The sequence below is a fragment of the Clarias gariepinus genome, chromosome 3 (genome assembly GCF_024256425.1).
Source record: "Clarias gariepinus isolate MV-2021 ecotype Netherlands chromosome 3, CGAR_prim_01v2, whole genome shotgun sequence".
NCBI classification, from domain to species: domain Eukaryota; kingdom Metazoa; phylum Chordata; class Actinopteri; order Siluriformes; family Clariidae; genus Clarias; species Clarias gariepinus.
In genome coordinates, this window is record NC_071102.1 from 13,624,981 (window position 1) to 13,676,548 (window position 51,568).

General features: G+C 39.0%; 3 protein-coding genes across 4 annotated transcripts; 2 read left to right on the plus strand and 1 right to left on the minus strand.

Annotated features, from left to right (window-relative positions):
• Positions 1 to 723: 723 nt before the first annotated feature.
• On the plus strand, positions 724 to 8,686 carry pabpn1l (PABPN1 like, cytoplasmic). Of its 2 annotated transcripts, none has more exons than XM_053493331.1 (7): positions 724 to 1,032; positions 3,073 to 3,187; positions 3,510 to 3,577; positions 4,677 to 4,783; positions 4,869 to 4,956; positions 6,807 to 6,973; positions 8,553 to 8,639. In XM_053493331.1, the coding sequence occupies exons 1-6, from the start codon at positions 967 to 969 to the stop codon at positions 6,966 to 6,968; spliced, it is 606 nt and encodes a 201-aa protein (XP_053349306.1). In that variant the 5' UTR covers positions 724 to 966; the 3' UTR covers positions 6,969 to 6,973; positions 8,553 to 8,639. The 2 variants fall into 2 exon arrangements, with proteins under 2 accessions (XP_053349306.1, XP_053349305.1); XM_053493330.1 differs by having other exon boundaries at positions 726 to 1,032; positions 6,807 to 6,946; positions 8,553 to 8,686.
• A 278-nt stretch (positions 8,687 to 8,964) lies between these two features.
• Positions 8,965 to 13,266, minus strand: trappc2l (trafficking protein particle complex subunit 2L). The gene is made up of 5 exons (XM_053493334.1): positions 13,196 to 13,266; positions 10,616 to 10,788; positions 9,886 to 9,973; positions 9,222 to 9,301; positions 8,965 to 9,134 (listed from the first exon to the last, which is right to left on the minus strand). The coding sequence occupies exons 1-5, from the start codon at positions 13,226 to 13,228 to the stop codon at positions 9,089 to 9,091; spliced, it is 420 nt and encodes a 139-aa protein (XP_053349309.1). The 5' UTR covers positions 13,229 to 13,266; the 3' UTR covers positions 8,965 to 9,088.
• Positions 13,265 to 51,351, plus strand: galns (galactosamine (N-acetyl)-6-sulfatase). The gene is made up of 14 exons (XM_053493326.1): positions 13,265 to 13,629; positions 15,685 to 15,808; positions 17,951 to 18,025; positions 18,842 to 18,944; positions 20,627 to 20,770; positions 21,870 to 21,936; positions 22,331 to 22,458; positions 24,770 to 24,909; positions 25,025 to 25,128; positions 32,305 to 32,441; positions 32,728 to 32,830; positions 40,998 to 41,119; positions 48,438 to 48,555; positions 49,484 to 51,351. The coding sequence occupies exons 1-14, from the start codon at positions 13,513 to 13,515 to the stop codon at positions 49,568 to 49,570; spliced, it is 1,569 nt and encodes a 522-aa protein (XP_053349301.1). The 5' UTR covers positions 13,265 to 13,512; the 3' UTR covers positions 49,571 to 51,351.
• The last annotated feature ends 217 nt before the right edge of the window (positions 51,352 to 51,568 follow it).

The window sequence follows — 51,568 nt, forward strand, 5'->3', positions numbered from 1 at the left end:
CGTTGATGGATACTTTGATGGATACTTTACTACTTATATATAGTAAAAAAAAATTGGAAAGTACTAAGTTTTATATATATATACTTATATATATAAATATATATATATATATATATATATATATATATACTTTCAAAATATTTTACAATGTCATTTTGGAATACAAGACCACAATGAATGTATCTTTCTTTTAAACAGACATACTTGTAATATCAGACAATTCTTTCTCAAACGTTATACCTAGCCATAGTCACGTGACTAAGTATATATTTTGGAAATGTGCGTAAAAAAGTGCGTTATTATTATTTTTTATTAATTACCTATTTTAAACGCATTTCATGTAATTTTGTACTTTTCATTTTCTATGGATTGTTTTAAGAGAATAACTATTTCAATTGTTTGAACATTTAATTCTTAAAAATAAGATGATTATAGTACAGTATACTCTGATACTTTAAGGTGAATTATATATGATACTGTACTTTGTTATACTTAGAGGTAAATCTAAGGGTTTGTTTTTTTTTTTAATTATAATTTTTAAAAATCTTTTCCTGAGGTAACTTATTCGATGAATTGTAGCATTGCTAAACACAGAGCTGTTTTTGTCAGACAGGTGAGCTGCACGTGAGCTCATTAAAAACCGAACCGCTCGCGCGCGCTCTTGGCCTGTGTCCCAATCCGCAAACTGTATCTCAAACCTAATATATACTCGTTTCATAAGAATTAGTGCGGTATGGTTTGGTTTGGGACGCGCCCGCGGCGACCTATTAAGTCATTTAGGATGCAGGTTTAGACCTTACAACTGGTACTTTAGACTTCTAAATAAATAAATAAAAACAAACCTGTGAAATATTTCCTTCAGTAGGTATTTAGCTGTAGACTTGTTTAATGAGAGAACTTGTGTCTGGGTTTAGTCTGATGTAGAGACATTATTAAACCAGGCTGAAGTGTGTCTCTGTGTGTAACATGGCGGAGCAAAGCTACAACATGAAAGGAGCTCTGACCTCCACAGCCCAGCTCACTGAGGACCAGGTAAGTCCTTATGGAAATACATCACTCTTCTACTATAGAAATGTCTTTAATATTTCTAATATTGCTACAAATTAAGACAAAAGCTTTTACTCAGGCTCTCTCACAGAGCAACAGAGCTTCTTGTTTGAACTCTGAACCAACCACACACAGTTTTACTTCTTTAGAAATTAACCAAATTAATATTATATTAAAAGTATATTAAGATATATTAAACAACCTCCTCCCCCATTAATTCATCATTCTTGGTTATTAATTTAATCTATAACTCATTTAGTAAATAATTTTTTATTCACTGGGTTACATCTTGATACTTAAATATTTGCAATTTCTACCACCAAAAGAAAGTGTATAAGGACTAAATATTAATAAAGATATTTTTAGATAGGCATATTATTCAGTAATCTGTGAACTTTAGTAACCTGTGCCTGTTTAGGTCACAAGCAGATTTAAGAGCACCAGTCTCCTGTAGGCCTCCTTACATCCCATTTTTTAAAAAAAAAGAAGGAATATCACACATAACTTGTTAAAGCATTTATGAATCTTTTATAAAAATTGTGTCCCTAAGTCTAGACGTGTTTCCTTTTTGATTCTTTAGGTTTGCATATGGTCAGAAATTGATTAAAAATTTATGTTATCCATATAATCCAGAAAATGTGTGTGCCAAAGAAGCTACTTCTAAAGTTTATGCAACATGGAAGTGACCAATCGTGCTTCACTAAAAATTTTAACTTGTATGTGGCCCCAAAGTGGTCATTTTTCTGTCTTATACTGTCTTGCTTTAAAAGGATTATTTAAAATGCAAATTATTCACATTTCTTTAAATATATGAAAAGGCATATGACCTGTAGCAATTGGTTTTTGGTAAAACCTTAAAAAGCAAAGAAAATCTCAATATATTTAGTGTACAAATTCATATTGCAATATCTTTTCATTTTAGAATAATGCACGCTTTCAGATGTCTTTTCATGTGAAATCTAAATTGGCCAAGTTTCATCTAAGTGACAATTAAGATCATTGAAAGATTTTAATTTTAAAAAATTACGGACACTACATAAAAGGCCTTAAAATTGTATTAAGCAAATATGATTTTTTTTATCTGATAAAAATATAATTGTGTTCATATTTACAAAATATAGCCTTTTCTATTATTACTTTCTCTTATAAATCCACCTCAGACTTCATTCTGGTCTTCAGTAACATTTAAGACAGATTCAGGCTTTAACTAGCTGTTTTTATGCCTAATAAAAAAAAGCAACACTTGGGGTAAAAGTTTTGAGGTAAAATTAGAGGTCATCACAAATAGCCAATCATATGGCAGCAACTAAATGCATTTACGCATGTACTGTAAATACGGTCAAGACCATCTACTTTATTTCAAACCGATCATCAGAATGTGGAAGAAACGTTATTTAAGTGACTATTACAGTAAGTGACGTGGCATGGTTGGTGGTGCCATATGGATGGGTCTGAGTGTTTCTAAACTACAGGGATGTTCATACACAATCAGCTGTAGGGTTTCCAGAGAAGGGTCGTAAAAAGATCAAATATCCAGTAAGTTCTCTGGGCAAAAACGCCTTGTTCATACCAGAGGTCAGAGGGAGAATGGTGTAAGCTGATAGAAAGAACAGGAAACTGAGGCTACTATTGCATAGGCTCACCAAAATAAAAAAATAGAAGATTTTTGGGTGAAAAAACCTGGTCTGTTACCTGGTCTATAGGATGGAGTTTTTGTTTTTTTTTTTCTTTTTTTTCCGTTTGATAGCAAGTACTTTTTCCAAAAATGTTATTTGTTTTTTTTAAAGCAGATTTGTCCCTGGTCTTCTCTTTTAGTGAGTGTGCCTTGTGTCCGCTTGCTTACTTAAAAGCCAGCTACAAACGCTTCTGCACATTGTTTTCTAAACCCAAGCTCAAATATTAAACCTGCAGGATTCAGCAAAAAAAAAAAAAACGGAGCTCCATGCATATAATTATACAGTACCTATAGTGTACGATGTATGAGCCTGGAGTGCCTGCCGTCATCATTGGACTTTTACCCTGCAGGAGTTGGAGGCGATCAAGGCACGGGTGATGGAGATGGAGGAAGAGGAGGAGGAGAAGCTGAGGGAAGCGCAGTACTGTTCAGACAAGCCATTTCCCTACGGCCCTCTACAGTCAGGTGAGTTCAGGCAGTCGCATTGTCATCACTTTGTCATCTGGCAGTGCTGCGCTCCTACAGTAAGTTGGGCTTTGGTTGAGGAAGATGCTGACTGCCTTTTTTTCGATCAGGGGTATGTAACTTGTTAAAGTTCCAGGGAAACAGAATGCAAAGTGTTCTGACTTTTTGTTAAGTTTGATTTTTGTCAACTTTACACTTTACTCTAGAATTTTAAATCGTTGACTAATCTTTTACGATTATATGTTTTAATGCTGTGATTGGAGTGCTACTGTCTTGAATGCATCTGTATTATTTTTTATTACTTGCTACCTGTGTGTCACAGGACTTTTCTACAGTATGACACCAGAGGAAAGGATAGACGCTGATGCCAGATCCGTTTACGTTGGGAACGTAAGCTGTGTTTTTATGATCTTTGTCTTGTGATAGACATCGGTTGCCTAACGAGATCTGGTGACTGTAATGTTCAGTGATGTACCTCGTACCTCAAAGTGAAATGCTGATCAGGGTGACATAACCCGTGCAGTAAAATTTCAAATTTCAAATATGATTTCAAAATTTATATATGAAAATCTTACTTAAAATGCTCAGTCCATTTTATTAGGAACACTTTCATTCATGCAGTTGATGTATCCGTGAATCATGTGGCAACCACATAACACAAAAAAATTTTATTAAACGAATACACGTCAAGACTGTGTCTTTGTGACTATGGATAATGTTTATATTAAAATATAAAAAATACTTTTTTAGAAAATGATAATCTGCTGTGATTTCCACATGGAGTTTAGCAGTTTCTGTAGTTTACAGAGAATTGTAAGAAATTTTAAAAGATTAATTGCCAAATCTGTGAACGGAGACTGCTTGTTACTGAAAGAGCTTAGGCAACGTTCACATTAGCATCTTAAAGTGACTAGGATGCGATTTATTTATTTATTTTTTGCCAGTTGTGACACAGATCTGACTTTGTATTGTTGTCTTAACACAGCTGATGCTTTTCAACTCGGGTCTGAGTTTCTTGCGTTTGTAGTACTAGGTGGGTAGTATATCCAATACATAGTCAGTGCGACTTGAATGAGAAAACAGTCAGTTTGGCTTTCATGCAAGTTTTTTTGCCTCTGTGCATGCAAAGGGTGCTGACATCTACAGTCATCAGCACTGGCAGCATAGGAATACACAACAGTGCTAGCAATCGCTGCTAAACAGCTAAAGCGAGATATCTGTTGAGGTCCAGAAGAAGGAAGAAAGCCAAATACAGCCAACTAAATGCTTGCTGTCCTTCAGAGCAAAATCCTAAGCATGTATTAATTTTTTTTTGCTAAAATCTATTGTTTGAAATGAATGAGTGGTCATACAAATATGCTGATTTAACCCAGATGACATGAGCAAAGACGTTACCCCTTAAACGTAAATAATTGAATACTCTAGCTGTTGTTAAAAACAGGTTCTAGCTGTTGTAAACGGTGCATGCTGAGTTTTTAAATGGCAACAGGTGGATTATGGGACGACTGCAGACGAGCTGGAGATCTACTTTAATGGCTGTGGACACGTGAACCGAGTCACTATTCTGTGCGACAAATTTACTGGGCATCCGAAAGGGTGAGGGCATAAATATATATATTGCCTTAGTGTTGTGTTTGTGCATCGAGCCCTGTTTAAGACATTTCTTTGCTATTTTCTTTAGGTTTGCATACATCGAGTTCTCTGATAGAGACTCTGTGAGGATGGCCATGGCTATGGATGAAACCTTGTTCAGAGGACGAGTCATTAAGGTGAGAATGAGTAAATAAAAAAGATCATAACATAAATAAACACAAAGGTATATTGACTGTAAGAACGTCATATTAATGTGCACATAATGGCATTAAGTGTCAACGTGTAATCTTAAATATGAATCTGCAGCAGAGACATGGATCTTTTTCAGCTTATTAGTTCTTCAGGTGAGTAATGGGGTCAGGTATATACCACAGGCGCAACACAAAGCTCCGACCTAGATGTGGCCTTTTGGGCAGCTGAAACACAGGGCCTGGCTATTTAAAGACACTAGACAGCTATTAAGTTTGATATATATGTTAAATACAAAATTAGGATTTATTTATTCATCCATGATGGAAATCTGCCTTACTAAGACATCTCAAGGAAATGAAAAAATATTCACATTTTTATTCATATTCTGGTCAGAAAAATCAGAGCTATTCACATTCTAAAGTGAATTAAAAACTGCTAAATTAATTGAGTTCATATACTGTACCCACCTGCTCACTTCTGAAGGCTTTGCCATTTTGGATTTCATTTGGACAAGCTGTAGCACAGCTTGAATAACAGAATACAGTTAAGAGAGTAAAATCTTCCTTAATTTCTGCATATAATCCCCTTCTATGCTAATGCACTTAACCATGCTTGGATACCATCTAGGTAGAATTCTTTTCTTAGCACACCAGATTAGACTGCCCGCTTCAGGTCTGAAACGCTGGTCTCCCAGGAACTCCTTTAATGCCTCAAACGTAGAAAATAGCTTAGAGTGAGATTGTTACTGTATGTGTTCTCGTGGATGATTGTGTGTACAGTACCTATAGACAGTCTCTTGAGCCGGTGATTTTCATGGATCAGCTGCTCCACTTGCCGAGTGTTCACAGGAGTGTCGCGTCTATTCTATTCGTGAGAAATTTCATTTTGAGCCCCGGTTTGACTTGAACAGTGTGTGAGGTTAAATGAGGTCGTGTCGTATGCATATCATACTGTATGTTAGTAAGGAAATAATATATGGAAGCTTGTTTCCATGCAGCTGAACCTGATTAATCAATTATGCTTCGTATGACCTTTTCAGACTCCTGAGTCGCTCATATGTCATTCTGGATGCTGAAGTCTGTGCTCATTTCTACACAACTTGTAATTAATAAGGGCCGCTGGGTTTGAGCTAATATTTTAATTGTGTGATCCAAAATAAAATAAGCAAACCTGCATAAAGAGCAGTGCACAATGTGTAAAATGTGTGCAAAACACACAACCCAGGCAAATTGTACCAACAGAAAATTTTGCCAACAGAAGCATCCCCAGATCATAACACAGGCTTGTATGGTAGGCATGATTTGTTCCCCCACTTGTCCTCCTTTCTTTTTACCATGATGCACTCATCACTCTGAAACAAAATCTAGACTCATCCGATCACATGACCTTTTTCAATTGCTTCAGACATTCTTTACGCTCCCTAGCAAATTGAAGCCTTTTTTTCCCCGATTAGTCCCACTAAAAACAGTGGAATTTTTAAGGTCATGCAGCTGTTTAGTCCCAATCCCTTGAGCTCTTTGTGTTGAGTGTGGAAATGCTCTTGCTTTCACTTTAAAAATAGACATGAGTTAGATGTGTTTAAGTGATTTTTTTTTTTTTTTTTTTTAGCACACTCATTTAGGATGTTTTTCCGACCACATTTCTTCCTCAAAGATGATGCTTCACCACTATACTTCCAGGTTTTAATAATGCGTTTTACACTTCTTAACCAAATTGTATCCGTTTTATTAAGATGTATGGTAAGAGTGCTAATCTAAACATTCTTCCCAGTGGGGCTTTATGTACATTGCTCTATCCATGTCTAGATGAAGTTAGTAACATGTTTTTATCACAGGTCTTACCAAAACGCACCAACATGCCAGGCATCAGCAGCACAGACCGAGGTTTCACGCGAGGAGGGCGTTTCCGAGGCAGAGGTGCCCGCGCTTCCCGGTTCCATAATGGCTTCCAGGGCAGATTCCGCGGCTTCATCAGGTCAGCGCTCCACACATCATGATAAAGGTTCAGACGCTTAATTGTTCACCTCAGTAACCTGAGATTTAAACAATTGCTGTAGAAGGCGGCTTTTTCTGTGCACCAATGTTTTTTATATTGTAGTACTTTCGTACTGTAACAATTTTAAAAGTAATGCTAATTAAAAATGTATGTAGATAAGTTCTTATACTGTGATAAATGTGACATTTGATTATCCCACTGAATCTGCTACAATATCATTACTCGTACAACTATTGATGGGATCATTGGTCGTAGTTGATCAGTTGATTTCCTTTGCATTTCAAGAAATCGATTATGAAAAATACCAAATTACGTATTCTTGGTGTAACGAGTAGTAACTAATTACATTTACTTGTGTTGCTGTAATTGAGGAGTTTTTTTTGTGTGTGTGTCCTTCTAATTTCTTAAGTAGTTTAAGATATGTAATTTTACTTTTCCTTAAGTATGTTTTGATTGCCTCCTAGTGGCTCAATGGTAAAGTGCTCCCCCTATCATCCGGAGATCGCTAGTTCAATCCCCGGGTGATGCTGTAACCTCTCGCAGCTGGAGATCTAGAGAGAGCTGATTGGCCGAGCTCTCTCAGAGGGGAGGGACGAGAGGTACTTAGTGCTCCCACATTAATCAGGACTCTACAGCCAATCAGGGGCGTCTGTGAGCTCGTGCAAGCGGAAGGAGTGAATAGCGCTGTCCTCCGAGTGTGTTACGGTGCGTGAGCAAGCAGTTCAAAAAGAGGCAATTGGCTGGCGTCACGTGGTTTGGAGGAAACACTGGATAGTCTTGCCCCCCCCCCCCAGAGTGGTAGTAGTAGCTTTAATGTGGGAGCCCTCTAGTGAGGTAGCCAGCACAGAAAAGGCACCAGCTTTATTATGCAAAGGTGTTCCTTCAATTAAAAACAACTAGTTTGAGATTTATATCCGCTTGTCTTTTTTGAACTACACTAGAAATCCCCATTCCAACCCCGATGTTAAAAAAAAAAAAAAAAAAAAAGTACTTTTTACTTGAGTAGATTTTTATAATGGTCACTTTACTTGTACTTCGGTAAAATTTCACTGAAGTAAGAGTACTTTTACTTGAGTACAAAAGTTTATTACTCTTTCCACCTCTCCCATCACTAGTATAAACATGTTAGCTTTTAATCTATATGTAGCCAACAAGTTCCTACTTGTTGTTGGTCTTTCGGCTGCTCCTGACAAGGGGTCGCCACAGCGGGATACCCAGTCCGCACTACAACTTGGCAGAGGTTTTACGCCGGATGCCCTTCCTGACGCAACCCTCCCATTTTATCCGGGCTTGAGACCGGCACTGCATCCAGTGACTACTACATTGACAAAAAGTGTATTTTAAAATGTCTAAGATACAAGTGAATTACTGCAAGCCTATTTACACGAAAAACATTTAATATCTAAAATATATTGTTGATATTTAATTTATTGTAGATAATTTGCTTCATTTCAGTCGTTGCTTTTTAAATCTGATCACCACACTCTGATCAATACATTCCTAATGCCTAGTCAGAAATTACACACAAACCAGATTCAATGTTTTAAAGAAATGTTTTTATTAATTACAGTGTGTTCTGTTTCAGGGGAAGTGGAAGAGCCCAGCCTTGGTACATTTCATACTGACAGAATGAAAATTCTTTTAGTTAATTTTCTCCCCTTTTCTAAGCACTTATGGGTGCTGACTGTTCAGTGTTGTTACGTTCCTGCCTTTAATGTACTTTTGGTCTACACATCGATTTTCATTGTTACATTTTAAGTGCATATATATTTTTGTATGGTTTCTCATATTTTGTCTGATTTAAAGCCTGAAAGATGAAGAGACTTGATTTACCCTGGTGTTATTTTATTTCTATTTTTTATAATGTCCTTTCTGTAAAATGAACTGGTTAGAGGCTGGAGTGCCCTCGAATTTCAGTATTTCTTTTTTCTAATTTCTTTGTTCATTGTTTAATGTAAGTCATTGACAGAAAAAAAATAAATAAAATCATTTTGAGCTTTCCTTGCAGTCTGGCAAATCAGTTTATTAATTGAAAATATCTAACTTTATACAATAGACATATACACAGATGCAGAAACGGGGACACAAGCTTCTGTATGTACAACAGCGTAAAATACAGCTTCAGGAAGACTGCACCATCATAGATGACACCGTGCTGTCAAAAGCCCTGGGGAGAAAAAAACATTTTTGAAAATACATTTATCTCACTGAGGATCAACAAGCAAGCAAAGTGGATATTGTGCAGATTTCTTACTTGGACTGAATCTGATCTCCAGGGTTGTAGAAAGGATTGCACATGACATCTGTAAAGGAGTTGTGCAATTTTCTGAACATCTGTGGAGATGATCAGTAAAGTTTAATGGTTCTGTTGTAAGTTAGGCTGATGCAACAATCCACAACTGGCATACTTTTAAAGTAGAAAAACTGAAATTACAAATACATTCCCTTCATTTTTTTTCAGGCATTTTTAAGGGTTGTGCATCACTGCAAAACACACCTAGCTTTGATATTTCAATTTTACTTTAGATTCAGTAGTCTTCTTGTGATCATGAATATAATAGTCTGTAAACTCTATAGGCCTATATTTAGTAAAATAACCATTTCCATAGCTGCTTGAGGATCAACAGAAAGTGATCAGACATGTTCAGAAAGCACAGCTCTATTGTCTTGTGATTCAACATAATTGCTTAATACTGCTGCTTTGTTTTGTGTTTTTTTTTATTTTGCAGAATTTATGTTAATTAGAGACACATAGTAATGGACAAATAATTAACACGGTTATTTTAGTTATTCAAGATTCAGTGCAGGATTTTGCCAAGAGAAAATAGCAGTGTTGAGTGTGAAATTTCAGCTCACAATCTCGGTAACTGATGCAAAACCTTTACTGCTATTACAATGCCAGGAAATGTCCTACTCACACTTCGTATCTCATTGTCTCTCAGCGATGTGTTTGACGAGTCCACTACAATCACGAACTTCACTTTGGAGTTTGTCACATAGCCGTATCTGGTATTTTTAGTTAAGCTTAAACAATCTTTTACATACAGGCTTTTTTCAGTTTCACCAGCTAAAACTGTTGTTTAAAAGGTCCAGTCCAGCGTAACCAGGTTAAACAAACACTTGATGCTCAACTCAGCTCCATGATGAAATCACTTGGGTAGGTTTATTTTTAAATTTTGTCGAGACACAACCATACACAGTACAATATGCAGTGAAATGCTTATACAACTGCCTGTGACCTAAAATAGTAAGATTTCACTATAATAAAAAATGCACTCATTTAATTACCTACTGTATGTGGGTGCAAATGATCTGTGTGGTTTATGTTTAGCCTAGCAAAAGAAGAGCTACCTAACTCATGCTTAACGCTAAAGCAGTGTGAAATGGAGTTTGTTAACAGGCCAATCCAGTAGCTCAGTTTTAATTGTCATGATATCTGCTTACTTCATGTTTTCGAATATGATAATATTCCATTTAACACTGCAGTAGGTGTTTAAGTATTGGTTAAATAATGAATAATCGGTCTACTTCGTTATGGCATAGGATTAGGAATCCACCTACTCCAACTTTAACTGCCCTGCCCTTCCACTGTTCCTGCACTTATAAAAGCACAACCTGTTGTTTGAAGTCATTTAATCAGAAGGATACACTTTGTAGTCCTCTGTAGGGTACAACAGTCCCAGGTAGAGCTCTCGCTGATCAGCAATGGCTTTACCAACTGCGGAGATCTTCTCCTCCACAACGTCCAGTGATGTGTGCACTGTGTAGTGGAATTTCAGCTCACTCTGCGTTGGAACGCTCCGGATGTACAGAGGGTAATTCTGCAGAAACATAAACACAATTATTTTACGCAATCATACCAATAACAGAAACGGAGCACGTTTGGTCGGCTCACCAACAATGTGTAAAGCCTGAACCAGTTGCACTTATACAAGTAATGTCCTTAATGACTAATTACCGATCATTACTGTTCCCAATGATCAGTCATTGACCACAATTTCCCTACAACCAATCACTGATCACCATTGTCCCCATTGACCAATTGGTGATTAGTTCAAATAGGCAATTTTGGGAACACTAATTAACCTAATCTGTATGTCTTTGGACGTCATCTATCGGAGGAAACCGGAGTACCTGGAGGAACCCTCGACCCTTGAGATGCGGGGCCACAGTGCTAACCACGACGCCATCATACCACCTCCAGTGCATTTTTTACACATTTATTTATAAAAATCTACTCATATTTAGTCCCATTATTGTGATACTTACAAATAATCACAGCTAATTACTCACTCTATATCTTTTCCACTTATTCCTTATCCCCCTCTAACTCCTGACTTTTAATTTTGATTTAAGATATTTAGTAAATATATAATTTTTTGTTGCCTCAACCAAATACTATTTCTAAAACATAGGTATAGATAAATAGGATATTCTTTTAGAAATCCTTGTGTTTGGAATTCCTTGTTTCAATGTTCGCAAATAGTCATGACAACTTAACGAACAGGAAATTAGTCTAGTACTTGAGCTAACGATGAGTGAATGAGTGTTGCTATAACTAAATACTACATATAATAAGTAAGTACACCCTTCTAATTTCAGCAAATTCAGATATTTCAGTATATTTTCTCAAAGGACAATAGTATAAAAATGAAGCTTGGATATATTTTAAAGTGGTCAATGTGCAGCTTGTATAACAGTATAGATTTACTGTCCTTTGAAAATGACTCAACATACAGCCATTATTGTCAGAATAGTTGACAACAAAAGTAAGTACACCCCAAGTGATAACAGCTGTACATATTTAACTATGCAAAGTCACATGTCCTATTCATCGTTTGTCAGTGGAGAGTGGCGAAACGACATGTGTCTAATATCCAGCAGCTCTGTGATATCATTATGGAGGAATGGAAGAGAATCCCAGCAATAAGATGTGCGGCTCTGGTGAATTTCATGTCCGTGCTAGATGATAGATTGTGCTCACACAAAATATTGACACCTTGGAGACATGTTTTGACATGTTCACTTAGGCTGTACTCATTTTCGTTGCGATTTATTTAGACAATAAATTTTGCATGTTGAGTTATTGTACAGTAAATCTGTACTCCTATACAAGCTGCTCATTGACTACCCAAAGTATGCCCAATTTCCATTTTTCCATTCCATAATATTGTTTCTTGAGAACATATAATAAAGTAGTTGCTTTATTCTTTGTTCTTGTTTTTTGTATTCTTTGTCTCAGCGGTCACAAATGGTAAAGACATTTCATCAAATTAGTCCAGGATATAAACTAACGAATTGAAGTTCTTAAGCATGCCTTATGTACAGTAATTGCCCCTGAAAGGATAAAACTGGTCCTAAATATTGGTTAAGCAGTCGGGAAAATGATTTGTAGAAAGAGTTAAAAGGTTAAAACTAAAAGTAAGCTGATCAGCGATGATGTAATCAGTGATATTATTTCAGCTGGAAACCCAGGTTCATGTTTGCCTTTCTTTTTGTATGGCAGAAACCTCTTAGAAATAACCTTTTTTGTAAAGTTCAGTATCTTACACCTTGTTACTTCTTTCGTCGTCAGCCAAATACACTTCCTGTTTGGTAATCGAAGAGTCAATCATAAATGAGAAGATATGAGAGGAGAAGAGTAAGTTCTGACCAAAATACAGAGAAAATCTTTCTATTATTTATTTAGAAGATTGTTCCACCTTTCCTGTAAACTTATGCAGGCAGAATAAGAGCATGATCATGCCCAAAATGTTCAGTCACTGTAGTGTGTATTTCCTCACTATGAGTCTCCTGTTAAATAAGGAGGTCCATATTCTGTATATAAAGTAAATAAAATAGATTAAACTTTATAATGAATAAAGTAATAATACTAAAATCATCTTCTAGGCTATTCTCTTTCAATCATATTCTGGGTTAAATATCAAATGAATCCAAGCCACCATCAAGTGCACAACATGGCCAGGCAGTAACGCAGGCTGTTAGAGATCATCATTTTAAAGAATGCATTGTCATTGCAAATTAACTTATATATTATATCATCAGGAATTAGCCGTTAGCTACCATAACAAAAGCAAAACGATTATAAAAGCCACATTTATTTAAAGACAGTTAAACCAAGGTCAGGGCATTAAACATTTCGCTGCTTTAAATTAATCCGTGGGTCTATTTTTACGGCAAGCATAGTGATATAAACGCGAATTAAAGTCAAGTTATATATTAATTTACCTCCTTCGCTATGACAGCTACGCACACCGCCATGTTGGATTTTCAACAAGCCGGAAGTCACGTCACGTGACAGCGTCGACGTGGTCACGTGACACCAAAAGGGAAGTTTTCTTTAAAAGTTTAGCCATGTAGATTTTTTCTTACCTTAAAATTTTCTGATTTCTTGTCGTTGTTGTTTAAGACTTTACTTTTGTTAGGACTCTCGTCCAGGGAAAATATCGTTATGCTTTTATAGAAACACTGTTCGAGCGAGCTGTTAACTCACATGACTCTCGATACACTCGAGCACTCAGGGAAATGAAGTGAAATGAAGTGAAATGAAGATCCGCAGTGTGAAGTGCTCTTCTCTCCTCCTCTGGACCGTCTGGTTCATTGGGATCGCCGAGACCCACAAAGGTTCAACTCCAAATATTATCATAATGCTTATGGATGATGTAAGTCTCGAAGCTATTTCCAGTTGTTTCCACCTTTCTCATGTGCAGTCCACTTGTGAAACTGTGTATCTGTGTTTCAGTGAGACCATTATACAAAGAAAGATTTATCCTGTCCTTATTTGGACTACCTTAACTTTTTAATTCATGTATTCAGTCTGATAAAACCTGCTTTGTGAGTTTCCACCCTGATACTGTACTTATTGTTACACACATTGTTGCCAGGTTGTGTTCAGGGGGAAAAAAAGTTCATCTGGGATTTCATTCACCAGATGACATTAAGCTTTTATTGTGAATAAAGTAAAACTTTTGTGAGATTTTGTAACTGATCAGTGCTGATCACTGATCGGCATCGTTCCCAAACAAATCACTAATCAGGATTGTTCCCCAGCAACCGATCAGTGATTGGTTCCTGAGGAATATACTGTAGGCTTATGCAAGACAAGATTTACAGGTTGGTTGTTGTTTGGATTTCTCAACTTGCATATACATGCCTGTTGCTGAAAACAGTTCACAGTTGATTATCAGCTTTTTTAAATAAGTCACTAATGTGTTCAAATATTGAATTACATCTAAATAGCTGACAATTATGGTTAAATTAAACTGATCCACATTGTTCTAGTCACACTGATCAGCATTGTTTCACTGATCATTGAGTCATTGCTTAGGAGTGCTGTGCTGGTCTGTGATTGGTTGCTGGAGAATGATGCTGATCAGTGATTTTATGCTGGGGAATTGAATGGTTGCTTAGGAGCAGTGCTGGTCAGTGATTGGTTGCTGGGGAGCGATGCTGATCGGTCATTGGTTGTGGTGGAGCGAAGCTGATCGGTGATTGGTTGCGGTGGACCGATGCTGGTTAATGATTTGTTTTTGGGATCATTGCTAGTAAATAATTTGTTGCTAAGGACCAATGCTGATCTGTGATTAATTGCTGTGGAACGATGCTGAACGGTGATTGGTTGGTCATGAACGATGCTGATTGGTGATTGTTTGCAGTGGAGCGATGCTGACCGGTCATTGGTTGATTGTTCAGGAGCATGCTGGTCAGTAATTGGTTGCTTAAATAGTTGACAATTCTGGTTAAATTAAACTGATCCACATTGTTCTAGTCACACTGATCAGCATTGTTTTACTGATCATTGAGTCATTGCTTAGGAGTGCTGTAGTGGTCTGTGATTGGTTGCTGGAGAATGATGCTGATCAGTGATTTTATGCTGGGGAATTGAATGGTTGCTTAGGAGCAGTGCTGGTCAGTGATTGGTTGCTGGGGAACGATGATGGTCAGTGATTGGTTGCTGGGGAACGATGCTGATCGGTCATTGGTTGTGGTGGAGCAATGCTGATCGGTGAATGGTTGCGGTGGAACGATGCTGGTTAATGATTTGTTGGTAGGATCAATGCTAGTTAATAATTTGTTGCTAAGAAACAATGCTGATCTTTGATTAATTGCTGTGGAACGATGCTAAACGGTGATTGGTTGGTCATGAACGATGCTGATTGGTGATTGATTGCTGTGGAACGATGCTGATCATTGATAAAGCACAAATTTTGTGAGATCATGCAAAGAAAAAATTCCAGATCATTTCTCAGTTGTTAGACCAATGGGGACACTATTATTATTGTTTTTTTTTTTTTTTAATAAATAAAATGGTACATAAACATGATTTATACTAACAATAAGATTTAATAATGAATTAATATTTATAAAAGTTTTAAAGAAACACTAGGTTTAAGTTGCAACAGTGATTGACTCCTGCAAAACAATGCTAATCAGTGATTGGTTGCGGGGAACAATGCTGGGTAATGATTATTTGTTGGGGAACAATGTTGATCACTAAATGGTTGTTTAGGAGCAGTGCTGGTCAGTGTTTAGTTGTTCAGGAGCAGTGCTGGTCAGTGATTGGTTGTTTAGGAACAATGTGGATCAGTGGTTATTTGCTGGAAAACAGTGCCGGTCAGTGATTGGCTGTTGGGGAATATAGGTTTGTGCAACAGAAGACAAGGTTTATAAGTTGGTTGTTATTACCAGCTATTTCTCTCCATGATGTTCTCTTTCAGATGGGATGGGGTGATCTAGGTGTATTTGGCGAGCCTTCTAAAGAGACCCCATATCTGGATATGATGGCCTCTCAGGGGATGCTGTTCCCCAACTTCTACACTGCGAATCCGCTATGTTCTCCATGTATGTATGCTAATGTGTCAGACTTGCCTTTTACATTTCTCAGGGGATTTAGACTAAGCCTTGAGAACTTAAAAAAAACCACAGAAATCTGCACAGCTGGAATTTACATGTTGGTCTCTTTACATCTTTAACCTTCTGCTGTGGGATAAGAGTTTAGCTTCCTTTATGTAAACAGATGTGTGGATATCTTACAGTGTTTAGTATTCAGTGGATATTATATGTTAAGCAAAAGTGAAAACACACTGTTAATACAAACACTTGCTGTAGTACCTTTACTGTGATTTTCACAAATTTGTATTTTTACTGGATGAAGATTGGGGTCTGTATTCACAAAAATATTTTCCAATCTGCTTCTTCTCTGCTACTGGACTGTGTGTGTCAGGACATACTTGTTCTATTTTTCTTTGTTTAAATATATAAAGTTTAATATTAGTGAAGGAAGCACGTCAGTAAAGAATAACAGGTACATAAAAACATATGATTTGTTCAAAATGACTGACAATAAAAAAAAAATATATATATATATACACACACACACACACACACATCAGTGGAAAGTCATGCTGTACAATATAACCTAATTTAATAATAACATAATTTTAACAACAGTGACATAGTGGTTAGCACTGAGGCCTGGCATATGCAGGATCGAGGGGTCCGTGTGCCTGGAGTTTGCATGTTCTCCCCCGTGCTTGGTGGGTTTCCTCTGGGTACTCCAGTTTCCTCCCAAACTCAAAAGACATGTTGATTAGGCTAATTGGCGTTTCCAAATTGCCCGTTGTGTGTGTCTGCATGCACTGCAATGTATTGTACCCCATCTTGTCTCAAGTCTTTAGGGTAGGCTTCAGGCCCATCGTTACCCTGTACACAGAATAAATGGATAGAAAATGAATAAATAAATTAGTAATTTCAGCATAATAAATGTTCGTGGTGAATAAATAGTAAAAGTAAAAAAATTAAAGAAAACCTTAGTATGACTATTATAGTAAAAAAAGAGAGTAAATTATTAACTCTTATAACAACGCCCTCCCCCAATATCCAATCCAGGATTCTACTCAATGTCAGATGTATTATTAATATGATTAATGTATATTAAATATACATTATCTATATAACCAGCCTTCATAATTGTGGAGATTGTTGGAGAGGACTTTAAAAGAAGACCAGTTAAACCAGTTAACCCAGATGTGTGTTTTCTGTAGGGGACATGATCTCCTTATCATGTAACAGATACTCCCAGTTTATCTGCATTGCTGTATTTCAGTAATGGAGTTGTCAACCTTGATCTCTTATAATTTTACACACAAGCTCTCTAATCATTGCACTCTAAATGATGACCTACTATGGTTTAGAACTAGTAATTACTGAGTAATGTTTGCTTTTTGAGATATTTGTAAAAAATTTATCAGGCTGAAAAACCCGCAGTACAATTTTTTCGCTCGGGTGCAAAATTGATTCATTATTTTTTTTTCTCAATGCATTTCAAAAGTTAAAACTATTCCAGACCTTCCTTTAGAACTGACTTTGGTCAGTTTATTACACTCTCGAGGCAGCGGGAGAGGGAGGAAGACAGAACCCATTATGATAATGCCGTTAATGCTCTCACTATTGAAATGTGCAAATGGCCCGTAATTTGGGAATTTAAAGGTAGCTTTAATGCATAAGATGAACCATTAGCCCGTTTTCAGTTGTAATTAATATTTAAGCAAATAAGGTGTAATCAGTTGTTAATCTGGTCAGTGTGAGACGAGGGCGCCTGGAGGACGTCTTCTGCTCTGTACCTGGTGTTCTGCATTAGTGCCGTGGAGACGGCGTTCTGCCTCCAAGCCTTAATTAAAATTTTAATCACGTAGTAGATAAGAAGAAGAAGGCAGCCTAATCACAATATGCAGGATAAGGACATATTAAGGATGTCTCCAGTTTTGTCTTTCTCTTTTGAAAACGAGGCTTGCATGTTGATTTTCTGACTTTATACCTATTACTAAATTTCCCTAGAGAAAGCCCTTACCTTTCAGCCACATTTTAAACTTGCAGGCAAGTCTCTGTAGTAATATATTTCCTTCATGCTTGAGAAGCTTTTAATGATTGATGGCAGATTTTACATGTTCTTACTGAAATGTCTTTCATTCCTGAATTCTCCAGCCAGAGCGGCGTTGCTTACAGGGCGTCTTCCAATCCGGAATGGATTCTACACTACCAACGCACATGCCAGGAATGGTATGACCCACTATCAAAAAATCATCATATATCATGAGATAAAACATGACAATAAATGTGGATATATTGGGAAAATAACTAGTCAATTTAATTAGTACATCCAGAAATTATTTATTCCTCTCATAACAGAGTTATTTAATAATTAGTGCATTGTTTTTTGCGTCAAGTAAAGATGTCCACGAAATGAGTTGGTTTATATTATGATTTAATAAAGATGGGAATCACCAGGGACCACCTAATACGAAATTATCACGATACCCAAGTGCCGATTTGATTTATATTGTAATTCTGAAGTATCACGTTTTTTTACAATCCTAAACAAGCTTAGCAAATAATTTGCTCCTGCTTCCTGCTACACAGAATGCTGTGCCGCCTGCCAATGCATGAATTATTGAGGAACTGCAACATTTTCCCACCAATTTCCCATTAGGTAGTCCCCGACTTACAAACGAGTTCCATTCTGGGAGCATGTTCATAAGTCCGATTTGTTCTTAATTCCGACAAAATGAGTATTATACGGCTGACACGAATATATAAGGAAATTAATCTTACAGTGAAATGTTGTCTCTGCCCTTTAGACATTGTCTTTAGACATCTTTTACATTCACTTACCCACTGAAAATGTTGTATAAAATTGTAAATATTGCTATTTGGTGCACAAAAGTGTCTATTTTTTGAATAATACACATGAGCTGCTTGCCTTATTAAACCTGAAGTAGAACCACGGTCCGTTCGTATTTGCGGAATTTTGTAACTTTAATGTTTGGATGTTCGGATGTTCATTAGCTAAATCTAAGTATGGTGTATCTCACGCAGCCTATACCCCGCAAGAGGTCGTGGGAGGTATTACGAAGGATGAGATCCTGTTGCCAGAGATCTTAAAAAAACAAGGCTATGTCAGCAAGATCGTTGGGAAGTGGTGAGTGTTTTTGTATATTGTTCTCCTTTCCAGAGGAAGTCCAAAGGGTGGCACATCAGTACAGAATGTGTCATCTTTTATTTCTGACTGGTTCTGCTGTCTATTTACATTCTCTCTCTTTTCGTTGTCGCTCAGCAAGGTTACTTATTATTATTGTGTTTATTATGCTTTTGCTTCAACCACGAGGTGAAGGAATGTTTCGAAAGCTTTTGCTTCCATCTGAGATTCTTGTTTGAGATATAGCAATCAATGAGCAGTGATTTATTTTTGAGGGTCAAGCGCACAAATAAGTAACCAGACAGACTAGACTTTCTCATCAATTCCGTTGGCATCGAGTTCTACTTGTTTTTTTTCCTCCCTGATTTAGTAATTGGCAAATGCCCATCTGCCCTTGGCTCTTCAGTATCAAGGAGGCATGTGAAGACTTATGATACTCATGCTGCACCCATGATTGGCTAGTGGTGCTCTGATTGATACAGAAGACTAAGTATGGCCAATTTTGCTTTACGCTCTGACCACAGATGGCTTTAGGATTCAAGCTCCCTATCTCACTTTGACATGCCAAACAGTTTTCTGTTGCGCCACTAGAAAGCCATGATGTTCCTACTGTTTTTATTGAGCTCCTTATGTGCTCATATGAATAACAAAAATATTCACATAAACGTGAGTTGCTTGTTTGACTTGACACTGTGCAAATTAATTAGTACTGTCAAACTATATAACTGCACGAGGTGGTATCAAAAAGTTTTGCGATTCGCATGCCATAGATCCGGGCGCTTTTGCCGTACGTCCTCCCTCAGACACTGTAAAACCTGGCAGTAGAATTCACTATTGACGGTCTGGGCCCTGGAGATTACTTCTTGGTGTACAGTTCACCGAATGTCAAAGACGTTGAGCATGCACTTGGTCGAGCTGCAGACCTGTCGCGCCTTTTTAGTAGTAGAGATGATGGACTCTTTCACTGTGAAGACATCTCAGGGTCGGACCCGTACAGCCAAGTTTTGTCACCGTTAATGATCATCGACATGAAGGACGGGTCATCCCTAGGCAGGGATATTCTTGGCAGGCGTAGATGCCATGTTACTTCTGGGTCAGCAGCCTGGGGACAAACTTGGCAGCAATGCGGCGCAAATCACGTCAGAATTGCCTAGACTGTTGTGTTGTACACACAGACAGTGGCAACAATGTTATGGATTGTTGATGATCATCATGCACAAGTTGCCGAATGGTTTCGACATTTTTGGGGGTTGGCTTGTTGAAGTTCTTCAGAATTTCACGTACGGCCTTTCTTCTAATTTGCTGTTTCGATGAAATCACAGATGTGGTAAAGTCAGAACAAAAACAGTTACACAGCTCCTGATGTACACAGGAAAATGTCTTTTGGCACACTGACTTACGAAGGTCGGTACTCCGCATGACCGCATGCAGCCATGTGCTCCCATCTGTTGGCATGTTATAAAACTACTGTAGTCTCAAAACTTTTTGATACCTTCTTGTATTCCTGTTTTTAAATTTTTTTTTACAATATGGCAATTTTGTGTGATATAATTTTAAAATTTCTATTTATATATTGGAGCTTATTTTACACAAGGAGCTTTGTTCAGAACAAGAAAAAAAAAAGTGCCAATATTTTCGAAATAAAAAATTTTCTGATGTAAACTTTCAATCTATATTTGACACAGGCATCTTGGACACCAAAAGCAGCACCTGCCCCTAGAGCACGGTTTTGACCAGTTCTTCGGTTCTCCACACTGCCATTTTGGACCCAATAACCAAAGTGTCCGTCCCAACATCCCGGTTTATAACGGCTCCGAAATGATTGGAAGGTATGTATGTAACTCGCACACTTCACACTCGCACAGACTTGCACTCCTGTCTGAAAATGTCTACTTAGAGACGATAACCTTCGATTATTCCTAAATTTTTTGGCTTCCACCCTGGATAAATTCATCGTTTATTTTCTTGGCTTGTGTTTCTGCCAGCTGTGTTCGGATCCCCCATTATCTGTCTGTTTGTTCTCCCAAACCAGCCATATGTGCATTCAGGGTCATTGCTTCTAGCAAGTGTGCTGCTTTTTTGCTTAGCAGTGGGTTTAATGAGCGTAGCGTATCCGAGCTTGGCCAGACGAATACACACAAACACACGAACATACACACACACACACCCAGGAGACGGCAGGTTGCTTTGACAGTGTGTTAGGACACCTGGAACAGCCAGAGCATGAGAACTGGCGAGGCAGTAACACGCATCCTTTGCTCACACACATAACACAGCCCGGGCTCTTCAGAGACTCGCTGTGTGCCTCGCTAAATTCGGTTCTTAATCACTCTTTGGAAAAACACTCTTCAGCAAGCTGCTGTTCAGAACAAAACCTCAGTGTAGTGTGAAATTTACTCGAAAGTAGAATGCTCGCTCATGAGAACGAAGTGTAGAACTAAGCTAGGCTGTGTTCCAGCACAACCTTGTTGACTTCCCCTTTTCTCAGTCCCAACTTAAGGACTATTATAGTAGTTTATTAGCACAGCTGAAGTCTGTTAGATGACTATTTGGAAGCCTGAGGTATCAAGTCAACGTAATTGTTGACTTTATGAGCAAAACCTGAGAAGGCATTGCAAACAGGCTTTTTTCCCCCAAAAAAAAAAACACTTTAAAAGTGCATTAATGCATTATTGTCCAGACTGAACAAACAGCATACATATAACTCATACAAATAGCCTTTAATTGCTGATTAAGCTGAGTTCAGAATAAATAAACCAAGGATTATCCTGGTCACTGAAGTCTTTTATGCATCTCTGGTAAAGTCTGCTTCTGCTACAGTACACACACTACACACTTTCGCTACAACAGGCCCCTTGTAGGTTGCAGTTACTATATGAAGGTCATTCAGGTCATGTGAAAACATTTAAAGGTCGTTGTGTTTTGCAGGTATTATGAGGAATTTAAAATTGACAGGAAGACTGGGGAGTCAGACTTCACACAGCGATTATTAAAGGTGAGTTTTAAAATTAAAATCATGTAAATCTCTATCCTAAAAGTCCCCCTGGGTGGCAGAAGTAGTTTTTAGCTATGGGTTTGTCATCACAATGTGGCCTGAAAATCTGGATCCATACAGCGAATGCTTTTCGGCCTCTGGTTTGTGTGCATCTTCTCTCTTTGCTTGGTGGGTTTCATCAGGGTTGTCTAGTTTCGTTTCACAGTCCAAAGACATGCAGATTAGGCGAATTAGTAATTCTAAATTGCTTGTAGTGTGTGAGTGCACCCTGCCCAGGATTGGCACCCCTGCCCAGTGTCCCAGGCTCCAGCCAATCGACCCAGCCACCCCAAGGACGAGACATTACTACTGCTGTTTCTCTACTGTGCTGATTCTCTTACGTCTGATTTTACAGGAAGCATTGGACTTCATCTCACACCAAAACACAGCCCATCAGCCATTTTTTCTCTACTGGGCCCCAGACGCTACACACGGGCCAGTTTATGCTTCCAAGGAATTCCTGGGTCGAAGTCAGCGAGGAAGGTAAGATCCAGATCGTACTCCGTTATAAGTCTGATACTATGTACACTTATACTGTGTCTAGTAAACTGTTATTAAACAAAGATGAAAATATTTTAAAACACAGCATATGTAGCATATATACCTAAAACATAGTGTATGGAATTTTGTATATAAAACTGTGTTTTTGTATTAAAAACTACACAGCCTGGCCAAAATTTAATATTATCTAATATAAAATATCTAATATTTTGCTAGACCATTGATTACGGGGCACATTTTCCATGGCAGTGTTTCAACAACTGCATGATTTCTGATTCCCTCCTTCTGATTGTCTCCTCTTTCACAGTCCTGCGTCCTGGAATATGTCCTGTCCTATCAGGGAAGAGAAAATAGATAGATGTGATAACCTGACATTCAGATCATCAGCTGACTTTTTTTAATTGTCACACAAGTTTGCTGAGTTTAGACCAGACTAACAGAAGCAACAGCTGATTATAACACTGCGTCCAGAGGATTGTACTGAGCATGATGGGTGCATCACTCCACTCTTTGCAATTTCCTTCTTACTCATCAGACCATCAGACTTTTTCTATTGTTCCAAAGTCCATTATTTATGCTCCCTAGCAACTTAACTAAGTGTTTGGTTGAATTCTGTACATTATTTGACGTGGTTGTTTAAAAAATGAGAAGCTACTCACTTACATTAGTTAGTGTTAAAAGAATTGGTGCCAGCTGAAACATATTAATCACTGCTGTAATTATTCAGTCATGGGGTCTTTTAAATCCAGATGGCACTTTTTATATATTTTTTTTTAGCCCTGCAGTGTAATTCTTTGTGGCACTCTATAGCATTATAAGTAAGACAAGCTGATTGAAATTGACAGTTTGATAGACAGCTGATTTGCTAGACGGTGTTTGAGCTAAGAGCAACCTGGTCAGCTTGGTCAACCCGGGGTGTTCAAGTAAACCAGCTAGTTTTCCTTTCTGTAGCAAAACAAGGAGGATGTGTTATCCAAGGTGCCATGTAACCTGTTGCATAATCTGTATCTGAACATTAAAGTAAATCAACCCATTTGGCACCTTCGATATGCTGGCCGATACATTGGATTGCAAGTTCTAGGATGGTCCAGTTTACAGGTTTTTGTCCTCCAGCCTCCACAACAGTTTTTTTTTTTTTTTTTAGATTTTAAAAACTAATTAAAGATTTAAAAATTCACATAAAATGATTTTCAATCCAAAGGTGACTGTAGTGCATATGTTTGTAAGAGCAACACTTTCTGACATCAATGCAAGGAGCCAAAACTATTTCTGTAATCATATAGGTGATTTATATCTTGTGATGTTCTAAATGTTTGAGAGGAATCGAAGAAATGCAGAAGAGAAGTAGATAAATATTGGGAAATATTTAAAATTGCTTAAATGTAATGTTGATTTTCAGTGCGGTGGTGAGAGTGAGAAAAAAAGGCATACTTTACTGTGGTTGGCAGTAATAATTTAGTGTTCCTTATGAGATCTTAGATCTTCCTTAGCAGGCAGGGTCTCAGAATATTAAATGAGGGCAGAGAGAACCTGCTTCAGTCCCTTTTTCTCTATTATATTTAGTCCCAGTGCTTTAGTCTCAACTCTCGCATTATGATTAGTTCTAGTGCTTTCAACCCAATTCCTCCCCTGGGATTAGTTCCAATACCCCTTTTGTGATTAGTCCCAGTGCTTCCGTCCCAACTTCTCCGTTGGTATTAGTCCCAGTGCTTTCGTCCCAACTCCTCCATTGTGATTATTCCCAGTGCTTTTGTCCCAACTTCTCCGTTGGGATTATTCCCAGTGCTTTCATCCCTATTCCCAGTGCTTTTGTCCCAGGTCCTCCTTTGAGATTAGTCCCAGTGCTTTTGTCCCAAGTCCTCCATTGGGATTAGTTCCAGTGCTTTCGGCCCAGCTCTTCCAATGTAATTAGACCCAGTTCTTTCTCCCAACTCCTCTATTGGGATTAGTTCCAGTGCTTTAGTCTCAGCTACTATTGGGGTTAGTCCTAGTGCTTTAGTCCCAACTTCTTTATTGTGATTACTTCCAGTGCTTTTGTCTCAGTTTCTCTATTGAGATTAGTCCCAGTGATTTGGTCCTAATTCATCCATTATGATTATATTTACTAATAAATGATTTTTGTTTTTATATTTGTGAATTTGTATTTTTGTTGTCCTTTATGTATATTTTATTTAAAGAGACTGCTGTAATGTGCTGTTGATGCTATAGTAAATGTAGATTTATTAATTTTTTTAAGCATTCCCATTTTGGTCTATTTGCGAGACCTGAAATGTCTGATGCTGTGTTTTTGTAGCTATGGTGATGCTGTGATGGAGCTGGACTACAGTGTGGGAAAGATTCTGACTCAGCTAGTAAAACTTGGCATCGAAAGAAACACTTTTGTCTTCTTCACTTCCGATAACGGTGCTGCACTGACGTCTGGACCATGGCAAAGTGAGAAGCTAGAAAACTTGACACAGTTCCTCTGTGTTGCTTTCTGTGTCTCCTAATGTGGCTCTCCCCAGGGCTTATCAGTATGCTCGTGCTTGTTTTCTAATGGTGTTTTCAGGTGGTAGTAACGGCCCGTTCCTGTGTGGAAAGGAGACGACTTTTGAGGGAGGGATGAGGGAGCCCGCTATAGCTTGGTGGCCCGGACGCATCCCAGCAGGCACGGTGCGAATTACAGCATGCTTTATTATGTATTAATTTATTTATATATTTTTTGGTATTTTGGTCCATCCACATGCCATCCAGCACATCAGGTGACTGATGATCCCCAACCTGGTGGTATATCGGTTGTTTCTATGGTAGTTACTTGAGGGGTCGGGTTGCCATTCACACACTGCGGGCAATTTGGAAACGCCAATTAGCCTACCCTGCATGACTTTTGGACAGTGGGAGGAAACCGGAGTACTTGAAGGAAACCCACCAAGCATGCAGAGAACATGCAAACTCCATGCACATAGACCCGAGTCGGGAATCAAACCCGTGCCCTGGAGGTGCAAAGCGACAGTGCTAACCACCGTGCCGCCACGTTTTATTATTAGACAGTACTAATTCGATATCATTTTCTCAGGCTTACGCTAAATTTGAAAGAAAAGCAATGTCTTTCCAAACTTAAAACATTAATCAAGACTGGGAATTGTAACATAAAATTGTGACAGTTAACATGTATAATAAGGATAATAATTTAGTCACTACAGCACGATGTTGCCGCGCTAACCAGAGGAAAAGAAATGTGTCACAAATCTGTTTATTTATTCAGCAGTTAGTGAATGCTTTTGGTTTTAATCCTCTAAGCAATCCTTCTCGATTGTTTTGACTGTTGAATCAGTGTTAATGGCCTCATCAGGTATTGTAATTCAATCCCTCTTCTCAAAGGAACGCACCGGAATCTCCTGCCTTTTTGACAAAGATACAAAAAAGGCAGCTTCTTTTTTTGTTTTACAGCATAACTTAGTCTGTCTGTGTGCCCTCTTTCTCTCTCGCTCGCTCTCTGTTTCTCTATCTCGTTCTCTCTCTCTCTCCTCTGGCTGAGAGGAAGCCTTCCTTTACTGATCCGCTAAAGCTGCACGTTCTGCAAATGACTTTTAATTGTATTATGTGCGGCTGCGAGACAGCACTGAGGCGCGGGGTGGGGATTTTTTTTTTGGAGGATCTGGAATGGTGTCTGCGAGCTGCGTTAAGCTCTGCCCCCGGCTCGTATCTGACGGGTGTGCAGGACTCTGATAGCGCAGAGAGGGATTGGGAACGTCTTAAGCGGCTAATCTGTTTGTGTGTTTGCCGAGGTTGGATTGAGCTGTAATGAGGGCTTCTATATCTGAATATGCCAGGCGTGCAGGATAAAGGACAGGCAGGGGAAGAGGAGGAGGGGTGAGTGGGTCGCGTGTGTGTATGTGTGTGTCTGTCTGTCTGGTCGCATGTGGAAGGCTAGAAGTTGGCAGCAGAGGGAAGTTTTGTTCCTGTGGATGCCAGGTGTTCAGGGAATGATAGAGTGGTGGAGGGGAGGAGTGGTGGAGTGGAGGGCAGTGCCAGGGCAAGCAGGTGTTCCACACTGTTAAAATTTGCCCGCCAGCTGCAGAGTAAACCTGACCCAGCTTTCAGATTCTGGCTCTGCTTCCTCATATGGGATACACTGATACCAGGGCTGTTTCTGGACCTCGTGCCTTAAAGCTGTGCATTATATAATAGGCAGAAGGTGAAATGTGTCATAGTCGGATATGTCGTTTTGTAAAAACTGTAAAATATTAGTAGGTAATACTGTAGAACTGAACATAGCTGGTGGGGTGATTATGGTGTTTCTTTGACGTCGTCTAGACGCAATGAAGATTGAAGGGGGATAAAGTTAAAAAGAAAAATTGGGGGGCTTTTTGGGGTTTTACCATGTTTAAAAAGTTGCTCAAATCAGCTGACTGGTTGGAATCTGCTGCCATTAGGATGCCTAAGCACGGGGCCATCACACGACATTTCGCTGCATGGCTCATACACACTTGCACGTATATATTTAGAGCTGAACAACATTCGCACTGCATGTCCTACATCTACATCTAAGCATTTGGCAGACGCCCTTATCCAGAGCGACTTACATTTTTTATCTCATTATACATCTGAGCAGTTGAGGGTTAAGGGCCTTGCTCAAGGGCCCAATAGTGGCAACTTGGTGGTTGTGGGGTTTGAACCTGGGATCTTCCGAACCGTAGTCCAATGCCTTAACCACTGAGCTACCCCTGACACGGTGTGATGCTTTTTTTCCTTCCAGCATCTGGGGCTTTTTGAGGATCTTGACATAAAATTTCTCCTATTCTGAATTTTTTTTTATTTTATATTATTTTTCTAATACACCCAGAGGGGTGATGGTGCAGGGTGCTTGGGCCCAGTCATCGTTGCTTGCAACTATACTGAACAAAAATATAAACAAATAAACAAAATAACCATATCTCTCAAATATTGTTCACAAATCTGTCAAAATCCGTTACGATGAAGAACTGGAGTCAAGTCGAGACCCCAATGAGGACGACGAGCATGCAGATGAGCTTCCCTGAGACTGTTCCTGACAGTTTGTGCAGAAATTCTTTGGTTATGCACTCCGATTGTTTCAGCAGCTGTCCGAGTGGCTGGTCTCAGACGATCATGGAGGTGAACATGCTGAATGTGAAGGACCTGGGCTGGTGTGGTTACACGTCGTCTGCGGTTGTGAGGCTGGTTGGATGTACTGCCAAATCCTCTGAAACACCTTTGGAGACGGATTATGGTAGAGAAATGAACATTCAATTCACGAGCAACAGCTCTGGTGGACATTCCTGCTGTCAGCATGCCAATTGCACGCTCCCTCAAAACTTGCGACATCTGTGGCATTGTGCTGTGTGATTCAACTGAACCTTTCAAAATGGCCTTTTACAGGTGGCCAGTCTAAGGCACACCTGTGCAATAATCATGCTGTCTAATCAGCATCTTGATATGGCACACCTGTGAGGTGGGATGGATTATCTCGGCAAAGGAGAAGTGCTCACTACCACAGATTTCGACAGATTTTTGAACAATATTTGAAAGATATGGTTATTTTGTGTATGTAGAAAATGTTTCAGATCTTTGAGTTTATCTCATAAAAAATGGGAGCAAAAACAAAAGTGTTGCGTTTATATTTTTGTTCACCCATTTATTAAAAAAAAAAAAAAGACCATAGACCCGATTGATTCATGATTATATATCATGAATCTTTAGAAACATAACTCATAATATTCTTTTTAGATAGAAATTGCTCTCTGCTTTAATATTATGTAATTACATGGAGTTAATGTCTACGGCTGTGTGCATTTGAGTGCATTAAACGTAACGTGATCTCAATATAAATACTCCTGACCGGCCCCTTTCTTCAGTCGCTTTTTAAGCAGGTTATAATCTACCCACTATGGATGCATATCCAATGCATTTTTTTTAGCATCGTGCTCGATCCAGAATGCTCACTGAATTCCAGACGTAGCAGGCTTGCCGTCTGGATGCCAACTGAAGACCGAGTTGGCTCAGGATGTGATGGAACGGGTTGGCAGAGGAACGCCAGCCAGCTCAGCATTCCCACATATGGACAGGGAGGATGCGAGGAGGAGGAGGAGGAGAGCTGAGCCGCAGTCAGCCCCATAGCTGCCAGCCCCATCGCTTAGGCTCGCTTTATCAGCTGAGCCTCAGAGCTGGAGTGAATTAGACAGGGATAGCAGGTCTGTCTCCTTAGATAACTTCCACCAGGATTTAGCCAAGGCATATGCATACACAGTCAAGAATAAAGCGATAAAAGAGGGGGAAAAGGAACAATTTAAAGAAATGTCCTCTTCTCCCCCCCCCCCTTTGTTTTTTTTATGTTTTTTTTTTTTTCATCAATGTATTTCTTTGCCTGTTGAGTTGGATAAGATTTGCTGGTGGTAGTAGGTAGTCAACTTTATTAATTGTCTTCTTTGATTTCTCCTTTCCCTGCATGTGTATGTGTGTGTGTGTGTGTGTGTGTATGTATGTGTATATATATATATATATATATATATATATATATATATATATATATAATGGAATGTGCCAGGCGGATGGAGAGAATAGAGAATTCACAGAGGCTGAGGCGGGTTATGTGTGCGTATGTGAAAGAGTGTGTGTATAGTGTGTGTGAGTGAGTGCGCGCGCTCGCCACACAGCCAGCTGCTCCAGGTTGATAGCACTATCTGATTGTGAGCGTGCCGTCTCCCTCAAAGGGCCGCTCAGGAGAGAATGGAATAGAAGATCAAGGATGACAGCGAAAAAATGGCATTTTATCGGAAAATAGTTCAAAGTTTATAAATAAAATAAAGCTTTATTTTGTGCCGCGACTGGCGAAGGGAGATAAAACTGCAGCTCCAACGTCTCCTGTCTCCCCTTTTCCTCTCTTTCTCTTTCTCCCTCCCTCATTCCCTTACACCCGGCCTCTTCAGTCCTCATTTATAGAGCAGTTTGTGTGATGTATAATAACGCTGAGCCTGAGATTAGAGAGGACTGGAGAAGCGCATCATCAGGGCCCCATGGACAGAATCCTTTTATGCTTTCCTGTTGGGTTTCATGGAGAGGGTGTAAATATGTGTGAGAGCATGCGGTGGTGTATTGTAGCTTGCATGATCAGGAATCACCAGACTCGTTTCTCATCCTTTACTCTGATCAGGCTTTCTAAAGGCCATGATAGTTTTAAAAAAAGAGGGAAAAAGAATTAACATTTGCACAGCTGAAATGCAACATGCACTCGATGCTTAGAGTAAAATCCAAAAGAGAGTTGATATTTCTATATTTTAAATTGTGACTACATTGTCATAGGCATCGCTGTTGCGTAGACTTGTGATATTGCTTATTCAATAACTAAACCAGGAAAACAAGTGTCATTCAGGATTTCAGGTCAATCATTTCAGGTTTAAAGACGGTAGGGGAGAGTGTGATTGCATTACCAGCTGTGTAGGCATGAATGAAAACTCAGCTGGATGTTGGATTTTTTAGGTGATTCTACATATAGCCGAGCAACTGAATTGATTATATAATTTAATCGATCATTAGTTGGTCAATTCGAATTTATTTTTTATTTTTTTATTTGGATACAGTGCCGGTCCCAAGTCTGGAGGGTTGGGAGGATTGCGTCGGGAAGGCTATCCAGGGTAAAACCAAATTGTTTTGCGAATCACTTGGTCCACTTTGGCGACCCTCATAAAGTAAAATCAATTACAATATTTTACAATTTTCCCTATCTATTTTCCCTATCTATTTATCTAACCGTTAAAGGTTGCAGTAAAAAAAAACAATTCCATTCTTTTGCGATGTGGGCAGTAGGGGCTCAAATGGTTAAGGCTCTGGGTTACTGAGAAGCACCACCAATTTGCCATGATTGAGCCCTTGAGCCAAGGTCCTTGACCCTGTCTGCTCTAAGGGTGCTACAGTGGTGTGAAAAACTATTTGCCCCCTTCCTGATTTCTTATTCTTTTGCATGTTTGTCACACTTAAATGTTTCTGATCATCAAACACATTTAACCATTAGTCAAAGATAACACAAGTAAACACAAAATGCAGTTTTTAAATGATGGTTTTTATTATTTAGGGAGAAAAAAAATCCAAACTTACATGGCCCTGTGTGAAAAAGTAATTGCCCCCTGAACCTAATAACTGATTGGGCCACCCTTAGCAGCAATAACTGCAATCAAGTGTTTGCGATAACTTGCAACGAGTCTTTTACAGCGCCCTGGAGGAATTTTGGCCCACTCATCTTTGCAGAATTGTTGTAATTCAGCTTTATTTAAGAGTTTTCTAGCATGAACCGCCTTTTTAAGGTCATGCCACAACATCTCAATAGGATTCAGGTCAGGACTTTGACTGGGCCACTCCAAAGTCTTCATTTTGTTTTTCTTCAGCCATTCAGAGGTGGATTTGCTGGTGTGTTTTGGGTCATTGTCCTGCTGGAGCACCCAAGATCGCTTCAGCTTGAATTGACGAACAGATGGCCGGACATTCTCCTTCAGGATTTTTTGGTAGACAGTAGAATTCATGGTTCCATCTATCACAGCAAGCCTTCCAGGTCCTGAAGCAGCAAAACAACCCCAGACCATCACACTACCACCCCCATATTTTACTGTTGGTATGGTGTTCTTTTTCTGAAATGCTGTGTTACTTTTACGCCAGATGTAACGGGACACGCACCTTCCAAAAAGTTCAACTTTTGTCTCGTCGGTCCACAGGGTATTTTCCCAAAGGTCTTGGCAATCATTGAGATGTTTTTTAGCAAAATTGAGACGAGCCTTAATGTTCTTTTTGCTTAAGTGGTTTGCGCCTTGGAAATCTGCCATGCAGACCGTTTTTGCCCAGTCTCTTTCTTTTGGTGGAGTCGTGAACACTGACCTTAATTGAGGCAAGTGAGGCCTGCAGTTCTTTAGATGTTGTCCTGGGGTCTTTTGTGGCCTCTCGGATGAGTTGTCTCTGCGCTCTTGGGGTACTTTTGGTCGGCCGGCCACTCCTGGGAAGGTTCACCACTGTTTCATGTTTTTGCCGTTTGTGGATAATGGCTCTCACTGTGGTTCGCTGGAGTCCCAAGGCTTTGGAAATGGCTTTATAACCTTTACCAGCCTGATAGATCTCAATTACTTTTGTTCTCATTTTTTTCTGAATTTCTTTGGATCTTGGCATAATGTCTAGCTTTTGAGGTCCTTTTGGTCTACTTCTCTGTGTCAGGTAGCTCCTATTTAAGTGATTTTTTGATTGAAACAGGTGTGGCAGTAATCAGGCCTGGGAGTGACTACAGAAATTGAACTTTTAACTGTGATAAACCACAGTTAAGTTATTTTTTAACAAGGGGGGGCAATTACTTTTTCACACAGGGCCATGTAGATTTGGAGTTTTTTTTCTCACTTAATAACATAATCTTCATTTAAAAACTGCATTTTGTGTTCAATTATGTTATCTTTGACTAATAGTTAACGGTTTTTGATGAGCAGAAACATTTAAGTGTGACAAACATGCAAAAGAATAAGAAATCAGGAAGGGGGCAAATAGTTTTTCACACCACTGTATATCATGGCTGACCCTGCACTCTTACCTTGATATTAATTTGAAGGAGGCGTGAAATAAAAGGTGTTGAAGGTATGGAATGCATTATGGTAAAAATGTAAAACCTGTAATAGGAGTATGACCAGCTGCGGCATTAACACTTCATTATTTTCATGAAAACCTGTGATTTTAGGAGGGGTGGGTAAAGTTTTTGTGTCTACTGTCCTACCATCCTAAAAAGATAGACAGCCAGACCTATTGTGTGTCTCCCTCTTTCTATCTCTTAATCTTTCTCTACTATGTGTTCTCTTTTCTCTTTAGGTGAGCTATCAGTTGGGCACCGTGATGGATCTTTTCACTACCAGCCTCGCTCTAGCTGGCCTTAATGCCCCCGATGACCGGATCATCGATGGCCTGGATCTCAGTTCCACCCTCTTTAACAATTCAGTAACAGAAAGGTGTGAACACACAAACACGCACCCACAGAGTGTTGATCAGCGTGAACTGATATACCACAGATTTTGAACAACTGTAGCCCCTGGGGAAGAAAAGGGTAGACAGACAGGCAAAGGAAGTGACAGAGGCAGAAAAAGAGGGAGATGGAGAGGGAGAGGGAGAGACCACCACTGGAGAAGGTGTTCTGCTAGGATAAGGCTGAGGGGCAATGTTATTTGGCAGTGCCGTAGCAAGGGGCAACTTATCACTGCTGTCCAGAATTTACCAATCCTATTTCACACTCAACAGGCCTGTTTTCTATTATCGTGGCAATGAGATGATGGCAGTGCGGATCGGACTGTACAAGGCGCATTATTGGACGTGGACCAACTCGTTGGAGGAGTTAAAGCAGGTTAGAACTAATTAACTTTTTATTTTTCTATTTTTCCTCCCGTCTTGTGACCTACACTTAAAAATTATATATACAGTGTGTTGTGCTGTGTTAGAATCAGGAAAAATGGGCAAGCGTAAGGATCTGAGGGCATCTGACAAGGACCAAAACGGCAGGTCTTGTGAGGTGTTTCTGGTATGCAGATGTTAGATCCTTTTAAAAGTGGTCCAAAGAAGGACGACCAGTGAACTAAGGATCTGAGTACCCCTGACAAGGACCAAAACGGCAGGTCTTGTGAGGTGTTTTTGGTATGCAGTTGTTAGATCCTACTAAAAGTGCTCCAAAGAAGGACTACCAGTGAACTGGCGACATGGTCCCTGGTACCCAAAGCTCACTGTGTAAAAGGAAAGGTTGGTCCATGATGGTCCGATCCCACAGAATAGCTGTTGTAGCACAGTTAATACTGGCTATTGTAGAAAGGTTTCTGAACACAGTTGTACATAGGGCTGTGTGCCCATTCTGCCTGTCCAATGCCAAAAACGTCTACATTGGGCACATGAGCATCAGAACTGGACCATGGAATAATGGAAGAAGGTGGCCTGGTCTAATGAATCAAGTTTCCTTTATGTCATGTGTATGTTACTTTGACCTGTACCATTTACCTCAACATTGTTGGCGGCCCAAGCACAACCCTCCATAACAAAAGTATTTCCTAACAGCAGTGACCTCTTTCAGCAAAATAACATGCCATGCTACACTGCAGAAAATGTTCAGGAATGGGTTGATGATCATGACAAAGTGTTAGAGGTGTTGACTTGGCTCTTGAATTCCCCAGATCTTAATCCAACCGAGCATCTGCGAAATGTCCTGGATAAACAAGTCTGATCTATGGAGGGGCCCCACCTCGCAGCGACATGTGCATGTCATTATGTTAAAAGCATCTTTGACGTAATATTGCTATTATAGGTTTAGAAACTGTTTTGAAAATAACAAACTGCACATTTAATATGGTCGTCACACTTCAGTAAGCACGAATCATTTGTTGCCCCAGGATCATCCTTCATACTGCTAAGCTTGATGTAGTGATAAAAAAAAAAGAGAGAGCGGGGAAGAGACCGGGAGAGAGACAGAGAAATAAAAACACATGCTCTTTCTCTTATTCTTTGAATGGTGCTCAATATGTAGACCCCCAGAACCAGCTCTCGCTATAGTCTTTTCTTCCCTGAGTTTGTTTTATGCCCCATCGGCTGCTTAAATTACCCTCTCCTGGAGGGCCACTGAATCAATAGGCACCTTCTTTATCAGCTCATGTGAACTGGAGTGGAACTTCACAAATAATGGCGGCTGATTGCCTGTGAGCTGTCTTATCGATTGTTCGAACAGCCAAGGGACACTTGGAGATAGGGCTAGGCGATATTGCAAAAAATAAAAAATACATATCATTTTTTAGCCTCATGAACGATTCATGATTACGATTTTGTTGATGTTTTTTTTTTTTTTTTGGTAAATAATGCAGATGAAAAATTATGCAGGCTCTTTGAAAGTTTTTGCGTTATTTATTAGGATGGACTTGTTGACAAAGTAGATGTGCAAAAATTGTAACAGCGCTACCTACTGCAGATAGCGCAAATAACAGTTCTTTTAAATAAGGGCTATTTAAAAGAAGGACAATAAAAACATTGTTGATGCTGGATTATGTAAGATGTTGCTTAATAACTTAATAAACGCTTTTTTTTCTCCAACACAGTAAATGGGCACTTTGTCTTTTGTGGCATAAAGTGCAACCCCTAGCGAGAATTTAACTCGCGTATTCTTCTCAAATCCGAGTTCCTTCCTGTTTACAGGCTCATGTCAAATTATCATGGCTGCACACCACATCAGAAATAAACAAAGCTAATTTTCTTACCATTAACTTAGTCAAATTTAATTAAAGTATCAGCTTTAGATTAATTAACATACAGACATATTTTTTAAATATTAAAACCTGACCATAAATACGTATACATTATTCAACTCGGTAGAGTGAAGTAGGCTGTAGAGGGCATATATGAGGTTAAGAAGGCTTGTACAGGTAGTCCCTGACTTACAAACGAGTTCTGTTTTTGGACTGCATTCGTAAGTTGGATTTGTTCTTAGGTCTGAAAAAGTGAGTCTTACGCCTTTGACACGAATATACAATTTAAAGCATACCAATCCACTTGATTAAATCTCTGTCCACTTTCCCCACACTGCCATCATGTGGCCAAAAAACGTAACCGCGCCTAAGTAAATAAATCTTGCAAACATTAGTTAGGTGTAACAGTGTTGTCTCTGCGCCTTTAAATCGTGAGGGGAATTCTGGACACCTTTTTGTCTCAAGCTGTTTTCTAATGTATTGGTCTGTGAACTCTGTTTTGTTGAGGATTTTCCGAGATTAGGATTTTTCACCATCAGGACAGCTTTACAGGACAGTCATTTTCTATCATCATGTTTCCAGACTGATTCATTGAACCCGATGAGGCCGACTCATTTCTCCTGTATCCCCACACGCACGCACACACACACACACACACACACAAACACAATATACCGGACTTTGGACATTTTATGCATTCACTTACACACTGAAAATATTGTATACAATTGTAAATATTGGTAACTGGTGCACTACAGTGTCTATTTTTTGTACAATACACATAAGCTACTTTCGTGATTTGTTCTCATCTATAAATGTTCGTAGAACCGTGGTTTATTCGTACCTACAGAAATTCATAACTCAAATGTTTGTAAGTCGAGGACTACCCATGTTTCCTTCCTTAAGTCTACATTGATCAACCATAACATTAAAAACATTAACAGACTGGGTTCCCCTTCTCCCAACAGGGCAACTCTGGCCCCTTGGGATGTGGCTTCACAGAGCCTCTGGGAATGTAATGTGGTTTTGCATTGGCCCGGGCATTGGCAGCGGGGTGGGGTCTCTGTGGATTGGACATGTTTGTGCGGTGCATCCTTTAGGTGCTCGACCAGATTGGGCTCTTTGCCTGCTCGGCCCCAGGATCAGAAGGCTGTGGCGCACTGGGTGTTCTGATACCTTGGTGATCAGTATTGTTCCTGTCCCCTGTGGGTGGACATAATGTTCTAGCTGATTGATGTAAACTTTTAAATTCATAGATGTCTTAATTTAAACTGTATATGCCTATACACAGAATGGCCCAAAAATGTATACACCCTTTAACATGAAAAATATATGCACAAAAACTCACATGATAAATCAACAATGGAGCGACAACTGATATCTTGAGATGAAACATAATACTACAATTGCCGTAATTCAGTATGAGGAAAGTTTTTAAGAAAGCCTAACTGTTGAAGTGTGTGTATACATTTTTGGGGCCCCTTTGTATAAACATTTAAGCTAGTTTTATAATAATAATCAAAAGTGCCCAGCACTGCTTGGAAAGCAGTCCTTGTAGTTAATCTGGTAGTTTTTTTATTCAGTGGGGGTTCAGTGGCGTTTCAGGGGTTGGGGGCTTAAAATATGGGTGCAGAATCCAGTCTTGCTCTTTGACCCCTGTACCGCTGTCTCGCCCGACGCCACAGTAATTCCAAGAACTGCGCTGCTGAAATTGATTTGGATGATTTTGGACTACGTGAGTGTAAGCACACTTTAAAACAACCAGGTTTCCCGTGCTCGTTTCTTCGCACTTAAATGGGGTTGAAATGATGGCTTAATAGTATCATTCATGCGGGTGTATTCCTCTCGAAGGCCCATGCGGGTCACTGAAGTGCGAAATGAGAAATTTCACAGAGTAAGTGCTTTGCATCCGATGCTCCTTCCTGTCAGAAATCATGGGGGTGAAAAATGAAATATGAAAATGGTTTATTGTGGATCCACTGGCATGAGGCCAGAGGCTGGGTAAGGAGATTGCTGGGTCATGTGTATGGTATAAGGACTATAAGATATAAGACGTATTGCTCTCTAGCCAATGGCTTTTTTTTTTTTTACTTGTGTTGGCTTCAGGCAAAATAATTTGTACCATCATATAAAATAATAAAATTTCATTGTATTTTTTGTATTATCACCTTCTCTATTATTCAGTTAAAATATTATCACCTATTTTTACTCTACACCATTACAGTACATGTTTGTCATTGTACAGTATTTTATTAGCCATTGCAATATGGAATATTTGTGAATCACACAGTTCACATATTAGAAATAAGAGGCCTAGACCTGTCCCAGCATTACAATACCCCTGTGTGCAAAGCAGGCTCCATGAAGACATGATTTGCCAAGGGTGGAGTGAAAGAACTTGAGTGTCCTGCAGAGAAGCCCACTTGGTACCTTTGGGCAAAAATGCTGATTTTGTGCCAAGGTGACTTCTTGCCTGATCTTATTAATGCACTTATACCTAAATGAGAACAAATACCCACATCCTTGATGTGAAATCTAGTAAAAAACACGATCAGGACATTCCCAAAACACATATAGAAGCGATTGGTCAGGTTTTTCACAAAATTATAGGGTGTGTTTTGAAGTTTCACGCACCCCATGAGCTAGTAAAGTGTAAACTAACACTGTTAAGATTATTACTTGTCACGCTGTACAAGATGATCTCAGTAAAAAAAAAATTATAATACTCTAACGGGCTGAATGGTAAACTACAGAGCCCTTAAGTCCCAAAAGATATGACTTCATTATCTTTTGTCATCATGTTCATACTCGTTGTTTATCTTGTTTGCAGAAGTTATTATCTTACACAAACAAAATGGCATGTTCCCACAAAATAAATAATCTTTGAGCACAAGATGATAACTTGTGCAAACAAAATAAATAACTTGCTTAAACAAAATAACTTGCTCCCAAACAACTTTAAGCACAGGTTATTTATTTTGTTTGCACAGGTGTTTATCTTTTTGCACAAGCTATTATCATGATCTCAAAAGTTGTTTATCGTGTGGAAACGAGTTGTTTTGTTTGTGAAAGTTATTAATCTTTTTCATACACATTTATCTTGCTTGAACAAGTTTTTAATTTTGTTCCCATAAGTTGTTTATCCTGTTAGCACAATCTGTTTATCATTTCTGCAAAAGTTATTATGTTTTTAGTTTGTTTGCAAGTTCACACTAGTTGTCTATCTTGTTCGCACAAGTTTTTATCTTGTTTCATCTTTTTTTTTCCACATATTATTTTTAAAATTAAATTATTTTTATTTATATATTTTTTTGTCCTCACAAATTATGATGTTTTTTGCAGAAGTTATTTTTCCAGTCCCCAAATGTTGTTTATCTTTAACTTTAAATAGATGATAATAATGATAAGCCGCTTATATCATCAATAAGTGCAGTCTGGATTGATGTAGAAAACAGGCTCAATCCTTTTTGAATGTGAGCCTGAGATACTGTTTACTATCTACGTATTTGCATCGCCTGTCATCTTTTGTCATCCTGCTGCAATTCGTAGTGTTTAAGATGGCCCTTATAAAAGCAGTCACGCTTTAAGGTTTAATAAAAAAAAGTTTCCCAGCTGTCGTTGGTTGCAATGGCATTAAACTGGCTGACGTTAGCTTGGCACATTCTACCTGTGTGGGGGTATTGGATTGATGAACTGTGTGTGTGAGCACGCTTGTCACAGACCCAGTTCAATGCCGAACCTCTGCCCAAGTACCCCCCTCCCTCCCTGCACCGAATTATTGAGAACACTCTTTTTACCTCCAACACACACACACACACACACACACACACACACACAGATGCCCTACAGTCTTGCCAGAGTCTTTGCAGAGGAGCTAGCACAATAGCTCCAGGCAGTCTACCATAAGGGACAGGGAACAAAAACACACACAATTTTCCATACTGCAGCTCTGTATGTTGATTTTGATGAACCCGACTTGTAAGCAGAGGGTTATTGATGTTTCCACTACAACTCTCCATCCATCATATCTGTTAATTGAATTCCTGCTGAAGAGTATGTCAGAAGGGTCATCCTCACTCAGTCAATACACCTCATGCTTTTAATATATTGGTACGATGGTATATAATGAATCTAAATATCATACATGGGTATGATGTAATTTAAAAAATGCAAATCATAACAAATGTGCATGTGGAGACCCTGCACTACCAATGGAGGTAATGGGGTTTTAAACTTATGGGGTTGGTTCAAAAACTTAAATAATTCTTTTGATTGCGTAAAGCTGCTTTGCGACAATGTCAATTGTTAAAAGCGCTATACAGATAAAACTGTGTCGGCATGTAGTTGCTTTTTAGTCCGTTATGAGCAATAGGAGTCTTAGACGAGCTGGGTTTTCAGAAATCCTTAGACATTTTTTCTTTAAAACTTTTATCATTTGATTTTATTTCTTAAAAATACCATAAAGATCATTGTTACTTAACTTTTATAACATTTCAGACACCGTTCTCCAGCAAGTGCTTTGTAATCTCAGTCTGAAACACATCCTCGTGCTAGTTCACCAATCTCATCAAACTGTGCATACTGATGCATGTCTTTACTGTAGCTTGAGGGATAGTGGAGCTTTTGATGAGTAAAAGCTAATTTGTTTTTTTACGAGCTATGGGAACTACAGAGTCCATTTTTTCCCCTCTAAGTGGATATTTTAATGAAACCACCCAAAATTTTTGGGAGAACTTCGTCAAATGCCACCTTTTAGTCGGAAAGCTGTGTCCGCATTAGTTTAGAAATGAAGCATTCAAGATGTGATTGAAGTGTAGTCTTTGAGATTTAATTCAAAGTGCTTAACTATTTAGGAATTGCTGCCATTTTTTCAATGAATGAGTCCCTTCATTTTCACATTTTAAATTTCACACTATCAATTCAAGAACATTTTATTCCTTTGCCTTAAGAAGCTCTTGGGTTGCTTTTCACAGTTTTGCTGTTTGCCACCTACATGTATAACTAATTATGTCATAGTTACATTTTTGGCAGTTGGCAGACGCCCTTATCCAGTATCTGATTATACATCTGTGCAGGTGAGGGTTAAGTGCTTTACTCAAGGGCGCAACGATGGCAACTTGGTGGTGTTGGGGTTTAAACCTCGGACCTTCCAATCAGTAGTCCAACACCTTATCCTCTTAGCCACCTATGCCCGATGATCTGATCTTTGGATCATTCTGTTACAAGTTCATCTTGGTTTCATCTGAATCCAGATTTTTTCGATATACTCTATCAAAGGCTAATCTGGCCTTTCTGTTCTCAAGTTCTATCAGTGGATTGCATCTTGAGGTTAAATCCTCTGTATTCACATTCATGAAGACGACATCTGATTTTAGTCTCTGACAATGATACACCTACTCTCACCAGAGTGTTCCTTACTTAGGGTTTCTTTTTCACTAAGGAAAGTTTTGTTGTCTTGTGTGTTCTTCCAGACCATTTTGGTGTTAGGGCCAGTGGTTGCTCAATGGATAAGGCATTGGACTACGGTTCGCAAGATCCCAGGTTCAAACCCCACAACCACCAAGTTGCCACTGTTGGGCCCTTGAGCAAGGCCCTTAACCCTCAACTGCTCAGATGTGTAATGAGATGAAAATGTAAGTCGCTCTGGATAAGAGCGTCTGCCAAATGCGTAAATGTAAATGTGTTGCTGAGTTTGCTAATGCATTCCTTCTCTCTTTAGAATGTACAATATTGTTGATTTGGCCACTCCCTAAAGTTTCTTCTGTCTCTCTGATTCGTCTGTTTTGTTTTTCCAGCATAATGAAAATGATTTGCATTGACATTTTATTAAACAAGATATTGAGAGTTCCAATGTACAGATATCAAATGCAAATTGACTATAGACTAGTTATCTCCTAAGTTTGTCACAAAGAATCAGGCCACTGTCTAATCAGTCAGTTGGCCAATTCCTTTTGAGCCTGGGAAAATGGATGGACTCTGTTTAAAAATATATAAAATTAATTAAAATTAAATAAAGAATTATTTATAAATAAATAATTCCTGAAAGGTGCAGTATTTTTTGTTAAACCCCATAAATTAGAGCTATAAGTCTATACAATGTTGTGGTTGTATACAGAGGCAAAAATACAAAAATTTAGTTGCTGTCTAAATGCTTATGATCATGAATGTATTTGCTGGAATGTTTTCCCCTGACTTAAGCAAGAACACTTTATTTTAATTTGCTCGTTGCATTTACCAGATGAAATATCTCCCATTCTGGTGTTAATCTATGCTAACACATTTTCTTTCTCACAGGGTATAAACTTTTGTCCTGGTCAGGAGGTTCCTGGGGTCACCGATCATATTCAAAAGGAGCACACCATGCAGCCACTCATCTTCCATTTGGGAAGGGACCCTGGCGAGAAACAACCAATCGAGTAAGGCCTTAATGTAAATGCCTACGTACATGTATCTGTGAATATGTGTGGGCATTGCTCACAGATGGTTATATAGGTGTCAGACAATGCATAACCCTTTATTTGTTGGGATTTTAATATTGTCTCTGGTTTGTTAAAAGAACACAGAGTGGTGCTGTACCAGCTGCTGCACACTAACAACTATACGTAGTAAAAGATAGACTACAGTGTCTATACACTCAGTGTCTGTACTCTTACATGGTTAGCAGATGACATAACATGCATGAACATTCACACATGAACAAACCACCACTTGTACTGTTTATCATGCTTAGTAAAGATACTATACCGGTAGTCCCAGAGTTTTGTTCGTAAGTTGGATTTGTTCTTAAGTCCGACAAAGTTAGTCCTATATGCTTTTAACACGAATATGACACAATGTAAAGCATACTAATTCACTTTACTAAATCTCTGTACCCTTTCCACACACTGCCTTCATGTAGCCAAAAATGGTAACTGCGCTTAAAGAAATGAATCTCACATGTCAAATGTAACAGTGTTGTCTCCGCCCCTTCAAACCACGAGGGGACTCCCAGACGCCATTTTGTCTCAAAACTATTTTCCACTGTATTGGACTGTGAGATCTGTTTTGTTCACTATCGGGACAACTTTAAAGGACAGCCATTTTTTATCATTGTGCTCCTATACTGATCCATTAAAACCAGTGAGGCCAGGTCATTTCCCCCACACCCTACACACACACACGTACAATATACCGGATTTTAGACATTTTATACATTCACTTACACACTGAAATATTGTTTTTATTTATAAATATTTGTATCTGATGCACAAGGTATGTCTATTTTTTGTACAATACACAAGAGCTATTTCCGTGATTTGTTCACTTCTGCAGAAATACGTAACTCGAATGTTCGTCGGAGACTACCTGTATTGCCTCTAGTGAATAGAACATGAATATTAATAAATTTACAGCTTCTGATTATGCCAAAACTCTAAGTTGTGGTTACTTTAACAGAAACTGCTAACAAACGAAAATTATGTTATCACTTACACTCATATAAATAAGACAGTCTGAGAGGGAAAATTTATTAACTTGATTGTTACCTAAAATTATGAATTTATTACCATATAAATGCTCTGTGATGCACAACACACTTAACACTCATACGTTTAATCTAGCAACATAGTGTATTTGGATATAGTGTTTTTATAATGTTTCCAAAATGAGTGTGTAATGACTGGATGGAACATTAAAAGTGATTAAAATTTTCTAGGATTCATGAAGGGAGAAGAAACGTTTTGGCACCCCGGTTAGTCAATATTTATTGACTTTGGTGAAAAGAAATCCACACAACCTTGTGTTGGAATAATAATTGTAAAGTAAAACAATACAGTATTAATCGTGTTGTTATTCTAAATTCTAGGGATCGTTTTATTGGTTTCGACTAGGAAAACGAGAATTTTAGTGAAATTTACGAACCTACTGTTTACCCTGGCTCCCCCCTAGACCCTCTCTGAGCGTCTTTCAGCATCTTATCTTAGGCGTGGTGGTGATGGAGATCTTTGGTATCATCCCTCCAGTCTCTGCCTTGTTTGTCTGCCTCGGTTCACGGCCGTTTGCTGAGAAGGAGAAGGAGGTGGTGGTGGTGGTGGAGGAGGAGGAAGTGTGCGAATCTGAATGTGTCCGATCGATACTGATCCAGATTGATCTGCACGCTCCGAGGGAGGCTGATTAAACGGCTCTTTTTGTGATTGCAAACAGCACCCTAAAAGATCGTTATCTGCATGTGCGCGAGCTGCTGGATAAAAGTCTAAGACAAATTGTCGTGGTGGAGCTGGAAGCAGGAAGCAGGCACTGATTAATGGACACTCCTGTGGTCATGGGCTCACAAAAAAAAAAAAAAAAAAAACCTATGAGTGTAGAATGCTAAATGGTTTTCAAGTGAAAGGAGGGGTCATAATTGTTATGTCAAAGAAAAAAAAGAAAGGAAAAAATGTGGAGAAGAGAGTAGAGGGTTTTGCCCTCAACCTCCCGCCCAGGACTGTGCGAATATTGGGCTCGATCTACCTTTATTTGCTTGTTGTCAGTCGGATTAGCCTTTTGGCCCTCAGGCTATTGAAATCCCCACGGCCTGCCTCTCTTTCTATCTGTCTCACTCACTTCATCTCACACACATGCGCAACCTTTCTTTTTCCCTTTCATTTAACCTGAGCATCTTTCTCTCTTTCTTGCTCTGTCTCGCATTTTCCTACATTCAGCTCTTCTTTTATCTTGTAAAGGAATCTCATATCCACAACTCTACCTCGCTTTTCAACCATCATGCTTTTCTCTGTCCTGTTTCTCCTCCTCCTTCTCCTCTTTCTTTCTTTTCTACCCTCATCCACCCCCCCATTTCTGCTCTCTCTCTCAAAGAGAGATGGAATAATTAAACATTAATGTTGTTTTTGATCTCTCCATCCTTTTTTTTTTTTTTTTTTTTTTTTTGCTCCACTGGACTCTAGTAAGGGGGGAGAAAAGAGATTCCCCGAAAAAATCAATAGTCGTGTGGAGCGCTCTAGAATTTATTTGGCTTTCAGAAGGTGTTCATCTAGTGTCACAGTTTAACCCTTGCAGTGCATGCGTGTGTAAGTGTGTGTGCATGTGTGTTGGAAGCTCTTGTGCACTGGTTTTGACTCTCTCTCTCTCTCACCTTCTTGCCACATTCTCAGTGTTCATTAATCTCAGTCTTTACCTAAAGAGCCACTTAAGATGATGTAGAGCCTGACTGAACACACACACACCTCCAATCCTCTCCAACACAGCACAGCACAACACAACACAGAGCAACACAATTAAACACAGCTAAGATAAGCATTGTTTAATGCAAGACTTTCAAACTAAGCTTCAACACCGGACAACCCAGCAAAGCTCAGAGTGATGCAATTCAACACACAAGTGACGACACAATTCAAAACATCATTGATTCATCTTGGCTGACCAGAACATGGATTAACAAAATTTGGGACACTTAAATATAATTCCTTGCAAGCCAGTATAGTTTTGAGCAACACAGTTAATTATACATGCACAACACGCAGCACACCTCAACCCATAGCATACTAAATATAACCAGTGTGGCATTTAACACTGTACAGCATCCTAACACAGTTCAGCACCGCACAAAATCACAACACAGTTCAGCACTGCTGAACGCTGCATGGCATCTCAACATAATTGAACGCTGAACAACATCTCGACACAGTTAAACGCTGAACGACGTCTCGACATAGTTAAGCGCTGAACAACCTCTGAACACAAATGCTGAACAACCTCCAAACACAAAGGCTGAACAACGTCTCGACACAGTTAAATGCTAAATAACCTCGGAAACACAAACGCTAAACACGGCTCGACGCCGGTAAAACGCTGAACAACGTCTTGACACAGTTAAACGCTAAACAACTTCCGAACACAAACGCTGAATAATGTCTCGTAGACAACGCAGCGCAACGTCTCGACACAGTCAAACGCAGCGCGACGTCTCGACACAGTCAAACGCAGCGCGACGTCTCGACACAGTCAAACGCAGCGCGACTCAGTTTATTTTTTATTTATTTATTTTTTGTCACTAGGGGGCTCCCACATTAAGGCTACTACTACCATTCAGCCAGGAGGGCCGAAGACTATCACGCGTTTCCTCCGAACCGTGTGACGCTAGCTGACCGCATCTTTTCGAACTGCTTGCTCACGCACCGTTAGTGGTGTTAGTAAGACACTCGGAGGGGAAATCGACATCCGCTCCTTCGGCGTGCGCGAGCTCACAGACGCCCCTGATTGGCTGTAGAGCCGTGATTAATGTGGCAGCACCAAGTAGCTCTCATCCCTTTCCTCTGAGAGAGCTCGGCCAATCAGCTTTCTATAGACCTCCGGCTGTGAGAGGTTACAGCATCACCCGGGGATCGAACCAGCGATTCTCGGATGATAGGGCGAGCACTTTACCACTGCGCCACTCTGAGGCCACCCAACTCAGTTTAACACTGCTCAACAGATCAGCGCCAGACAACATCCCAAGTCAAATCATTTCAGTGCATCATATCCTAATACACTCTAGCTCAACACACTTACTAACAAAATAGTTAAAGGACGCCAGATTTATATACCACACCTTAATGCTGACCTGTTCCAGATTTTTTTTTTCTTTAGGGGTTTTATTTCTAGCATAATCTATGATCTAACGATCACACATTCAGTCTTTAAGACCCCCCCTCCATGTGTGGATTGGACACGGTGTTATTATGAAAATCATGCTGCCTTTTGTGGAAGAAGATGATGGGTGAGTGTGTTATCACTGCACTGGCAGGGAAAACACACTAACTAGGACAATTAACTGGTGAAATCTGTCCCTGGACACAGCCCCTGTGTACATCCACCCACTGCTGCACGCACTCAGTGGCCCTGTCACCCTGCATTGAAATCCTAAGCCCTGAGGCTAATGTTGCAAGCAGCTCAGGCCTCATCTGCTTCCTACGAGCGTTTCAGTCTCCAATCAATACTCCCGACTGAATTGCTCAATTTCCACACAGAGAGAAAGGGCAGAGGTATTTGATTGTCTCTTGAGCTCAATTCCCTTGTCTTTGTGTGTGCTCGTGTGCGTGTGTGCGCTTGTGCATGAGAGAGAGGTAGGCTACTTTTATTTGTCCATTCTGTTGAGCAAGTTTGTGTTGTTCATGTGAGAATTTGTTTTAATAGTCCACTTTCACAATAGTGTGTGTGTGTGTGTGTGTGTTGGAGAGGGGTTGTGAATCACTAATCAGTGCGGTGACACCTGAGCAATACCCCTGCCCCTTGGGTGTCATGCATTATAAATCAAAGACCTGCATTTGCATGCAGTGTTATTATAATTTATGCCACTGCGGTTGCGGAGGGGAAACTGTTGGCTTGAACGATGCTAACAAACTGTGCTGACAGTGCACTTTTTTTTTTTTTGTTCAGCTGGACGCTTGGCATAAATAAATATAGCAGCGTTAATTATTGATTCAGAGCCTATAGTTTCTGAGTTTAAGGTATAAGATGTACCGCACCAAGGGAGGTGCATTATTAGTGAACTTTCTGATGACAACAACTGTACTGTAAACAGAGGGCCTATTTTAGACCAATTTCACATTAATTTATTTTTATTTATGAGACAATCAAATGATCAAATCGTGTTTTGGGGTGTAATGTGATTAAAAAAAAGTCACCAAATGTGCCACGAGGCTCTGCCAGAGTTTGATTGGAAGACTTAAAAATGGTTTATCTTTTTTTGTTCTTTTTCTAGATCAAGTACAAACAACAATACAAAACAAAAAAAGAAACAGCTTTGTTTATCTAGAGACCAACCCAACCCAAACCCTGGTAAACTCCAAAAATAGAATATATGCTCTATAATAAGAGATGAAATACGAAAAAACTAAATCATTTTTTAAAAATAATTTAAAAAATACATTTAATAAAACTAAATAACATTAAATGAATCAATTAATTAATAAATAAAAACAAGTAAGTAAATCAACAATGAGCAATGATAATGAAATACTAATAATAAGCAATAATAATAATCAAAAATCAATATTTTTTTATTTAAAAAATTTATTGAAAATGGTTTATCTTAAAATAATTGTAAATTTGTTCATTTCCATGTTGTATGACCGTGGTAGGACCTGCATGTCATTGGACTGTGGGAGAAAACCGGAGGAAATCCATCAACACGGGAAGAACATGCAAAGACCCAATGTGGGAATCGAACCCAGGACCTAGAAGTGCAAAGCGACAGTGCCAACCACTACGCCAGTGTGCCACACTTTAGAAGACATTCACATTCCACAAAATATAGAAAACAAAAATATTCTCTGAATACTTGATCAGGCAAATCATCAACAATGTAACATTGGAATGAGAATGTTAGCATTTAATTTTTTTTTTTATGTTAAAAATGTTAATCTCTATAATATCCCCTCTGTCTTTATTCTGCTAAGCTGATCATGTGTGTCTGTGCCGTGATGTTCCTCCGAATCACTTACTGTGACTCTGAGCTCTGATCCAGTCTCGGCTCTTCTGTCTTTTGCGCAATAAGTTGCCTCATCATTATCGGTTAGTGTTAGGATGGGCCGTCTCTCGAGGAGACGATAGAGGAGCAGGTGTTAGTGTGTGGTGGAAGGCTTGTGCTCCCTAGGGGGGAGGTGGATTGCTCTGAGTGAAGGTGTGATTCGACTGAGCCCGGGGTTACTCTAATTGACCCTTCACCCCGTGCACACACACACACTCAAACTCCCTGGGGGCCAATCAGAAGGCGGTGCTGACACAGGTGCGGCCTGGCAGTGTATTAAGGGCATAATTGCTGTGGTGATATTTGTACTTTGTGTGTGTGGGTGTGTGTGTGTGTGTTTTCTCTCTCTCTCTCTCACACACACACACACACATGATCTGAAGAGGCCATTAACTCTACAGGTCCTATCAAGGACAGCAATTCTCAGAGACCAATGGGGTCCCCGATGCGGTGTGTAAGTGTGTGTCCATCATTAAGGAGCCGATCTCACACTCAATAAGAAGAAAACGAATACTTACTGTATATAGTTTTAAGATGAGGACGTTGTGTATTTTTACTCTTTTCTTATTTATCTTACTTTACATTTTCATTGTCTTCAGGGACTTCGAGTCAGATGTTTTTTTTTTTGTGACTGAATTATACATAAATAGACTAAGTGAGACTAAGTAGCATCTGCAAATGTATCATGTTATAATCTCTCTGGAGTAATCAGGTGAAATATAGCGACTTTGAATTGGTTTGTGTGTTGGAGGCGTTGTTGAGTCGTGAGATCAGAAAATCATACTATGGTCAAATAATTAATAATTTATCAGTTGTGTTATTTCATTCGTATCACATGGTTTAGTGTAACACTAATGGTGTTTGCTCCTCAGGCATTTCACTGACCCTGTTTGTCCTCTGCTTTGTGTGTGCACTGTCATCCCTGACTCCTGTTCATCTCGAGTATATAACCATTCACTGGGCTGTGTGTGTGTGTGTGTGTGAGGTGGAAGTAATAGCTTAAGTGTCCTTGACTTTACTGAAGAGCCTGGCTCTTCCAGAGCCTTCCTTTGTGTGTGCGTGTGTAATTGTGTATATGTGAGCGTGGACGAATTGATGGCTCGGTGTGATTGCCCCGCTTCGGCATGTGTATGATTGGTTTTGTTCATGCCGCAAGGTACATTTCTTGTTTTTCCCTTCCCCCACATTGATCTCTCTCTCTCTCTCTCTCTCTCTCTTTCTCTCGATCTCTCTCAATCTCTTTCTCTCAGTGTCCTGTCGAAGGAATATCTGGAAGTTCAAAGACGTATCAATGCTGTAGTGGAGCAGCATAAGAAGACACTCATGCCCGGAGAGCCACAGTTAAACATGTGTGATCTGGCAGTGATGGTGAGACGAGCCCCTTTTATCAGGGCATTTAATATTCTCCTCCCTGCCTCACCTTCGACTCATTTTCTCACTGCTGTCTTTTTTCCTTCCTAACGACCTGTCAGGCTTGCTTTCTTAACGTGTTCGGATTCACGAAAAGACATAATTTATCATACAATGTATATATGTATTTTTTATAATACGTCACTACTTCGTTTAAAAGTGTCCAAGTGAAGCAGGCATGATCTGTCCATCTATAAACCTCTCTGAAGCACGCTCCTAATAATCACGAGAGCTCTAAATGATATCAGATCTATCACTGTACTTTCTCACATGGTATTGTCTTACAAGGATAAATCCACACCCTATAGTATTATAGGAAGAACAATTGGGCTGTGAATTGATTTACCCCTGTGCGAATATTCCCTTTCTATCCATTAATTAGGTATGCAGGGGATTCAGATATTAACTTTTTTTTCAGTTCATTATTCTGCTTATTAACATTATTCTCTGTCGACATCATGAAGCCGTTTTATTTATTCTAATGCGGTTCATTTGTTGTACAGAGATGCTCCATAATTAGATTTTTTTTTCCTCACAGCTCTTTGTTCTCGCTCACCTTTCACCCCAGTGCTGCGTAACTTTTTCTTTTTGTTATCTCCTCTACATATTTTAGTGTAAATAAAGAAAAGCTGGTATCTGCAGCTCTGCAGCGGAGGGAACCTTTTCCTTTGAGATGTGGTATGCCTGGTTAATGTGGAGTAGGTGGAGTGCCGCAGGCTACACACACATTTAAGGTGTAGCAACAGTGACCCCTAGTGTCCAATTCTATATTATGCTTAATAAACAGCAGGCTGGAGAATAATTGGTAGAATAGGCATAATAGTGGTTTATTGGTAAATAGTGGTCATTCTTAATTGTGTTTTTTTGTTTTTGTTTTTTTACACAGAATTGGGCTCCACCAGGATGTGAGAAGTTAGGGAAGTGTCTCACACCACCACCGTCCCAGCCATGGAAATGTGACTGGCCCCACTGATGCATACAGCACGTATAATTCCGTAATAAAGTGAAATTCCTAGCTGGAAAAACCAACAATTAAGCATTGCACTGTTCATCTTTATATGTTTCTTGTTTACAGATTCTGAATGCAATCATAAAATGAATTTGAGTTCTTTAATTACTTTTAGTTGAATTTAAAAGTCTCTATCATTTAAAAAAATTTAATGTTAGGTTTATTTTGACAATTTAATGTTATTTTCTTCCCCATATGATTTAAATAAACATATGATCTAATAAACACTCTAACGATAAATAAAGTTTTGTAATTTAAGAATTTATAGAGCTTATACGTATGAAAGGCGTTCACGTCAAACTGGTACTTTTGATTGTGCAGAATAACCAAACACACTTATGAGAATAAATTAACTTCTCTATATATAATCCTCTGCTACACTAATGCACTCATCCCAGTGTTTCACTAGTGCTTGGTTTTTACCCATCGAGGTAGAAAGTTTCCTCAACTAGTGCCTTGATCATACTGCCATGTACAGGGGATGTGGCAATACTAACAGCTGCGATCACCGGAACGACTGCAGTGGACTCTGAAACACCTCAGCCAGGATAATCATTTACATATTTTTGGCCTCCTTTAAAACAATCGCAACGTTAAACTGTCTCATCATTGTAAGCGTCAATTAGTTTAGCACCTTCATTCATGGGAAATTTCATCACGAGTCCCAGTTTGACTTAAACACTCTTATATTTGAAATCTTAAGTAATGGCTGTAGTAATCTTGGTTGCCATTAAGGTTTTTTTTTTTTAATTGCTCCAACTTTGTCACGTGACATAGCGACTGATTGGTTGGTAGGTAGGCGGTGAAAACCTCAGGGCTGTGTCTCAGTTTGATGTCCTAAAGTAAATGATGATTTATTTATCTCGGTGGACAAAATCCCATGTTGCACCACCAACTGTAGGCTTGCCTACGCCACTCACTGTATCTTAGAATGTTTATTTATTTACTTTTAAAGTAATGTTAATGCTTTTATCTTTTCTTTACATTGAAATATATTGCTGTCCAAAACACAAAGTGGGATTTCAATATTCCTAGCTATTTGTCTTTGCGTCAGTCCTCCGTCAGATTGACCAACAGTCTGGCCTCTTTAAACACTTATTTAGAATTGTCACTTTTAGATCTGCTTAAATATGGGATTAATCTAATATGAAAAGAAAGAAACAAATAGAAGACATACTGTAATAATGACATAAATGTATTATTATTATGGTTATCTACTTCTTGCATGTCTTTAACACATTAAGCTTGCACAGATTATGCAAATAGCCTTAATTTGTCAATGAAAACTGAGACTTGACTGACTACCTCAGTAACTGATCTAGCCAAAAATAAGAGGATAAAAAAAACAGAGAAAGAGAAAAAACTTGACAATGCTAGAGAAGGCGGCATTTTCCTTATATCTGATACAGCGTCCTGAAAAAAAACCTCAAAAGTGTCTACAGAAAGTATAATTTATATAATGAGATATTTACATAAATACTAATGATCACCTGAGAAAAAGATTTTGTTCTGCACCTATATACAAGTTGACTTATCTATACATTTCTTTTTTCTGGACTCTCTGCTCTCTTTTCACCTTCCAAAAATGTCCCAGTTAGTTAACAGCCTATTCTGAATGAATTAGAGTCATGGTCTCTTTGGGGCGTGGTCGTACCTCAAGTTCAATAAGTATGTTCTGTATGCACTGAGAACTTGAGTAGAATAATGTGGTTATTTTTTGGAATAAAGGATTTTTTTTTTCCAGACTCCTACTACATTCATTTCTCTCATGTGCGTTTTATTCTAAATTGATTTAGAAGACAATATAAGACAATTATAAGACAAGGTGTGTAAATGGAGCTTGTGAGTTTGTGTTTTTGATACGACACACCAAACATTTTATACTTATCTCCCAAAAGGGCTAAAGGTGGTGGAGATAATATTCAAGTAGCTGGTAACTATGCATGTCAAAGTAATCCAGGT

Excerpts from the sequence above, each read along its gene's own strand:
- galns (XM_053493326.1), top strand. The coding sequence starts at position 13,513 with ATGAAGATCCGCAGTGTGAAGTGCTCTTCTCTCCTCCTCTGGACCGTC. Across the intron at positions 22,459-24,769 it reads GGTCGAAGTCAGCGAGGAAG|CTATGGTGATGCTGTGATGG; the intron begins GTAAGATCCAGA and ends GTGTTTTTGTAG. Across the intron at positions 32,831-40,997 it reads CGTTGGAGGAGTTAAAGCAG|GGTATAAACTTTTGTCCTGG; the intron begins GTTAGAACTAAT and ends TCTTTCTCACAG.
- trappc2l (XM_053493334.1), bottom strand. The coding sequence starts at position 13,228 with ATGGCGGTGTGCGTAGCTGTCATAGCGAAGGAG. Across the intron at positions 10,789-13,195 it reads TAGCTGTCATAGCGAAGGAG|AATTACCCTCTGTACATCCG; the intron begins GTAAATTAATAT and ends ATGTTTCTGCAG. Across the intron at positions 9,974-10,615 it reads CCTACAGAGGACTACAAAGT|ATACGGCTATGTGACAAACT; the intron begins GTATCCTTCTGA and ends TAAAAATACCAG.
- pabpn1l (XM_053493330.1), top strand. The coding sequence starts at position 967 with ATGGCGGAGCAAAGCTACAACATGAAAGGAGCTCTGACCTCCACAGCC. Across the intron at positions 3,578-4,676 it reads GATCCGTTTACGTTGGGAAC|GTGGATTATGGGACGACTGC; the intron begins GTAAGCTGTGTT and ends AAATGGCAACAG. Across the intron at positions 4,784-4,868 it reads TTTACTGGGCATCCGAAAGG|GTTTGCATACATCGAGTTCT; the intron begins GTGAGGGCATAA and ends TATTTTCTTTAG.